Source organism: Metopolophium dirhodum, chromosome 1 (assembly GCF_019925205.1).
Source record: "Metopolophium dirhodum isolate CAU chromosome 1, ASM1992520v1, whole genome shotgun sequence".
Classification (NCBI taxonomy): domain Eukaryota; kingdom Metazoa; phylum Arthropoda; class Insecta; order Hemiptera; family Aphididae; genus Metopolophium; species Metopolophium dirhodum.
In genome coordinates, this window is record NC_083560.1 from 123,106,319 (window position 1) to 123,178,407 (window position 72,089).

At 26.8% G+C, this 72,089-nt stretch overlaps 2 protein-coding genes and 1 long non-coding RNA gene across 7 annotated transcripts in view; 2 read left to right on the plus strand and 1 right to left on the minus strand.

Annotated features, from left to right (window-relative positions):
• The window catches only part of LOC132934807 (threonine--tRNA ligase 1, cytoplasmic-like), a 10,502-nt gene extending 3,176 nt beyond the window's left edge, over positions 1–7,326 (plus strand). For all 4 annotated transcript variants that reach the window (XM_061001173.1, XM_061001174.1, XM_061001175.1 and 1 more), the window contains 13 exons: positions 1,008–1,162; positions 1,238–1,487; positions 1,603–1,716; positions 2,260–2,403; positions 2,498–2,644; positions 2,718–2,912; positions 5,569–5,639; positions 5,757–5,919; positions 5,982–6,119; positions 6,253–6,431; positions 6,522–6,696; positions 6,763–6,877; positions 6,940–7,326. In XM_061001173.1, coding sequence (XP_060857156.1) covers positions 1,008–1,162; positions 1,238–1,487; positions 1,603–1,716; positions 2,260–2,403; positions 2,498–2,644; positions 2,718–2,912; positions 5,569–5,639; positions 5,757–5,919; positions 5,982–6,119; positions 6,253–6,431; positions 6,522–6,696; positions 6,763–6,877; positions 6,940–7,088 — 1,995 coding nt within the window. In that variant the 3' untranslated portion in view covers positions 7,089–7,326. The remainder of the gene's footprint in view (positions 1–1,007; positions 1,163–1,237; positions 1,488–1,602; positions 1,717–2,259; positions 2,404–2,497; positions 2,645–2,717; positions 2,913–5,568; positions 5,640–5,756; positions 5,920–5,981; positions 6,120–6,252; positions 6,432–6,521; positions 6,697–6,762; positions 6,878–6,939) is intronic.
• Positions 7,327–8,098: 772 nt separating this feature from the next.
• LOC132933941 (uncharacterized) lies at positions 8,099–9,925 on the minus strand. Its single transcript, XR_009662959.1, has 3 exons — positions 9,802–9,925; positions 8,245–8,358; positions 8,099–8,183 (listed from the first exon to the last, which is right to left on the minus strand). It is a non-coding gene; the product is annotated as an uncharacterized LOC132933941 (long non-coding RNA).
• Positions 9,926–32,977: 23,052 nt separating this feature from the next.
• Positions 32,978–52,979, plus strand: LOC132934902 (arf-GAP domain and FG repeat-containing protein 1). 2 transcript variants are annotated; one of them, XM_061001311.1, is made up of 10 exons: positions 32,978–33,623; positions 40,781–40,874; positions 43,284–43,469; positions 43,559–43,739; positions 45,127–45,240; positions 46,982–47,149; positions 47,206–47,277; positions 48,040–48,105; positions 49,139–49,245; positions 49,321–52,979. In XM_061001311.1, the coding sequence occupies exons 1-10, from the start codon at positions 33,460–33,462 to the stop codon at positions 49,369–49,371; spliced, it is 1,203 nt and encodes a 400-aa protein (XP_060857294.1). In that variant the 5' UTR covers positions 32,978–33,459; the 3' UTR covers positions 49,372–52,979. The 2 variants fall into 2 exon arrangements, with proteins under 2 accessions (XP_060857294.1, XP_060857295.1); XM_061001312.1 differs by lacking the exon at positions 45,127–45,240 and having other exon boundaries at positions 32,989–33,623.
• Positions 52,980–72,089: the final 19,110 nt, after the last annotated feature.

Below are 72,089 nucleotides of genomic sequence, written 5' to 3' on the forward strand. Positions count from 1 at the left end.
TATATTATTATAATTTTGGTTACTGAATATTTTAAAAAGTGAATTGTTTCTAATACACAAAGGGCGAGTGTACAAATTGTTACCCGTGCAGTGCATACAAAAATATTTTTGTGCACTCACATCAATTTATTCAATTTATGTACCAAAAGCAAATCAACAAGTGTACTGGTTTGTTATTGCCCCGCCACCGGGTTGAACATCTGTTGCACTTTGATGTTTTCTATATAGTGTTACAAAACTTTCAAATAAAAGTAAATAATAACAATAAATTGTTTACAATTAATAGCAGAATAGTAAATAAATTTAATGATATCTCATAATACACTTAAAAGAATATGACAGATTTATTAAGTTCCTTAAATGTCACATATTTTATCTGTTTTAACAATATATTTTTGTTGTAAAAATTAAATGCTAGTATTAAATATTGTGGAAAATAATTCATTAAAATTAATTTTTAACAATATTCATAATAAGCTATTAACGTTTGTAAGATAGATACCCACTTTGAATTATACACCTACGATATAACAAAACAACATGTTGACAACATATTAACATAGTAACATGATTAAAATATTATAACTTATAAGTAATTACCTTTTTTTCCATAAATTGATCACATATTGGACTTACCTAAACGTAAAATATCATAAAAATATCGAGATTTTAGATTTTAGAATTGGTAAAGACTGCAGAAGTGTTATCATAAGGCTGGTTAGTGGTGAGATGATAAATTGTAAGGCTTGGTGGTGGGGCAAGAACAAACAAGTACCTTTCTGGTATCCAAATTTTTATTACAAAATTGAATTCTATTTTCAATAGATATGTAGGAAAACATTCTTTTTCAAACTACAATGTATAGAACCACATAATTATATAAATATTCTGGTCTAAAATTCAGTTACAAATGGCCAAATATTTTTTAGTAAAAATATAAATAGGTACTAAACAATCATATACAATTATATATTATACATATTTCATCATATTTTTTTTTATTTTAGGATCGTTTGAAGCTTTGGGATAAACTTAAGGAACAATATAATAATGAACTAGCCAATAAGATACTGGAACCTATAACTGTAACATTTCCTGATGGAAAAACCACTAATGCTAAGGCTTGGCAATCTACGCCATATGATGTAGCCAAAGGCATCAGGTTTGGAACTAAAACTAATTTTTTATATCAATATGTATTTTGTACATATAATAAAATTTTTAAATATGTATGCAGTCAAGGACTTGCCGATAATACAGTAATTGCTAAGGTTAATGGAGAGCTTTGGGATTTGGATAGACCATTGGAAAAAGATTCAACGTTGCAGTTACTCAAAATTGATAACGAAGAGGCTCAAAAAGTATTTTGGCATTCATCTGCTCACATGTTGGGTGAGGCGATGGAAAGAATATATGGTGGATGTTTGTGCTATGGCCCACCTATTGAAGGAGGATTTTACTATGATATGTTTATTGAGAACAAAGGAGTAATTATCTTTTATTATAAATAATCAATATAATATGTATTTAAATTTATAATATACACCTCTAAGCATAAGAATGATTAGTATGTATTTTTTATAAATTACACTTGTTTATTAGGTATCAAACTTCGATTTTCCTGTAATGGAAAATCTCGTCAAACAAATTGTTAAAGAAAAACAACCATTTGAACGGCTTGAAGTTAGTAAAGAAGATCTACTGGAAATGTTCAAGGTAATATTCAAAATATGTTTATTAGTATATTGGTTTTTAATAAGCTTTAGAATAAATCATTTATTTAAAATAAATAGTTGATATAAATTAACTTACCACACAAAAATATTAATATTTGTTTATTAAAATTTAAAACTCTTGTAATAGATGAATTTATAAGATAGTAAATAATATATTTATAAATTTTTACTTATATAATTAGTAAAATTACCAAACTATTAATTTAGATATACATTTTATTTTATATAATATATTGTATGTAGCCAACTAAATATGCTATTTAATACACCCTAGAAAACTCATTAAAATAATTAAAGCGTTATAACGTTTATAAACATTAAAATTTGCATTTATTAATAAGTGGATAATTATTTTAATATCTATATTATAATAAAATAAAATATTATTCTTATGACAATTATATTTAAAATTATCATCAGTATGATTGATCTTGAATTATACCAAAGAAAATATAAATAATACACTATAATAAAATTTAAAAAAAATTACAGTTATACTTATTTTTATTGTGGTGTTATTTAGTACAATGAATTTAAAGTGAGAATCCTTAACGAAAAAGTTACAACACCAACGACTACTGTTTACCGATGTGGGCCATTAATTGATTTATGCAGGGGGCCACATATTCGTCATACAGGCAAAGTCAAAGCTTTTAAAGTTATCAAGGTAAATATGAATTTTTTTTTAAATTATTATTATTATTATTGTATTACTATAGAAATAACATATTTTTCATTTGCCTGATATATTTTTATTGCAGAATTCCGCTACTTATTGGGAAGGAAATTCCACGGCTGAAACATTGCAACGTGTCTATGGTATTTCATTTCCGGACAACAAGCAAATGAAAGAATGGGAAAAATTCCAAGAAGAAGCTGCTAGAAGAGACCATCGTAAAATTGGAAGAGTCTGTATTATTATTATGATTATGATAAAATTAAGTCAATAGAAATATAATTGTATCTATAATTATATACTAGGAACAAGAACTATTTTTCTTCCATGAATTAAGTCCAGGATCTTGTTTCTTCCAACCAAAAGGTGCGCATATTTATAATACTTTAATTGAGTTCATTAAAAGTGAATACAGAAAACGTGGATTCCAAGAAGTAGTGTCGCCGAATATTTACAATGTTAAGTTATGGCAAACATCTGGTCATTGGGCACATTATGCAGTAAGTTAACCTAATTTCTTTTCAGCTTTTATTTGAGGGAGAAAAGAGGATTTATAATTTATTTATTTAAATCAATAAATCATTCAATTTTATTTGTATTATGCTCGGTTGCATAAAATTCATTCATTAAATAACTAACAAATGAGTAGCTAATGGCTCGTCAATTGCAATACACATTTATTTAAAATATACTTATTAACACCATAGTTCATATCACAAGGTGGTAATCGTGAATTGTGATTGATAAAATTATAATCAGTATAAACAGTAAATAATAACTAGTTAATTACTGGTAACATATTTTAACAGACTGATTTAACGGACTCTTCAATATCTAAAGAACAAATTTGTTTAGCGAGTCATTAAAACGGCTAATTGTCCGTTAAATGTTAAAAGATCTTTTACGCATCTGGGCATCTCTTAAAATATTATGTGCAAAGATAAATAAAAATCATTAACTTATTATATAGTCCGGCGATAACGTTCATCATGAACGCACGGTCATTACGCTCGCTCCGTTATCTGTTTTTCATACGCTAATATTATATTATTATACTCTGACGTTACGTTTACATAGTATGGCGGCCCAATCGTCTAATAATCGTGTCACAACTAAAACTAATCCAACTTCAAGCAAAAGAAATTTATCTTCTTCATCGCTTTCCCCCAAGCCAGAGGATAAGAAATCAAAAATATTCATAACTCCAAACCGGTACTCAGTTCTCACCACACTAAATGACTATAACGAAAACACACAGCCAAACATGACTCAAACTCATACTCAAAATATCCCACCAAAACCACCTGCAGTTTATATCAAAGGCGTGAGTAATTTTTCCAGTTTCACCTCAAACTTGATTAAAATTATCAACACAACAGAATTTATCTGTAAAACCACACCTTCATACCTGATCATCCATACTCATTTCTATGAGCATTACAGACTACTCATTAAATATCTAATTGAGAACAGCATCAGTTTTCATTCATACCAGCCGTATGATAAGCGTCCATTACGGGTGGTGATCCGCAATCTCCACCATTCTACCTCTACTACAGATATAATTACTTCTCTTTCGGAATTGGGACACCAGGTTACCCACATTCATAACATTAAGCGCTCTTCCGATAAATCACCTCTACCTCTCTTTTTCGTCGACCTCAAAAAAGCCACCAACAACATGGATGTATACAAAATCGAGTATCTACTGCACTCCAAAATTGTTGTCGAAAAGTCCCACCCACGTAAAAGCCCACCGCAATGCCATCGCTGTCTGTCTTACGGGCACACTCAGAGTTATTGCAACCACATTCCACGATGCATCAGATGTGGCGAAGAACACAGATCTGACGTATGCACTATGTCACCAGAATCTCCGGCCAGGTGTGCTTTATGCCAAGGTAGTCACCCAGCAAATTACAAAGGCTGTCTCGTTTATAAAAAACTAAATTACAGACCACCTCGTCGTGAACATTTTATATCTACTCCCAAATCTCATACAAGCTTTCCTAAATCCACCTCAAATCCCAATACCGATAAACCATCATATGCTGAAGCTACTTCCTCCAATCATAACCATTCCCACTTATCTCCTAATACAGAAACTTTATTTACATCCTTTATTACCGAGTTCACTGCAATCATAAAACCCCTCCTGTCTCTGCTAACGGCTTTATTATATAAAGGTAAATTGTAATTCCATATACCGTTATACGTCCACCATAATATATTGTATCATTTCATTTTATATTCTTATATAATTATCTAATTATCTAAATTATGCTAGAATAAGATACTATATATTGTAAACCTTATCTATATTATATATTGTAATAATTGTCGAACTATAATAGTTATATACTGGAAGTTCTAATAAAAAAAAAAAAAAAAACTTATTATATTCACTATAACTTAGTCTTTTTTTTTTTTTTTATTGGTATTAAAGGCTTCAACAGCTATCATTAGCCTGTGGTTGTGGTTACATTATCGTTAATTAGTGAATATACAAATAAATAACCAAATTCTAAATTAATTTTACGTTACAATTGTGGTATATATGAATTTTACAGTGATATTGTATATTTACATTATATTTTTAGCAGTGTAGTTCTATCTTTACATTAAATTTTTGTGTCAATGCCGATGGATTTGAAGAAGGTATGGATCAAGTGCGTGTTGTGTTCTCCTAGAGCTTCCTCCATCGTTGATGGTTGGTTGAGGATGTTTCTTTCGTTGACATATAGCGGGCAGTCTAAGACTACATGTTTGATTGAGAGAGGTTCGTTACATTGGCTACAGAGAGGTTGTTCTTCATGTTTTATGATGTGAATGTGGGTGAGATTGGTATGGCGGATTCTTGTTCTGGTATTGATGATTTCGGATCGTCTGGAGGCATTGGGCTGAGTGTACCATTTAGTGATTTTCATTTTAATCGATTTAAGTTTATTGGTGATTGGTATTTCGTCCCAGGATGTTTGCCACATATTGGAAGTATGTATATTTATAACTTAGTCTTTATATATTCAAAAAAATGTTTTATTTGCTTAAAAACATTTTACTTGAACCGAGAACTTTATGGTACATTTAACATCTTATATTTTGTTTCGATTATAATTGTAAATTGTAAATGTTAATTAAAATTAATTTTATTTCCAGGAAAACATGTTTTCATTTGATGTTGAGAAAGAAACATATGCTCTGAAACCAATGAATTGTCCTGGCCATTGGTAAATACATTAAATTTTAAGATTTTTTTTTTTTATCTCATTAGTCCAATTTTGCTGTGGTAATGAAGAACAAAATATTATCTGTTAAAATGTAAAATATTATACAATTGTTTACAGTTTAATGTTTGATCATCGTAATAGATCATGGAGAGAACTGCCACTTAGAATGGCAGACTTTGGTGTACTCCATCGTAATGAGTTATCAGGGGCTTTAACAGGATTAACACGTGTTCGACGTTTTCAGCAAGACGATGCTCACATATTTTGTACTACTGAACAAGTTAGACAAAATCAAATTAAACGGAATATTCAAATATATTTATTTATTATTATTTAATTTAGATTGGTCAAGAAATGATGAGTTCATTAGACTTTTTACGTCATGTATATACTGTATTTGGATTTACATTCCATCTTCGTTTATCTACAAGACCTGAAAAGTATTTAGGCGAGTTGGAAATGTGGGAAAATGCTGAAAAGGTTAAATGTTAACATTTTATTTATACAAAGTAGATTTCAAAATGTCTTATATAATGTGTTGAGTAATTTATTTAGCTTACAAAAATTATTTTATTATATCGTATTTCTAATTTTTCTTTACACATTTTAATAGCAATTAGCTGATAGCTTAAATTCATTTGGTGAATCATGGACATTAAACCCAGGAGATGGTGCTTTCTACGGACCAAAAATTGATATAACTATTTCTGATGCTTTAAAACGTCAGCATCAATGTGCTACCATACAACTTGATTTCCAGCTCCCAATTCGGTTTAATTTAAATTTTATCAGGTATTTAATTTAAAACCTTAATTATTAGCAAATGCCAATAAGTAATTTATAAATTATTGATTATTTTACAATTCATACATTTTGTTGTAGTGAATCAGGAGAAAAGAAACGCCCAGTAATCATACATCGTGCTATATTTGGTTCAGTAGAAAGAATGATAGCTATTTTAACTGAATCGTTTGCTGGAAAATGGCCATTCTGGTTGTCGCCTAGACAAGCAATTGTAATACCTGTTGGTCCTCAATTTGACGAATATTCAGAAAAAGTAAGTTTTATTTGTTTCCTGGCATTATAATTTATTGTATTAATGTAATTTAAATCTTATCAATAGGTAAAAAAAGAAATATACGAGGCTGGGTTTATGTGTGATGTAGATGTTGATCACGGTGATACTTTAAACAAAAAAATTCGCAATGCACAATTGGCACAATATAACTTCATTCTTGGTTTGTATTTTTGTTAATTAACTTTGTAGTAAATTTTAATTAATTAATTATTAATATTCCAGTCGTTGGAGATAAAGAAAAGACTGCAAACACTGTTAATGTTCGCACGAGAGACAACAATGTTCATGGTGAATTCAGTATTGAAGAGACAATTCAAAGACTACAAAAATTAAAGATTTCAAAAACAAATAATAGTGAAGTTGAATTTTAATTAAGATTTATTGAGAAAATAATAAACATAACTTTTTCACTAAATTTATCTGTTTCATTAATTTTATTCTATCAACAACATTTTGATTTAAACTATGCATTTATTCTATTTATTATATAATAATTTATACTTTAAAAATGAGTTTCCTTTTACTAAAGACTAGTTTTAACTAAATATTAAGATTAGACCTTGTAGATTGTGGAAAATGATTTTTTTTAATATATTTCTTTTCACCAAGTTTTAAATGTCTATCTTTTTTACCGTTCTACTTTTCTACTAAGGGTAAAATGAATCACTGGAAAATTATGTTAACATTACTACATAATATAGTCATACTGTCAACCACTAGATAATTTTCTATGTTTTGGAGGGCTTGAATTATTTTTATGAATACACAATTATTTATTACATTTAAATAGTCTCTCTGCTTGATATATCTATTTGACTGATAGAATTAGTCTACGTTTTTAATATTTCACCCAAACGTTCCAAAGTTCTAGCATATCATACTCTATACTAATTTACCTTTTCTTTTCCATTTACTTTCTTGGATAACCAACACAGCTTACTGGTTTTTTGCTACATATGCACTGGTAATGAAGATATATTAGGTCCTTGGAAGTAGTTAATAGTTATAAATATAAGTAATAACTATATATATATAACTTTAAAAAGACATTTATATAATATTATTAATATTTTTTTCATGTTAATAAACATTTAATTAACTATTAAAACATTGATCAAGTAATGCTAAACTGTTATCTTAGTTGAACGGACATTGACAATTGTCTTCTGTATTTTGCAAATAAACCCATTTTTGATATTATTTACTGATAGTAAATACTAATTAATATATTAATACTATACAGATATAAAACTATCAAAGGTTGATATAATATTAACATTAAATTTAAAGAATTAAAAATAATATACAATTCAAGGCAATAAAAAATTACATTTTATTGGAAACTATTTTCCTATACTGTTTGTATTTGAAATGACATTAGGACGTAATATGTATTGCATGTAACACATGCAGTGGCAGTTCTGGTGTGTGGGCAGGCTGTCCATACATAATTATTTGGTGTTCACCTGTTAAAAAGTTCAACGTCATGTCTTTTTATAAGTAAAGTAAAGAATTATTACGGCATACCTACTAATTTTAAAAACATGTGTTGAATATTTTCAACGAGATTTATATATGAAAAATAACTTGGTGATCAGACTATTGGTCCAAGCTCAAAATGAAATCTGACAAAGGAGAAGACTGAAAAATAATGTTTTTAATGCATTAATATTTATAAATTACTTGTGTTTCTATTAATAAATCTAAACATCTTGAGAGCTTTTTAATAAAAGTTTTAATCATTATATAACTGCATATTTCTATAATGGACAGATATTATATATGTCAGAATGGTTAAGGTGGGGGGAGGGGTGGTAAATGTCATGTGCCGACTTAAGGTTGATGTAAATACTAGACTGGGGCAAATTCCCCAGTCCCCCCCCCAAATGATGCCACTGTATATGCATGTATAATGTATACTACTCAATGGCTCAATTATAGCCCAACAATATTTTGAGGAGAGGGCTGAAACCCCTCCATACATATTCCTAAAAAGTAACCAAATTGGCCTTTGCCCTAAGCCATTCATCACCAATGTTTATTATAAAAAATAATAAATATTTTTTTTCTCTAGTTTAATTTTAATTTTATTATTACCAATAAAAGTGTTATTACAACTTGTTTCCAGTCAAGTTTTCAAATAACTTAAAGTCAGGTGTATTATCATCTACCAAGTATTTAAAAAGGTTTCAAGAATAATAATATAGGTACCTACCTACTTCTAAGTTTGACTGAATGTGGCCTGTAATTAGAATTATCAGCGATAAAATAGGTCAATATAAAACTTGACAATAAAATATAAAATCACTTTAATAAAACAAGCGGTGATATTATGGTTAAACGTTAACAAATAACATTGGTGTTAAATATATTTTGTGTGTCTATGGTGCAGTATAGTGCACTAGTGAAGCATTTTACTGTGCAATAAGCTAAATGCTTAATGGTATTTATTTTTAATTTATATTAGTTCGGAGATTAATTTATTTTTTAGGGGGAGCTCTACCCCCCCCCCCCAAATGTTTCGCTTATGTTATAACTATTATATTAGTATAAATGTCAAAGCACTATTACATATAATTATATTACTTGGCACATAATACCAAATATATATTTTATACTTTGTCTAAAAATGTAAAATCATTAGTTTCCAACATTTTTATGGCGGAAACGAGTATAGGTATCTGCAAACATTTCGCACCTACAATTGAGGGATATCGATATTCTTTGAGATTTCCTAAAAATATTTTAATCTTTGTAAAAGTACCTACCTATTTCAATATAGAAACCTAACGATTAATCGATTAATGAATTAAAACCATTAAAATATTCAATCAAAGTTATTTAAATTATTTTGTACACCCAATATAGGTAATATCATAAAATTCGGGCGTGCAATTCGGCCATGCGCCCGATAAGAGTTCGCAAGCAATCCGACCTGCAGAATTTGAGTTTTTGCACGTTATTCTGATGCAGCCGTTCGTTCGGGTTAGCGCCGCCGCCATTGTTTTAATAATGATTTTAGAATTTTTTTTTTCTTTATTTTCTATTATAATTTAATAACAATAATAATATAGGTATACCAACACGTTTAAATACGTGGGCGGCGGTGGGCGTATTAAATCACGTTCGGCGTTCGCTGTCATCGTCACTGCCGGCCGGCTATAAAACAGTCGTACAAAGAGCGACGACTTGACTGACACGTGTACACTGTATATGTATAGGTCAATGAATGACTGAGTTATTTGTCGGTATTCCGAACAAGAAGTCATTCTCGGCCGTCTATGATATTCTATATAATATTATTATTATTATTATTATTATTATTATACAGTTATTGTAGTCAACCAGCCAGGCGTAAATAACTGCGGCGCACAACGTTGACAATTTTGTTTTATTAGCGGACGCGGGTTAAGTCGTTTTATATTATACGCGAAGTAAGACACGTAATTAATGTTTAAATATAAAATAATATGTGGCTGGCCTGCAATATTATAGTTTATAATATTATCTATAGTTTTAAAAAAAAAATGTCTGTAGCAATTTTATTGATTTATACTCAGAATCTTATCTTTTTCAGAATGCGATCGTACGTCGAATATTATGAGAAAATGCGTACAACAATAATCCCGTGACATTTTATCACGATATTTTTTTTACCTATAGGTCCTATAATATATACCATGACAAATTAAATTAATTTGTCGTGCTATATATTATGTTATTCAACGAGAACTGCTATCGACCACACGCGCCTTTTCGATGTTAAAAATTAAAATGTATAGGCACCATTTAAGAATATCCTGTAAGAACTGCTGCTTGCGGTTTCGGTATTGTTATATTATTACTTTTTTTCAAATGATTTTATATCACAGTATAATATGATTACATCCTGAGTGATACGCAACAATAATAACGTCCCATCATAATATTATTATAAGCAACCTATAGTGCTATGATAATATAACATTGCCGAACGTCACGTCACGCAGTCGCGCTCATATTATTATAGTTGGACAATATTGAGTATTCCATCCAAATAGGTAGGTATTATAATAATAATAATAATAATAATTGATGGACGAATGCCGACCGCAGGTGTACAAAGCCGAGATGACGACGCGAGCATTAATCGAATGCTATACTGTGGTTTGTGGATGTGTATAATATAATACAATAAATAAAATAATACTAACAATAGGCGCATATTTTCGATTGTTTTCACAAGACCGTATTAAAACAATGTCGTCTATGGTCCATTATTATATTGTGTTTTTGAACGAGCCAACGATGATGTTTGTGTTTTTATATTTTTTTATACACATTTTTTTCGGGATTGCATGAGTACCTATTGACTATTGAGAGCCAATAACAACGTTCGTGTATTATTATAATCATATCCCTTACGGATAAATAGTATTTGATAAAAACAAACACGACAATATACGTTGCATAACGTCTAAATTATTTGTTGAGAATACAAAATTACAAACACGATACCTATGTCAAGAATTAAGATTTATTTTTGCATACAACTATAATATTAATCAATGGGACGGATCGTCATAAATACCTATATAGAGTAGGTAGGTACATATTTCAAACAAGAATTTTTTGGTCTTTTTTTTAAGTATTACCTATTGGAAATTATGTCGGTAGTTCCTCACAGCTCAAGGAATAACTTATTTGAAGACCTATGCCTACGAAGGATTTAAAGATTACAGTAAAAAAATTGTCATTATGTCTATAGACATCAATAATCGACCTCAGTATTCAAAACCGTTTTTTGAATGTGATGATAGAGTGATTTGTAAGTATGTACTATAATTTTTTTAATGTATTTAAAAACGCGTATTTTAGGGAAACTGCATGACAAGAACGATCCGGAGACACACATATGATACCTACCTATATTATATTTATAATTATATATAAATATTAAAATATATATAATATATAGTAAGTGTTGTATAAAATACTTTTAAAAAGTATTTGAGTAATTACTCAAATACTTATAAAATAAATAATTTAAAATACCACCTAAATACTGTGTATTGTAAAGTATTTGAAATAATCTTCAAATACAAAAAAAAAAAATTCAATTTAATTCTAGGTATTAATAGGTATATTAATCAAAAAATGTATATTTTCTAATATTTTCGTATAGAAAAGTTAGTAATCACACAGTATATTTTATAGTCAATAAAAATGTGAATAATGAATATAGCTTTTGCTTAACGGCTATGATGATGTACATTTTAAATTGGTACCGTTTCGATTGTCGTCGATGGTAAACTGTATTCTGGAGAAAAAAAAATGTTATTAAGCTATAAATAGACGAAAACCATAATAAACCGATATTGAACTGTCCATAAATTAATAATGATTAATATAATATGTTAATAATTATATTATAATATAATTATTGTTATAATATTTTTAGAAACAAATTAAAAATTACAGGAATAAAAAAAAGTATTTAAAAAAGTATTCAATACGGAAAAAAGTATTTGAAGACTTTTACTCAAATACTTTACAACACTGAATATTATAGTCTCCCTATCTTTACCAGCTCTTCCAATATTCACCTGCTTAATATACTATTTTGCTGTATGATTATTGAGACTACCAACGGCATTTTAAAAGTTTAAAACTATTCAAAAATATTCAGTTATATAATTTAATAATAATTTCAGTTTGAAGAAATAAAAAAAAACTAAGTTAATATATAGGTACTGATTTGATCATATAAGGGGGTAATGGCAGGGGCATCATTGCAGGGTATCTATGTTATGCATACCTAAAATTTATCAAGATTGCATTTTAACATTATATAGGTACTATAATTTTTCTGAGCCGGGAAAAAAAGTCTTTTTTTTAATTGTTCTTAAGTATCGGCAACTAAGACCATGTGATAATATTATTTATGTATTATTTGACTAAAATATAAAAATGTTTGGTTTATTTTAAATATTATATGTGTGACTAAGAATTACAGAATTTGTTTTATATACAATGTTTTTAGGAAGTGTCTAGAAATATTTAAATAAAAATAAAAATAACTTAAGTACTAATACTCAGTACAATCTTCACTTATTAGATTATTAAATGGAACATAATAATATAAAGATTGTAATTTTCGATAGTAGCGAAAAAAAAAATTGTTTTGTAATAAGTAACAACCTCATAGTACTTACTATATGTATATTGACCTGCCACCTGCTGTATATTTTTTTGGCCTGCCTAGGTAGTTGTTATGCTATACCTTTCAAGAAGTTTAAATGACGCCCCTGGGTGGTGGTGATAGGTACCTACTGCAGTCTGCAGGTGCCTTGGCCTCTTAAAAAAAAAATGTTCTAATATACACGCCACTACAGCCATTAAGGAAATACGGGCTTCGGCGTATAATATAACGGCGGAAACGTAGTCATTCGGAACAGGGTAGTCGGTGAGACAGGTACATAATACGCATGCGTTACTATATTATAATAATATATATGTGAGTGAACAATAATAATGTAACAATATAATAATTATAAATAATACAACATCATAATATTATTATTATCGCGATGCGTGTCGACAATTATGAATATAAATTATTTTTAAAATTATTAATACGCCGTATCTATCGTGATACGCGATTTTTTTAACCGAAAACATCGCGGCCTTGATTCGCGCGAGCATTGTGCGCGTGCAGGCAGTATAATTTTATATTAATCGTGCCATAAAATTCATATAATAATATTATTATGGAGGTAATACATAAAGCTCGCGTTGATTGGTATTTTGTGTCTGGACGTATGCGGTACGGCAGCCAACGTAATGTATATATTTATAATATATACATTATAATATAGGCACTATATTATTATTGTACGTATACTATACATAATATAATATGCGTATTGTGATTATTATTGTGCATATTATACGTAAATGATATGTGTGTATATTTTATATATATTATTATTTAATATTTATATATTGTTTGGTGTATAAATAAAAACTGAACAATCGTTATTCATATATAACCAACAAAAAACCTGTCACGTTTATATTAACCTTATATCTAATAGCTATACATATAGGATACGCGAATAAACCAACGACGCCCGCGCAATAACATTATTTTCTTATGTATACAGAGCGATTCTTGGTTATCACGAAAGCGTATCATTTTCTATGTTATTAATTCTAGTGTTTTTGAGAATATTTCTTTTACACAACTTTGTTAATACAACTATTTTTATTTTTTTTTTTTTTGGGGGGGGGATTAAAATTTTTACTCGTTTTTTAACTTTTTTAAATGATAGCACATTTTTAATATAACTAATATTCCCCTATTAATTATAGTTATAACTTATTTGTACTCATGCCTTATAAGTCATATGTTTAGATGATCCTTGGGTGGAGAGTAATGGACTAAAATTTGTCGAGGTCCCCGGTGCCTGTCCGCATACCACATATATAAATTGCAAATACTTAAATATGTTATTACTTATTAATAATGTTTTGTCGTTTTCTATATTCAATTTTTATCCGTCGAAAATCTCAGTATTCTACTTTTGAATATGATGTAAAAATGTATGTTGAATTGTTTTCATTTAAAAAGTAGTCAACATAAAAAATCTGTAAAAATAAAACTTTTTTCAAATACGTTGTGATTTTGAGTTTTAAAAAGTATTCAAATATTTTTTTTTAACACAACTATATTTACTGAGCAAAATATTAATGATGGAGGATAAAATAATCACCCGGTATGGCTGTACATTTTATATACATATGTTATTATAATATATTGTCTATGCTCGTATATAAATACACCTATACATAATATATGATGATAAATGATGATGATTTGTATGTGTGTACTAGCTTTGTAAGTCATATATATTATATAAAATATATATAGGTACACACAACACACACGTAGATATACCGACGGTGGTATGCACAACCTTGTACTGCTTCATACGGATTTAATAATAATAGTATAAAAGGAATTATTATATTATACTATATACTAGGACACTAGGTACATTAATAAAAATTATATTAGTAGGTTATTGTATGTTCCAAACTCCAAATGTTTCAATTAACAGAGAACTAGAGAAGTCAAAACAGTTCAATTAGGACAATTCTTCTTTTAGAGCAATTCTGACGTCCCCTCGCGACCGCAACATTTATTCATAGAGTCATAGAGATTATAAATTCCAAACAGGAGTATCACCCTTGACCCCATTGATCTTTTGTGAATTGCTGTACAGGAGACAAAACATGATACATAATTTTTTGGAGACTTTTTTCGTGTACCAACCTATTGCTTCAATATTTTGTGTTAATGGTAATTCTTAACATTTCAAGGGCGAGCTTCATCGTGCTTTATACAATTTCGACATACTTGAATTTATTGCAGTATTCGCTTTCGCTTATATAGAAATTTACGTGTTTAGTGGAAAGTGGAAACTATGACTTAAAGTGCAAGGAGGAGTTTGCCCCGTCTAAATTTTGTGGCTTCGCCATACAACTCGTATAGGAGGAAGATAATACATTGTTTTTTGGCTGAACACGCTTCGGTGGATATATTTATCTACATAACTGCATAGCAAAGCAGCGTCCCAATTAGCCATCACTATGAATTTAATAAATTAAAAAAAAAAAAAATGTTTTAGATACATTGTAATTTTCCTTATGTACTTGCAAAATCGTAACATAATTATTAATTACATACATAGTTACATCGTATTTTTGAAAAGTTATATTTATTGCATACGATCTGTTTTTAAGGAGTTCTATGTAGGCAATATGAAGAGTAGCACACTAGTACGAGCTATGTGGTCGATTGCGTAGTAAATGCGTAATAAATGCGTAGTAAATGATCGATATAGTGTGAAATGTATATGCACGACTATCATAACATATAACTTCCGCACGCACATATCACCTACAAGAACGTGTTATCCACTAAAAGTATGTATCTACTATTTTCCTATCAAACCGGCTGATTTAACGGACAAGACTTCTGAAAACAGATTTTAATTTGTGAATAGCTTAACATGACTTCAAATTTTTGTTTTTGTATTTTTCATTATTTTGACTAATTTTTATACTTGGCAGAAAAATATTTATTTTTTGTAATTTTAATAATGATATATTAATAAAATAAAAGTGGAGAGAAATTTAAAAACAAGGAAAAATAATTATATTATAAAGTAATGTTGTTGACAAATTTAAATCTGTAAAATGTTAAAATGTGGTTTGTGACTGAATAAAATACTGGTATATGGTAAATATAAAGTCACCTATATTTTTGCATTAACATAATTTTGGTCTATTATAGTTATTGTAAGTACAAACTACTAAATGAAATTAAAATACAGCTGGTAACAGATAAAAACAATTTTAAAAAACACTTACCAATTTTTGATAAAACCTCGTGTTATTTACTGTACCTACTTATTGGTTGTTATATATTTTATAAATTCAAATTTCAATGAGAAACAATATACATAATATAACATGATATTTTATAAAAAAAAACTATTCATAAAATATTTTGAATTTTAAAAACACACAAATTCTTTTAAATACAAAATTAAAATATAATACTAAAATAATATTAACAATAAAAATGTATTGATAGAAACAAGTAGGTACCCAGTTGTATAAGATTTTAATAAAAAAATTAATATTATATTAGCTGGTCTTACCAGGTCGCAGGTATACTAATGTACGATAGAATGCTTCGTTTATAAACATAGAATATATTTTTTACACTGTAAAATGTACAGTAATTAGTGCGTGTAAATTGTTTTAACTTTATTTAAAAGTATGGTAAAAAATATCTAAATAATATTATAAAAATTCACGTTTGTTATTTAAAAAATCAAAATATGTACTTACGGAGTAGCGTTAACAATATTTTTATTCTCAGGTGTCACTTATAAACTTGGAAACCACTTTTTTTTTTATTAAGTCTTCATTTTTTGGTTACTTGCTGAACACAAAATTAATTATACATCATTTCGACCGTATTCACTCGGATAAAATGCATAGCGTGTGGGTGGTACGAGATATCAATGATATCATAGCCAGCCTTTTTAAGTGTTTTTTACGATAGGGAGACATAATTTACATCTGCTCTTGCAGCGTACGAGTAGATAAATATTTTATAATATACATGCAAATTTCAAATAATTATCCAGGTTGTTATTATTTAAATATTATTCGTGTAGAGACTAGACTACCAGAGTCTTGTACGGTGCGTAAAATATATTATATTTTTTATTTTATAAATTGAACTCAACCCAATACGTTTTTCGATGTAATACCTATATAGTATATAACCGACTAAATTATGAAAAAACGCTAACATACCAACAACCTACTTGCAAATAATACATATAGTCGAGTTAATTATTATTTGTCTAGAGTTAATGGTATACGTGAGACATATTGTATTTTATAATATGCAAGTAACCCAATACGATAAACAAAGGAAGCCAATTTTGCCTTGTGCAGTGCATTGTATTAATTTGCAGACGTCTTAAATTACGAAACTCGTGTAAGTGATAGTATCTATAGACTAAGGGGAAAGATATAATAAGGTGCTAACCAGTGAAATGGAATACGACTTAACAGTATATTATAGGTATAGTTAATACAATTTTATATTCAATTTATTTAGTGTAGTATACACAGATTCAGTATAGATATATAATATATATAGAGAGAGAAAGAGAGTCTGTGAACTGTGAATTTTACATTGCATTGAAATATTGAATGTAGATGCTATATGATATGTAAATTTACCTTATTTTCTATTTTTTCACTGAATAAATATAAACATATTATATAAAACCAATACATCGAAATATTTTAATTTAAGCTTGTCGAATTCTATTGGTGAGTAAAAAGATTAACAGCTTCTAATTTTAACAGTATATCTAAATAAAATATACACATAATATTTATTTTCTACATTTTAGAAACTTTTTATCCTACCTACATAATAATACAGAATACAAATCTACCTGACAATTTTTTTAGACAGCACATTGCAGAGTGCAGACTATTTCTTCTAATGCGTACCTCTTACACTTCACAAAAGTACGTAAATATTTCAACACATAATATACCGATATTACATCATATTTCTCACATTTTGTCATCAAAGAAATGACATAGGTACCACATTATCATATATTGATGAATCGAGACAGACTATATTTTCGTTTTATTTACACCGCTGTGCAGGTTCATGTATAAAAACGTAAATTATGTAATGTACTCATATTAATCAGAAATTTGTAAATTATATACATAATAACCCGCAGGGTCTTAAAATGAGGGGGGGGGGCGAAGCCAAAATATTTAGAAAAACATATTTAACAATTAACAATAATAATTTATTTTTATGTGGTTTCAATATTTTGATATGGCCAATGATGATGGAGGAGCTAGCCCCCCCCCCCCCCCCAAACGGCTGCACTACTGATAACAATTATTAAGGGGCCTCGCTAATCGTCACTGTCGTGAATTTTAGCTCAAAAGACCTTAAGTTTTGACAACATTTAAGTTAGTTTACGTTATTTAATTTTGATTCTGAAAAAGATTTTAATTTGTTAGGAAATTGTCTATAGATCGTGCGGAACTCTTTGTAAAAATGAAATCTTATATTATTATTGTGAATTATAATAAAAAAACTTAAAAATATAAATTTTTTCAAATTATAATTAAAATTGAAAACGGAAAGTGTTTCGTACGATCTACAGACATTTTCCAGCTGAATTTATAAATTTTTCAGAATCAAAATCATACAACGTTAACTAACTTTAATTTTGTCAAAACAATAAGTAAGTTGTCGTAAAATTCATATGGTGAATTTTGTATTGTTATCGAGTAATAAATTGAAATTTAATTGATAATATAGCCCATGACTCATTCAACAACAGTTGTCAAATACATTTAATTTATGAATTTTTCCTGACTGGGAGACGAAGGACAAAATTGGTTCAATTAGGTACAGAAAACTGAAATCTTTTGGACTGAATACGGCAATAACTAATTCAAGACAATAATTCACTTCATAATTTCAACGAAAAATTACCAGTTGTTTTAGTTTAGGTAGGTTAGTGGCCAATATGATGTCATTTCTAAACAATGCAACATAATAACATGAACATTTAGGGAAAATGTCCAGCCTCTAAACAGTTATTCATTTTTAACTGCAAAAAAAACTTAATTCAGTTTAAAAATGGGTTTTGAGTAAATATCTACTCCCGTTTTCGTTTTTCTTACTCAATTTGAAAAGTACTAGGATTGTTTTGCTTACCCACCCCCCTTAAAGTACCAACTAGATCCAACTGTCTACATGAAACCATCCTCAAAGTTATCATCAATAAGTAAAACTTTTTTCGCTCCACTCAGAATCTAACGTAGGATCGTGGGTTCAATATTCTCCTTGTTTTAGTCTTTAAAATTTAACAATGAAATATTTACTGCGAAATCATGTCAAGACTTTGGTTATAAAATAATTTGTTCATTTTATTTTCCATTAATTCTTCAGTTATTACTTATTACTTATTACTTATTAGTTATTACATCATATTATAATTCATAACATACCTACATTAAAATAGGTTCACATTTGCATTCAGCAGCTCAGGAAAATTGAAGATTGGAATCTGAATACAAATACCTAATTAATAATTACAGAACTAATTTACAAGTATTAAGTATTAGTTTTAACGGAAAATTAACGGTAAAATATGTTAAGTAAAAAAAGTGTGAAGAAATGTAAGTATGATCAGATTCTATTGCAGTAAGCACCGGGTTTTATAGATAAATACTGATCGAAAATTACCTAATTATTTAATATTTTTACAGTACCTATAAATAATAATTGTTTGCAGTGTTTATGTAAAACGTTAAGTTATTGTGTATTTCTGTTCCTCTTTGCATTTACACTATTTACAGGTGGTTGGAAAGAGATAGATCTAAGTCGTGACGACGTGACATGATCTTTGTCACGACAATACGACATAGATAAGTGACTTAGTGGCTCATAGAAATTAGATTGATCGTCGCGAAATTAAAAAGTGTGAGTCTATTGAGCAGTTTTGTACAGGCGTAGTAAAATAGGGAACGGGATGCTACACAATTTAAAGTCAAATAACAAAAATTGTTGGGGTAAATTTAAAACATGTAGATTATTTATAAAATATTAATATATTTTAATTTGTTTTAAAAAAATATTGAATATACGTTAAAAACCTAAATAAGTACCAAGTTACAACAAACTTTTAATCAAAATTGTACAATATTATAGATTACTAATAATAGTAGGTTGGTAACGATCTGCTGTTCATTAGGTGTCTAGAGTCTTTAAATATATAATAAATAATATTAGGAAAATATATTTTAGGGCAAGGGATGCTGTAGCATCCCAGCATCCCAGCCAGTCCGCGCCTGGTTGTGTAAGCTGGTATAACATTGTAAAAAATATTTAGTAATACTAATATACTGGTGATTGCGCTATTTCAGTATTGTATTAATAAAAAAAAAATAAACATTTCATTGACTATTTTTTTTGTATCAACCAGTTATTATAATTTTATTGAATTTCCAAAAGCCAAAAGCCAAAAATAAAAATGAAAATAATAAATAAATTCAATATTTTAGTAAATCTATTACGAAATTGATTCTGCACCAATGTGCCATCGTGCCAGCCGATAGCCCAATAAAACATAAAACCACGTATCCTATCTGCCACCACCAATGTAATGACGTTTTTCTCCTTACTATAGGAGTCTAGTCACGTCTATGTTTATATATATCGATCGCTTTGGTGCAATATACATGTATACCTACTTTAACCCATAACCGGCCAATACCTGCAAACACAAAAATAATACAAACCTTTCGTATTTGTCTAAGTTATAAACAGCTATTGTATGGTTTTAAACATTTGACAATAATAATCCAAAATATGACCCACGTTCCCAATTCAGATTATACATAATAATATACCTATTGGACCCATTTCTTGACATAATATGATATGCGCTGCAGCAGCTATAGAAGTACAATAATATATCCGGCACGCTTTAACATTGTAAAATGTTTGAATTTGTATTAATGTATAACTTTCTGTGGCCATGCCTCATACGTCCCGAATTCAAAACCACGAATCGATATATAGTAATGTACGCGTTTGTTGCCTACGTCGTCATGTCATGTTGATATAAATTGGTGCATGTGTGCGATATTGGAATATACATTTATTATTATACATAGTTCCTACATAAAATAACATATTATAATATAGGTACTATCGTGCAATGTATACTGTCAATATATTGACAATGTCATATTGTCATACCACGCACATGTAGGCGGTTTTGTTTTGTTGATATAGCTTTATCATTTATCTGACATTTTTTTATCCGTTCTGTCGACGCCCCAATATAATTTCTTAACGTGAAAATATTATTAAATATACCTAGGTAATTTAGAGTTCTAACTTTTTAAGACTTGAATTGTATATAATATTATAAACAACAAATACCTTTTCATTCATACATATGATTTCAATATTTAAAAATCTCAAAACAAGTATATTATTTATAATATTTTATAATTTATATGCCTTATACAGTTATACCTAGTGCAGTCTTTTTACGGTCTTTTTAATTTTTCGATGAATTAAAATATACATTATTCAGGCTTATAACTTATAAGAATACCGTGCATTTAGAGCTTTTGATATTAGATACTAATTTTTTCTGAATCTTGTTCACTTTGTTAATATAGTAATGGATCAACGCCAGTTTTTGGCAGTTGCGCACTGCAGGGTCACAGGCACTATTCCGTGCAAGTAGTTTTAAAAAACCAATAATTACCTACCAACTTGAACATTTTAATTTAGTATAAGCTTAAATGTGGCTGTGTTTACTCACAAATATCACTGTTTATCGATTTTTCCATAAATAAGTTATCTTATTTCAAGTAATCTCATCAATACAAAAAAAAATATATGAATGATATAAATCCGTCAGAAATCTACATATCAGTCGATGACCTTCGTGTTTGGTGGTTATAACTTACAAGTTATAACTATTCTCTTAGTCGCTGAGTCACATTAGCAATTTATTAAAGTTATTATTTTTGTTATTATTACAATCAATTTTTATAATACATAATATATAAAAAGGTGGGTAAGTGGGTGTCGCTCTGCCTTACAGTAGATTATAAATTGGTCACTGTGATAGATGGTGTTAAATTATTTGAATTCAATGATATAATATCATTGTATAAGAAAAACAATTCTGAGCGAAGGCAATCAGTCAGCGTATGATATTACTAAGTATATTTTATGATTTAATTGTGAGTTAAGTAATTTATATATAACCTATTTACGTAGAACCTTATTGTTTTAAATTTTCAATCGTTATTAGCTATAAAAGTTGAACACCTTATAAACTTTTGACTATACAAAATAATTATTAAATTTTAAATTTTACATTTGATTAGTTTTGTCAAAATTCGGACTTTAAATGCTTATTAAAAAAAATCATGTCTATGTATTTTTAATATTTTTAACTGCTATTGTAACAATATATCAGGAGCTTTGTATTAAATTTTCATGCATTTTTACCTAACAAATACAATTTTATGAACAATTATAAAAAAAACTAAAAAACTAAAAACTGACAATGTCCGTAAACAGCTCAAAAAGAGTCAACATTTTACTGTGTAAAGAAAATTAGAATATAAACATTCAGTGAAATTTGTGTCTAGGGTTATGTATCTACGATTATTCGTTTTTGAATTACAACAAAATAACGAAATTGGTACACGAGAAATCGAGTGAATATTCAATCTTGTAAAAATATGAATTTCAAACGCTCATAAAAATTTAATTTGATTTGCTTGTAGACATTTTTTTTTTGATAAAAGTAGACAAACTCATGAGAAATCTTGTATTACATATCAAATCTTAGATTTTTAAATAGAAAACTTTGTATGAATTTCTAACTCAATATAATTTGCACATTTTTGTGAATTTTACGTATTTTGTTAATATTTGAACTTTATAAAAAAAAATTGTGATAATGGATTTTTAATATTTTTATCTGTCTTCGAAATAATATATTATGAGCCTTCTATTAAATTTTCAAGCTTTTTTATCCAACAAATAATTATTTTTGATATTTATAGAATACAAAACTAAGTAAATTGGAAACTAAAAATATCCGTAAATATCTCAAAATAAGTCAATATATTTTGAAAATGTTATGGTGTGTAGAAAATTCTAATATAAACATTCAGTCAAATTTCAAAATTTCAAAAACCAAAATCGATTTTGTCGATAAAAATTCCTGTTTTTCCTTCATTTTTCTTTTGTTTTCACGACGCTTTTGAAACTAGTGGATTTTTACTTTTACTTATCTACGCTTATTCATTTTTAAGTTACGCTAATCAACAAAATGATTTTGTTAAAACTGGTTTTGTGAAAAAATGCACGTTTTTTTCTTAATTTATTTTTTATTTTTCCAGCGTTTTTTTAAAACTAAATACTAGGAATTTTCAATTTTTATCTCTTTGTTATACATCAACTAAATATACTTTCCCACTATAAAAGATACTGATGTTGAAAATTGAATCATTTTTTTGGCTAATTATTATCCTGTAGGTACACACTAAACAGACACAGAAAAAAACATTTAACTCATATAGTCATATTGTAAAATCAATACATCATCGCGTTGCTCAAAATCTAAAATGTGAAAATTAAATCTTCAAACACTCATAAAAAAAATATCATGCTACCGATGCATTTTTATTATTTTTAAATTGTTATAAGAACAACTTATGCAGTACTATGATGTTGTATTGAATATTCAAGCCTTTTGACTATGCATAAACATTTTTATTTACGTACAGAATCTAAGATTAGAAAATTTAAATTCAATTAAGGCTGGTTTGTTTTCAACAGCATTAAATAACTTAAAATTATTCTAAATATTTTGAGTATAGAATAATACGATGAGAAAATAAACTTAAGACTACCTACAAAGTAAAAATTCTTTGATATTTAAATAATAAACATCGTTACAATAATATCTTACGAATAAATTACATTTTTTTTTGTAATTTTTATCAATGAATGTTATCTGCTAAAACAATTTTTATTATTATAGAAACGTTGAAAATCTCTCAATACTTTCTTGTTTTTATTCAAAATATCAAAACAACAACTTATTATAGAATTATAATTTATAGATCTATGGACTATGATATTTGATCTTTAATAGGGACAAATATGATACAATTCAGAATTTATCATATATTGAAGATTGATCGTAAAATCAACATATTAGTTATTCAAACCATTAACAAGAACAAAATTCATAAAATATCTAGGGGTGGCGTTCGCAAATTCCTGTAATATTTACTAAATTGTTAAAACTTTTTTTTTAATTTTGTTTAAGTTTTTAAAACGTACCTAATTTTAAACTTTAAAGTAGATAAGTTAATAAAAAACAATATATTGATTTTTAACTTGGAAATTATAATGAATACAGAATCATGCCATACTATATGGTCCATAAGCAATTGCCCAAGTTGACTATATGCAATTTATCGTTTCTATTATATAAATCTTAAATTTCTACGAAGTACACCAATACGTATATTATATGCGTATTATAAATTAATTAATTATTAATTATTATTAAGAGGACATTATACCCGCATGTGTTGTCTCCGTCTTACAAGTGCGTAACATACCAAATTTTACGCTCAGCAGAATACGTGTAGCTCCGTTAGTATAAAAATTAGAGCGAATTGACCTCTTATAAAATCTGAAGGTAAGATTATTATCTAGGCAACTTCATGGGCTTTTTATTATATTTTAATTTTAACGCGAGTTATGACTATTTTAAAATCGTAAATTTTTTATACATCTTAAAATACTCATAACTCGCTTTAAAATAAAAATATACTAAAAAGCCCATGAGGTTGCCTAGATAATAATCTTACCTTTAGATTTTATAAGAGGTCAATTCACTCTAATTTTTAAATTAACGGTGCTACACGTGTTTTTCTGAGCGTAAAATGTCTCTATGTTACGCACTTGTAAGACGGAGACAACACGTCATGCGGGTATAACGTCCTCTTAATATTGTATGTTAATACGTGTATATAATATTGTGTACTACCTTGTGTATGATATACGTATATCGGTATGTATATATAGCACACGTGTAAACGTGAAATTATTGGGTACGCTTCTTTTTATATTAATAACCTTATCCATTAAACACACATTGACCGTGTCGCATGAAACTTCTGTACAGTTGTACACAACAATTCCACTCGCCGCCCAGTCGACGCAACAGAAGAACCATACTACTCACTTATTGGCACGTGGTATATAATAATAATATTATATTATATAGGGTGTTTTTTAACGTCGGTACCTAAAATAAGAACTGTACGATACTTATTTTCTCAGTTGACATTTATATTTCAAAAATAAAAAGCGGGTAAGTGGATGTCGCTCTGCTGTACAGTAGCCTACTATCAGTAGGTTACAATAGTGGGGTCACTGTATAATGGATGCCGGATGGTATTAAATTTGAAATCATTGATATAATATTATTATTACTTATTATTAATACGGTAGCCGGTAAGTTAAATTAATATTATACAATTGCAACAAAATAACTAAAATCGTTATTCTTGGTTATTACTTATTAATATGTAATTTCGTCCAAATTTGAACATGAAAATAACTAGACATAAAAAAACCGTGTTTTTATATTTTTGAGATTTTTTGGTTACAGAATAACTTACTTACGTGGAACCTTGTTTTAAATGTTCAATCCTAAGCTTTAAAAGTTGAAAATGTTATACATTTTTAACTACAAAATCATTTTAGATTCTGAGCGGAGCGATGAATATATTGATTTTACAATTTTTTTTTATTTTTGATTTTTTTTTGTCTGTGTACACTGTACACGATAAGTGATTGAAATAATGCTTCGATTTTCAACTTCAGTATCTTGTACGATGGGAAAGTGAATCTAGGGTATCGGAGGTCAAAATTCTATATTCTCATCAGCTAATATTCAAAAGCGCCTAGAAAAACAAAAAATAAATTAAGGAAAACCAGGAATTTTACAGAAAATTGGTTTTCAACAAAATCGAGAATACTGCAGAATAACCTTCTTACGAAGAACCTTTTTTAAAATATTAATCTTTAGCTATAAAAGTTAAACATTATATACATTTTTAACAACAAAACATTTTTAAATTTTAAATTTGATAAATGTTGTAAAAAATCGAACTTTAAATGCTTATAAAAAAAATTTGTTATATTTTTCAACTGGTAAATAGTAGTATTGTAGAAATATATCAGCCTCTTGTATTAATTTTTCATCATTTTTTCAATATTTTATTCACATTATTTATAGAAAAAAAATTTAAAAAATTGAAAATGTCCGTAAACAGCTCAAAACGAGTTCAAATATTTTGAAAATTTGTCAAGTATAGGAATTGATAAAATAAACACATGGGGTACATTTAAAATATCTACAGTTATTATTCGTAAATTATTATCTGTTAATAGTTTATATCGTATCACTTAGTATTTAGTAAAATAAAGGGGTACCTAGTATTATAATTAATAGCAATAGATACTTATAACTTATTACTTATATTTATATATGATAATATGTCTCTGCGAGTCGTTTTTCGTAAGTACCTAGGTACCTAGGTATGCAATGATTTATCTTTGAATTAAAATTTAACACATCTATTGCAGTGAAATAATTAATGACAAGGAACACTTGACAATATATAATAGATATTTAATTATTTAAATTAAAACTACGATGATTAGGTATTTAGGTCTAACCACTGATTGTATATCTATGGTTTTAAAATTTCATGACTATAACTACATAACAAATACATAAATGTGTATTTACCCATGTCAAAATTTGTAAAAATTGTAAAATAAAATATATCGTATTTTATTACAAATTACGTGAACCAAATTTATCATTTGTCTTAGTTAATTTATCAAGCTTTAGTAAATATATATATATATACCTAAAAAACCCAGCTCTAGTTATAAATGTTATATAATAGTAGGGAATATATTTCGTGAGTGTATATTGCTATTATTTTTGATTGATTTAAATTGTCCAGTGACTGTTTTGATTATCTCGCAAGGCTATATATTATACAGTGAGCATTGAGCAATATATAGGTACAATAAATAATAATATAATATATTATATATATTATATACATGTATACATAGTAATAGTATATAACTTAGTATTTACTCTTATATCTATATCTTGAGATATTTTCTTCTTTATTCTGTCTCTATAAAAGCTAGCTTACGCATAAGATATAGGTACCTAGTTTAATCGGAAATCTCAAATAATAGTTTGAATGGTGACTCTCGAATTGCTTCCCAAATATAGGTATCTAGGTGACCTATTTTACCTTAAATTTGGCATTTATTCGAGTATGCCCAAACGGCATAGGCGCAACTAGGGTTAAAATTCTGGGGGGGGGGGGGGCTAACAAAACTATTTATTTAAAATAACCCATAGGGGGGCTTATATCTAAATCAATAAGGGATATTTGTGGGGGCTAAATCTTAGTCAGGGGGGGATAAGCCCCCCTAGTTGCGCCAATGCCAAACGGTCTACTCGAATTGCCTCCCTATAACATACCTAAATAATTATTATAATTATTAATATATCGATACTTGTACAGTTGTACGCGTGTACTACTCATTATTTTATCGTTTTCCGTTATGTTAAAAAATATCATTTTTTAGACAATAGTATTTCCCAGATAAATTAATTTATCAAATGCAATAATTTTGTCGATCACTGATCAGCTGAAGATCAGATGTCTATCGTATTCAATATCACCAGTTCAACAATCAGTTTCATTTGCTCAACGAAAATGTCAATATTTAAAAGTATTGGCAAATAAATTTAAACCTCGGAAACATTAAGATATAAAATAACTAACTTAAATTGTTGACTGTAAAACATAATACTATTTTATCTAAATTATTTGTTTTTTAATTTTTATTCTGAAATTTTTGTTACAATTAATTTACTAAAATATTTATATTTATTTATTAACCTTAGGTATTTGATAATAAATCAATCTACGTTTATTAGGTATTCAATTTATTCAATTTCCTATAATGTAAGGTTGGACAAGATAAATTAACCTAACCTATATATCATTCTATATTTACTGTATGCGCTCATAATTGTTTTTAATTTAAGAAAATTAATGTTTGTGATTTGAACTAGAAATTAATTAATTATTATAGGCGATTTCAGTATAAGAAGGTCACTACCTAAAATAGGATGCAATTCAAGTGATTGATCTTTTTGAAATCGGAAAACAATTCGAGTAACCTTTTTAAAAATAAGTTCACGGGAGTCAATTCGAGGGTCAGATGGGAGGCAATTGGTTAGTTAGTTTCACCCGTTAGAATTAACTTATTAATTAGTAATTATTCTAATTATTTAAAGGTTAGGTCAGGCGTTGGGTCCACGGAAGTGTGGTAGCGGCGCTTATCACATTCATTGGCCGTATAACGTTTTATATAATAAATAACAATAACTCTTTATACACGGAAAAAAATATTTTCAATTACATAAAATAAAATAGGTATAATGACGGTGGTATTTCATGACAATGTATACAAATAATCTAACAAGTAATGTAGTAGCATGTAAGTAATTTTATTTTTTCAATATTAGATTTGATTATTGTGGGTTCTTGATGAATGATGAACACTATTTCTGTTTCACACAAAATGTATCAAGTAGGTACAAATAACGATAATAGATAATAATAATAACAGTCCGTCATAATAGATTTAGAATATAATAATAATAAGGTGGCTATGGTGATTTGAAAACTATGAACCTATATTAATTAATATTAATTAACTAACATTTTATAATTTGTAAACATTTTCTGAGTTTAATAAGTACTAGACTTAACCATAGGCGCAAATAGGGAATTTTTTTTTTTGGGGGGGGGGGGACTTCAGCACTATCATTTTTTAACTAAAAATTATAAGTTGAGGATTTGTCCGCATACCTTTAAATGATCCAAAATAATTATTAAATTAATAAATCTATATAAATTTCAATAAAAAAAATTTCGGTAATTGAACTATCAAAAATGTAATATCAGGTTCCTTATAAGTTGTAATAATAGCCGTTAAAAATATTAATAATACATAATATTATGAATGAATTGTTTTTATAAGCACTTAATTTTCAAATTTTGACAAAATTCGTCAAAATCACGAAAATTATTCAAATTATTTTGTAATTTAAAATTTAAAACAAGGTTACTCATAAGTCATAATATACTTTGATAGTACATACTAGATCCGAAAAATCTAAAAAAATATACAGACAGTAGACACAGTTTTTTTTAAATAGATATTTAAAGTCCAAATACGACAATTTTAGTTATTTTATTGTAACTTAAAAGTAGGTATATTATTCGTGCGCACTTGAACTTTTGAAGTATATTATTATACACATTTTATATTTTATATATGTACACAATAACATTTTCTTGCCATTTGTAACTCAAGATTTCATGAGAATACAATTTGTAAAAATAAATAAAATAGTACCTAGGTATGTAACGTTTTTCAACAAGTTATCAATACCACAATACAATATACTATACTTAAAAGTAAAATATCTAATAAGTAATAGAATAAATAATTATAATTATCTTGAAAAAACAATTGACAAATTAATAAAATGTTTATTATTATAATAGTATTGTTAAAGGATGTTTGTTATTGTATGATATTATAATAATGCATAGTAAAATAAATAATTATAAATATCGTGTATAAAAATGTGCGTTCTATAAATTTTCATTATTTTTAAATATTATTTCTATAAAGGACCTAGACAATTTGAGTCTGTTGCTCAAAAAATTGAATAATTCAAATCGGGCTACCCCTTTGCAAAGAGCCTAGGATTTTCACGAAAAGACTAATTTCTTGAAATGACTACGTCATAATTATGTTCAGGAATACTATATAAAATAATTATGAGGACGTGATACCCGCATGTCTTGTCTCCGTCTTACAAGTGCGTAACATAGCAAATTTTACGCTCAGCAGAACACGACGTGTAGCTCCGTTAGTTTAAAGCTAGAGCGAATTGACCTCTTATATAATATAAAGGTAAGATTATTATCTAGGCAACCTCATGGGCTTTTTATTATGTTTTAATTTTAACGCAAGTTATCAGTATATTTTAAAATTGTAAATTGTTTGTACATCTTAAAATACTCATAACTCGCTTTAAAATTAAAATATGTATATTAAAAAGCCCATGAGATTACCTAGATAATAATCTTACCTTATGATTTTATAAGAGGTCAATTCGCTCTAATTTTTAAATTAACGGAGTTACCAAATAACCAATAAACATGCGGAAAGTCTCCATGAATGACAAACAGTTTTTAGTCTTGAAATTCGAAAAATCTTCATTTATGATATTTTTAATAGCCATATTTTTTCAGGTTAACTATAATATTGATGAAAACAAAATTACGTATCTTTAGATTTATCGATGCATAGTTTGCACTTTGTAATTTTGTATACAATACAATATATAGATTTTAATTCATAAAATATTTCAAATATTTTGTGTAACGAAAAAAATATTAAAACTGCTGTACAGTAGGTTACAACTTACAAGTGGATCGCTGTAATGGATTGTGTTAAATTTGAATTCAATGATATAATATCAATGTATAAAAGAGTGAGCGAAAACGGTCAGTCACCTATGATATTACTAAATAGGTACATTTGATGGTATTATTATGAATAAAATAATTTATATATATATAACCTATTTACGTGGAACCTTGGTTTAAATTTTCAATCCTTAGATATAAAACTTGAACATTTTATACATTTTTAAATTTTAAATTTGATACATTTTGTCAAAATCCAAACTTTAAATGCTTATAAAAAAGAATTGTGACCATGTATTTTTAATATATTTCAACCGCTATTGTAACAATATACCAGGTGCTTTGTATTCAATTTTCACGCTTTTTCACCCAACAAATATAATTGTATTAACAAATATAGAAAAAGAAACTAAATAAATTGAAAATTGGAAATGTCCGCAAACAGCTCAAAACGAGAGTCAAAATGTTTTGAACATTTTATAAAGTATGGGAATTGATAAAATAAACATATGGTGTAAATTTCATGTATGTACAGTTATTCTTTTATGAATTACAACAAAATAAGAAAATCGATAAATGAGAAATCGGGTGAATATCCAATGTTGTAAAAATATAAGCTACATAGTCATAAAAATTTAATTTGACTTTCTTGTAGATATTTTTTTTTTTTTTTTGATAAAGGTAGACAAACTTTTGAGGAGGCTTGTTACATTATCAAGGTTTTTTACCAAAGAAATAAAATTTTATTGACATTCATAGATAGAATAAACTAAAAAAATTGGAAACTGAAAATGTCCGTCAACAGTTTAAAACAAAACAAAATATTTTTAAAATTTTATTTTTTATAGAAAATGATAATATGTATAAACAATCGGTGAAAATTTTAAGTATCTACGCTCATTTGCTTTGGAGTTAGGTACACCAAAAACCAAAATCGATTTTGCTGAAAAGCAATTTTGTAAATTTTAAAAAATATAAATAAAAATAAAACACACACCATTGTAAAATTAATACATTCATAGCTCGGCTGAGTATCTAAAATGAAACGGGTTAATAGAATGTTATTATTTTGTCTAATAGTCTATTTACTATTATTTGTTTTTAAAAATTAATTTTAAGCACTAGTTCAAATCCAATTATGTACCTACCAATTTACGCACTACAAAATTCGGTACCCAGTGATCGTACAAATGATTAGCAGTTTTTGTAAGTGACTTTGCCAAAATAAATATAGCAAGAACAAATATATTTGCCAGAACACGAAATAATAATAGATAACATGTTATTTAGTATTTATCTATATTATTAATATTTTAATAAACGAAAAACAAAACAATTATAATAAATCTAAACAATTTGTACTTATTATATCCTTATTATAATGCTGTACATAGTAATCTGAAATAATTAAGATGATTATTTTCATACCTAAATATAGCGCGCAGTGGCTAGTGACGCATTGAATTATCATCACCGTTTTACGACTTAACGTATTACCTATTAGTTCCGTTTAATTAATTATTTACCAATAAAATCATTCAAGTATAGAAATCCAAACAGGATTGAAAGCTACCTATGTCTCATAATATAAGATATAATATTATTATATATTTATATAGTAGTATATAGATTAGGTATTGTCGTACAGACGTGTAGTATTTTGTATGTAATATGTACCTATACCTAACTAGGTAACTATTAGTTTACTTGTATCATACATTGATACCTAATATAATAAATTTTTTGTTTCAAATAAAATAAATGATACCTATATTAGGTATGCACTATATATATATGTAAGTATAAACCTGGCGTCCTGGCTAGACCTATGCGGCTATGCCTGTATATGATTGTACCTAGGAATATTCTCTAACTAAATGCCAATTATGTATATACCTAGCTAAGTATAATACTATAATACGTAAAATATTAATAATGATAAATAGCAAGTGAACGATTAGTGATCACTGATCATTATAATAATATGTGTATCAAGTACCAACATTCCACATGTCTTATCTTTTTCAAAAAAATAATTAAAATTAAAATTGTGTAATAATTATAATTTATAATATTATAATATCGGTACCTACTTACCTAGTTGTTATGTGATGTAGATTTAAATATGATATATATACGAATATTATTTAAATGTTTTTTAGTACCTACTACTTTATACTTGTATAGTTGTATATTTCATTTGTCTATGCAGTAAACACATTAATAGAAATTCATAAATCTATTCATACGTCTATAGAGTATACAATATACGTACAAGTATACAACATACGTCATACTTTAATACTTAAATGCAATATTTAATTGTGTAGAGTAACAGTACGGCCTGGTTCATATATATATCATCTGTTTAGTTCTAATCTCTTATCGTATCTAATAATTTTGTCAGAAATCAAATCATAATATAATAAGTAATAACCATGAACTAAGATATATGTATATATATATATATATATCTTAGTTCATGGTAATAACAGTAAAGTTGTCGCCTACTCACACGAATGTAATGTCATTCATTCCAAAATATGTTTGTCATCTATGTATCACAGAAATAGAAACCTACGGCCTACGCTGAATCGGACATGTCCGAGAATAGTATTTTTGGAACCCCTGCGCGTCCACACGGCTTATGCGATAGGAATTGATTCTAAGTATGATACTAGGTTCAGACGAGTTGATTTCAATTAGTGCTGTTTCACATTTCTATAAGCGCCGTTGAGTTAAATTTTTTTTTCAATTTCCTCCTGTTGTAGGTTGTTAGCCATTTAAAGAAATTACATTTGCAAAATAAATCTGTTAACGGTCCCTAAGGCACGTACGCCTTTCAGTAATAAATCATCTCTTAGTCTACTATATTCATACAGAGTAACATTATATAGGTAGGTACACTACAATAATCAGAAATTTGACTAAACTGCTGTTACCGATATGGCTAACGGTACAAAGAAACTCGATGAACACAACTTAATGGTGCTCAGAGAACAACTATCATTGCCTGCAAATAAATATTGCTTCGACTGTCACCAAAGAGGACCAACATATGTGAATGTTACCATAGGTTCATTTGTCTGTACATCATGTTCTGGACTATTGTAAGTACCTATCTGTTTATTTAAAATAAAAGTGTATCCATTTGACATTTATATTTTTTCTTACATCAATAATATGTATTATACATTTTGTATTTAGTTATTGTTAGGAAGTTAAATTTTATTTTACTGAAAAATAATTTGACATTATGATAGATAAATACTTAAATTAAAATTTTTGTTCATATTCAGTTCATTTACACAGGTACCTAAATATTAATTGAAAATCCATGACTCATGACCCATAAAGTAAGTTCAACCACTTATTTTAAACAACATTTCAATGATTATATACTCGTGTTATCATTTAATATTACATAGGTTTATAATGTAGGTAATATATAATATATAAAGTTATCATATCATTTGTATAATAGTTACATATTCTTAACACAACTGAAAATTCATATACCCAGTATTTAATATTAAGGTACCTAATAAATATTTTTTTTTATAAAAAAAATGTCCATAAACTTATTTTTATTTATAAAAATATATATTTTTAACAACAAAATTGTTTACTTTTTTCTGTAGGTATTTACATTTTTATTTATTATTAGATATTTGTTTATTATTTTCTGGTAAAAATATATCCATCTACTAAGTTATTGTTATTAATTGTAATATTGCATACATGAATGTTTTTAAAATAAAATATATGCTTATCAATCCTTTAATGTTAATTTATCATTGTTTTTAAAAAAAAAATTACCAACAGGTCATATATTATATTTATTTTTGACAAACAGTCAAATTAAATTTTAAATGTTCTAAGAAGGAAATATTGATATCTGTATAGTAAAGACATAATTTTCTATGGGTATCATAATTTACTCATCATAGGTATATTATTCCTAATTTTTAAATTATATATAGGTATTTATTACCATTTACCTACCAATGTAAGAGTTTTAATTTCATATTAAGGGTTTTTAATTAGGTAGGTATTATTATATTGTTTAATGAATATTTCATGATTTATTACCTACCAATTAATTTATAGAAATTTGTATTAATAGTACTTATCTATTGTAGATTTATAATTGGTAGGAAATTGAGCCCATAATTGTTGGCTTTAATTCCAATTAATATGTGTTTACTTCTTGTTTCGCTTACTTCCTTTGTAATAAATGTTAAAAAGATAATTTTATTAAAATAAACAAATAATAGTACCTTAATAGTAATTATTTATCATTTAATTAATACAAATATTTTATCACACATGTCGAATAGTTACAAACTAATAAATAACAATATATCATTTAAGTAGTTATTTATATAGTAAAGTTATTTATTTTAGTCATAATTTGCTAATAAATGCTACTATATTTATTTAAATTTTGTTTTTGTAATATTACTAATTAATATTAATTTGAATAATAATAGTATGTAGATTATAGTATAAGTATTATATTATAATATAATAGAATCAATATTTAAAAAAGATGGATCCTAGATAAATAAAAAAGCGGACAAGTGAGTACCGTTCAGCTGTATAGTAGTTATCGAGCATATCGTTGTAAAAGATGTGTTATTTTTGAATTCATTGGTTAGTTGTTATAGAAACAACAAAATATCAAAAAAAAAATAGAAAAAAATTTGTTAATTTACCAGTGAAAATTCAATATTGTAAAAATTGTAAGTTCAAACCTTCATAAAAAGTTAATGTTCTATTTCAGTAAACTTATTTTGTTTGTTATAGGTAGAAAAACTTATAGAAAAACTTTTATATAAATGTTTAATCTTAACTATAAAAAGAAAAACTTTTATCAATTTGTAACTGAAAAATAATTTACAATATTTAAAAAATTTAAAAAATTTCTCATGGCTATAAATGGATCAAAAAGAGTCAAATTTGTATAGAAAATGGTCTTTTTAACATTCGGTTATTCGTTTTTGAATTTAAACAAATTATCAAAAATTTATAGAAATTTATAATAAAAATCCAATATTGTAAAAATTTAAAATTCAAACGCTCATAAAAACCTAATGTTACTTTCTGGTAAACTTTTTTTTTTTAAGGCAGAAAAATGTATAAAAAATCTTTTATTAAAATTTCTAATGTTAGCCATGAAAATGAAACCTTTTATGAATTTCTAGCTAACAAATGGTTTGAAATTGTAATGAATTTTGTCAAACTTTGAACTTGAAATGTATATAAAAAGTTATTGTGTATGTATCTTTAATAATTTTAAACTTTCATTAATAAAACTTATAAGGAACCTTGCATTAAATTTTCAAGTTATTTTACTTAGAAAAAAACTTTGATCAATAAGTAATAATTTAAAAAACATTTACAAAATTTGAAAAATTTCTTAAGGTTATAATTAGCTAGGTCATAATATTAAATAAATGTTACTGCACATGGAGAATATATAGCTGATATAAATATTTGGTGAAAATGTCAAGCTACGGTTTTTTAGTTACACCAAAACAATTAAATCGATTTTTTTCAAAAATTGGTTTCGCGTAAAAATAAACACTTTTTTTTTTCTTGACGTTACTACAACTACTTAAAATGTTCAATTTCGATTTACCTAAAAGTACCAACTAGATTCAATTTTTATCATAAAGGATGCTGATCTTGAGAATTGGATCATTTTTAGTACCCCAATGTTGATGACAGACAAAAAAAAAAACAAATCTTTGTAAATACAATAAATTATTGCGCTTCGCTCAGAATCTAAAATAAAAAATGTTACAATATGTTTCTGCTATGCAACAGATACTGATAAATATTATAAGCATAGAATTTTTTTTCGGCTGATTAACCTGTTATTTACCAATATTATTCTGTTCAATTAGTATGTTGTTTACAACACTATAATTTATCGAGATAACAAAACCAAATTGCCCAACAATGTAAATATGCATCTCATAGAGATTTTTATATTTTAAGCTTCCTATTTATTATTTTATTTACAAATAACTGAAACTATAAATTATAGTAACATTTGAACTATCAGTAGGTACATTCTACCTACTGTTAAAATTACATAACTGTATATTTAACAATTTTATAGTCATCAGTATTGATTTCCTATATGTGAGAATTTCAAAATACTTATATTTGTCTATTATAATATACCTTTGTACATTGCATAACAATATGTATTTTATTAAAATTATTTAGATATTTATAATTCTTAGAATCCAATTTCTTGTAATATAATATTAAAATAAATAATATTTTAATCAATTTATGGTAATCATTAAAAAATGTATGACTTATGATAGTTTTATATTTACATGTACTTATCATTTTTTTTATACTTTTAAAAACATATGCCTTCTGTTAATAAAAAGATAAGTATTTTATTTGCAATTGATGCATAAAACATACGTTAAGTACAAAGAAAATAACACGTTTATCTTCATCTATTCTGTTTAAAAAAAATTATAATGATTAGATACATAAATATAATGTTATCTTAAATTACATTTTATATATTTTTTTATTAAGAGCTATACAATTCATCAAAGTTTAAAATAAAATATTTTAGTGTATACCTAAATCTAAATTATTCAAACAGTTATATATGGTGTTCCCTAAGAGGTCGTCTTAGATATAAACAACATACCAAATTTTACGTTTAGAATAATCCATTTTACTGTGTTGTTATTAGATTAGAATGAATTTATCGATAACCCAAATATTATTTAAGGCATCATTTAGAATTTTATTTTAATTATTCATCGCTGCAAAATCTAAAATAAATACATAATAATATTCTAAAAATACCAAATTTGGTTTTAATACTTTAAATATTACTCCGTTTGTGTAATTTGTATAAATAACAAGCAAATTATTGTAGATCTTTAATTTCATCTTTCATCATTATTATATTGTTTATAACTTAGTCCGAATTTATATTCTTTTAAACACCTAAAATATGATGCTAATATTCTCTAAAAAATTAGAAGAATATGCCAAAATAATCAATAACCCTCATTATGTACTTAATATACCATTTGTTTTTTTTTTTTAATTAGTCTGGTATACACTTGTATAACTAATAGGTAATTGCATTATAATAACAGTTAAAATAGTGTTTTTTCGTTGAACGGTTCTATACACTGGCTTAAAAAGGGTTTAAAACTAGTGGATTTTTTTTTAAAATTTTAAAAATAAAATATATTTGGACTTTTATTAAACAAATTTGTTGTTATTATCAGTATAGGTTAGGTAATATCACTGGGTGTTTTTTTTTATCAAAATTATATATACCTATGTAAAAAAAAATATGGTTGGTAAAATATTTTTGCATGTATTGTAATATTAAAACTAATCACAATAGTTTTAAAAATAAATTAAATTAGTATTTTTTTCTGATAGTTTACCAAAATATGCTAAATAAGCTAAATATTTTATTACCCAAAATTTTAATGAAAATAAAATAATTAACATAATTATACTGTAACCTAATCATTGAAATTGGCTGTATGGTATTATATGGCAGATCAAGTTACCCTGGTTTAATTTTAGATTCTGAGCTAATTGATGTATTGAATTTACAATGATGTATATTTTTATTTTTTGTGTCTGTCATCAATTTTTAGGGTGGAAAAAATGCTAGGAAAGTGAATCAAATTTCCAGTTGGTACTTAGGGAACTAAAAAATATAAAACTTCCAATAACTCAAAAACGAATAAATGTAGATACTTCAATTTTTCACTAACTGTTTATATGACCATTATCCATACACAATACAATTTTAACTCTTTTTAAGCTATTTATAGAAATTTTCAAATTGTATTAGTTTTTATCTATAAATATTGATAAAATCCTTGTTACTGTGTACTAATTACAATATAGTATATCCTATATTTTATATAATCGTTTGAAGTATCATCTCAGTCAAAAAGTTTGAAAATTGAATACATGGTTCCTCATAAGTTGTTATATTACCAGTTAAAAAGTATTAAAAATGCATTGACACCATTTTTTTTTTAAGCATTTAAAGTTCATTTTTCCATATTTTTAAATTTATCAAAAATACTAAAATTTGCAAGTAAGTAGTTAATAATGTATCCAAAGAATCTAAAAAATATATTTACACAGTTTTTTTATAGATATTTTATGTTAAAATATGAGAAAAATCAGATATTTAAACAAAGAAGTACAATTTTAGTTTTTTTGTTGTATTTAAAAATATTAACTATGGGCACTTTAAACTTTTAAAGTAGGTATATTATTATATTTTATACACACAATGGCATTTTCAAATGCAATGTTTTTGGAAAAAATTAATTCAACCTACTTTGCTACTTATGGTAAAATAAATTACTTTAATAGCATTAATAACATTAAATATAGTTAGTAATAAAGATTGACAAACTGTGTTTGCTCAGAATCAGTTTTCGTCAAAATGATATAATATCATTGAATTCAAATTTATCACATTCATTTCAGTGACCCACTTGACATCTAGATACTGTATAGCAGAGTGGTACCCACTTGCACATCTTTTTTTATGTTACAGTTTACACATTTATTATTATTTAATCGATTCAAAAGTGATAAGAAATGTATACTTAATCTATTTATTTAAACATAATATTTTTATAAATAACAAGGTTAATAAATTAAGAGAGGTTCGAGTATGCTTAGTTCCTTATATTCATTCATAGCGCCCATTCCCTCGGTTGTTAGGCATAGTTAACTTTTTTAAAATCATTTAATGTTTACTTGTCTATCACTTTTCATCTATATTTGATAGGTACTCAATAATTAATATTCATTATATTTTCAACAGCTTAAAAATAAATATAGTTATGTTAATAATAATAATGTAATTTTCATGAAATATCATTTATCATGATCAAACTATTTGTTGACTGTAGAGAGTTTACATAAAGGGTTCTTAGATCTCTCCTGATTTATGATAATATTATATAATTGAATAAAAATGGTTAACAATTATTAAAATGGAACAAGGCAGATATGAATGTCTTGATAGTTTTAAATATTCATAGAAATATATGTGGTTCAATTAATACATAGTTAATTAGGTATTGTTAATTTTATAAAAAAAGATTAATCATTGAGGATGTCAGCACACTATTTGTTTTCTCTTTCTGACTCACGCGAAACATAGACAAAATGCATTTGTGCAGAATCATTTTTCTATGTTTTAAGTAATTTTAGAGTAAAATCACCCATTACAAAAAAGATAGAGAATAATATTTTAGAGGGAATGACCTATCGGTTTTATATTTTATTGTTATTTGACTTTGCATTCGTCTTTCAAAATAAACAAAAAAATTTGTAAATTTAAATTATGTTTAAATCGTTTTGAAACAATATTTAGAGAATTTGATATGTCAAAAATATTAATCTCTATCTTTTTTGTAATGATTGATTTTACTCTAAGATTACTTAAAAACATACATTCTGCGCAAATGCATTTTGTCTATGTTGCGCGTGGGCTAGAGATAGAAAACAAATAGTGCGCTGATATTCTCTTAATATAACACATTTAATTGGTATGTGTATTAACAAAATTATTAACATTTTATTTATTTAAGAGCGGTGGGGGTGGGGGGGGAGGTCAACTATGTATTAAAATTAATAATAAAAAAAGAAACCAGTAAAAAAATGTATAATACCTATTTATTTTAACACCTTTAAGTAATAATTTAATAACTAAATTCTTGATTAAACATCAATTAAATTGTATTAAAAATTATTACTACCTACCAAATTAAAAATTAACGCATGTTGTTTAATTCCTTGAAATGTAAAAAAAAAATTGTAAGAAATATATTGTTATTTAAGGTATTTGTAATAAATGTTAAATTTTATATGGTCATTTAAAAACTTGACCTTTTAATAAATCATAGGTATTGAATTTTAAACTTAACATATTTTTAATATGCATTGTATAATATGTATACTATAGGAGAATTCAAACATAAATGAATAATCATTTAATATAACCACCAACTAGTACTATAAATTAGATAGGAGGCGGTAAAATATTTAAAATTATTGATGACATTTGTCAAATTGTTTTAATTTTCACATCTGTTTTAAATAATATTGTTTAGTGTCAACAAAGTGACAGACATACATATGTGTTGTATGATAAATTTTAATTGCGTAGTTATAAAACAAAAACTGTGACCACTTATTCATGTACAATACATTTGTGTTTTAGACGAGGTCTTACTCCACCACACAGAGTAAAAAGCGTATCAATGGCAACATTTAGCACAGAGGAAATTGACTTTATAAAATCCAGAGGAAACGAAGTAAGTAACATCTTATATTGCAGACAGATTGCTTATGAAAAAACTAAGTGTTTTTGTAAAATATAATATTATTTTAATATAAGTATTTAAGTCCTAATGAATATTACAGATACCTATGATGCAATTTATAATGTTAAATATTTTTATTACTGATATATTTGTATTGTGTAAGGCACTAATTACTAATTAGACATTATCTAAATAGTACCTAATCATATTAACTTGATTGAGGGCGGTTATACTTGAAACATATTATTTTTAGAATTATTTTCATTTTGTAACAAATTTCTGTAGGTACCTATTAAGTTTATAGCTTAAATATTATTTACTCTTATTGTTTCATTTGAAAAAATTTGTTCTTAATCATCATTTTCCTCTACATATTGTTACCATACAATGAAACAAAAGTTGAATACAAATTTATATTTTGTTTAATTGTTGTGACTTTTGAGCTGTGCAGTATTTTAATTACAATATGTGCTTGTAGTATTCTCCCCACTCCATGTGAGCGTTTTATTTATAACTAGTACACACCACATAAGTGTATTAATACAATAATACTTCTATCGTATCATAATTTACAATAATAATTTTTAGAAAACTGAATCCCAATGCTGGCTGTTTGCTGTTAGGTAATTATTTTGGTTATTAGGTACTGATTAGTAAATAATAAGTAGATAAATAATAACCAAGATAATATTACTTCATTTTTTGGTATAAAAATAAAGATAACATGTGTTGTAGTGCATAGTGCATAGTGTTGTAAATAATATTACAAATACAAACTGGTAACAATATAGAATATAGATTATAATTAACTACACTGTGGTCTGCAACTGTGGCAACTAAAATAATACATTTTGCTATCGTGGTCAGTGTCATTGTATCTTTTAAAAAGGTATGTAATTTTATGTTAATATGAGTGCATAAGGGCATTGCATACATTACACATGTGTGCAATAGTTGTATTGAGGTATACTTGTAATACATACAAAAATAATTTGTGGGTAATAATATTCATATACAATTCTTTCACACCCAAAAAACCAAATTGCACCACTGGATTAGGACTATCATTTACAGACAAAATAAAATAGCAAGTATGAAATTAATTCTATCAAATTATGAATTATAAAATATAAAACTAATTATAAAAATTATAAAATGGATAGTATGAATTAATATTAATATCTAAACTATACTAACTAACAATACTTTTTGTGGGGGACGGGAGTGGCCGAGCGGACTAAGGCGTCGGCTGCAACACAGCCAACTTGAGTTTGATACCTCGGCCGTGGGCGGAATTTTTCTTCGGGCAAGTCACGGTGTCTGGAGAACAAGTGCCGCTATCCCCCCACCCGGGGCACGGCAGAAACCTACGGGTGCCCCTTTAGAAATTCTGCCAAAACACATCACACACGTGTACCAACCTACCCAATTTAAAAACCTACAGGGCCCTCCCCCACACCCAATGGCCTATGTTGCCGCGGGTTACCCAATAAAAAAAAATAAATACTTTTTGTAATTTTTAGTAATCATAATACTCTATTTACTTTTAGTAATATTCAAACAAATAATGATGGATCATTATCTGTTTTTAAGAATAGTTATGTTATATTATACTTATATTAGTATTAACCGTTAGCATTTTCTTAATTTGGTAGGTTGAACAAAATTTTGTCATAACCTTTGCATGTAATTGTTAATAATCACTACCTATTACAAATTATAAATAAGTAAACTAAGTAATTAGTAAACTAATATAATAAGTTATTTGCTTGATTATGTATTTCAATTTATTTTAGTATATTTTAGTATTTTAGTATTCAATTAAATTTAAGACAGTTTTTTTTATTATAAACAATGTTTCAACAAATACATTTAGTTTGATGACATACAATCTTGTTTAAACTGTATAAGTTATTATTAAATATATTTATTTTTTTTAATTATTCATCCGTTAAATGTCTTATTTAATACTATTAGTCCAGGTTGCATGTAAAATTAATGAATTTAATGGACTAACCATGGGAAACTAAATCATGTTTAAGAAAACATTAGCTCACTATTGATTAAATACAATTTAATGTTAAGTGAATGTTCATGCAACTCAGAATTAGTGTATCATTATTTGGGCATGCAATGTAAAACATGTATTAGAACAGCTAATCAATATCAATCACATTATGAATTCAAGTTTTTGTAACTTTTAAAATCAAATATAATTTATTGATTTATTTTTTACCTGTAAAGAAATAATGACTATCGTTTTAATATACTGTGTTTCAATCATCCTATTTCTGTATAACACAAACAAATGCACATTATTAATTAAATATGTTATGTATGATGTATAACTCAATTACAACAAAGACGGGAGATTTAATCAAATATACACTTTTGTTGTAGAGCTGTCAAAGGGTTTGGTTAGGAATGTATGACTCAAAACAACCTACAAAAGATGAAAAACAAATAAAAGAATTTATGGTTGCGAAATATGAAAAAAAAATGTATTATTCTGATCAAGTTTCACAAAAACTAAATAATGGTACTCAGGCAAGGCCTGCTGTTACCACTTTTACTACAAATCATCAAGTAAATAAATTATTCAAGCATTTAAGTTTTATGGAAAATATCTATTTCAATATTTAATTATATATTTTTAATTTATTAACTATTTATAGAACACTAGTACTACTACTACTACTACACCTGCAATAAATATATCATCCCCAAACAAATTTGAGTTTTTAAAAGAAGAACCCTCGAACCAAAATCAATCTCCAATTCAAACATCTCAATCTTTTGCAAATTTTGAAAATAATCCAGTGTTTTCTACATCTTTTGATACTTCTAAAAATATTGGTATGTATAACACTTATTATATTTTTATTATATTTCTAACCCTTTCACTGTTCCAGACGTACAATTACGTCCCTATATTTTATAATATTCTCCTTTTCCGGTAACCGTACAAGTTTTGGAAAAGATGGTTCGCATTATTTTAAACTTCAATAACTAGATCATATAGATCTCAAAATTTAAAAACTTAAAAAAAAGCAATAAAAATTTTTTTTACATAGCATACAGCGGTTGCAGTGGATAAATAGTGTAGCAGTGAAAGGGTTAAAAAATTAATTTAACTATTCAAATGTAACTACTAAACATGTTTACTATTTAATCTTAATGGTAAGTTTTTACCTTTTTAAATACCTCCAAAAATAATATTTAAAAAAAAAATGTTATAATCTACAATTGTGAGGTCTGAATATTATATCATAGATTTACTTACTTAAAATTACAGCAATTGACAATTCTGTTGTAATTGCAGTTTTGTATCTATTAGTTTTGGATAATTTTCCAATGATTATTTTTTAATCACAAAATATTATAATCATTATAATATCTATAATTTTATTACTATAAGCAAATTGTACAATTGTGTACATTTAATTTAACTATACTATGTTTATAATACAGTATAACATTATATCAAAGAATGAAATAAATATATTTTATTTTAATAAAATACTATTATATACTATTATATTTTAGTTCACTTAAAGGACGACTTTAGATCATAGCAATATTAGTTTTCCTTTAAATAGTACCTAATATGTTACAGTATCAATTTACATATTTGCTAGTATTTATACTTTAATATAAAAAATAATAAAATAAGACTAATAGTAATTTTAATTATGTATTTTAAAAAGTATTAACGACTTTTGAATGTTGAGGTATCATAATTTCTGTTTTGAAAAATGTATTAATATGATTAATTTGTAAGTTCCAACCAACCTAAACACTGAATCTACCTCACTTTTAATTCAGGCTTTTGCAATATCTATGTAAAATCCAAATTTAAAAGTAGGCATGCTTAATTTTTCTTTTACATAACACCCCAATTTTTTATCACTATCATAAGTAATATACCAAATTTACGTTTAGCTGCTCAAGTTTAACTTTGTTAGTTTTAATATATGAGCAAACTCACAAATTACTAATACTAATGGTAAAAAATATTGTGTTTTGTTGAAGGTTTTTTTTTCAATTCTTTAATTTTTATACGAGTTATAAGTACACAAAATATTACATTTTAAGTTTAAAAATAACTAAATTCATACTAATATTAAAAATAATAAAATAAAATGTGAACTGCTGAACAATAAAACACAAATGTTGTTTTGGTGTCCTCGAAAAAAATATTAAAATAGAATTTATGACCTAATATTTATTGATTTCTGTTAAGACTTAAATTTTAAGTTTGTTCAACCACTTCAAACTGGATATTTTGATTATTTGACATCAAATCCAATACAATTTTCACCAGCAAGAAAACCGAACAACATAAATAATCGATGGAGTGAGTCTTAAATTGGTTTGATGATGTGATTATTCACGTTCTTGGTTTTAAAGCTTAGAAATAATTGTTTGAAATAGCACTTTTTTCTTAATAACTGCTTGATAACATCAGTATGTTCTCTTTTACTTTATATTTATTTGTACAAATATCCTAAAAATATATTTTCATTTAAAATTATTAACTACATTTTAGAGTTTACACTGTATTTTTAACTAGAATAATTAAACTACAAAATCACTCAATTAAAAAAATTTATATTTTACAAGCTAGTGTATAAATTAAGTTCCATGAATAGTTGCTACAATTAAGCACAGTATCATTGTCTAGATATCAATAATATATTTTACTACATTTTTTTTTATTTATAAATATGTAATATTATAAAACAAATATATTTATAGTAATTTTAAAAAAAATAAACTTTTTAAGACCAAATTTATTAAGACGGCGTGATGCCCACATGTATTTTGTTTTCTTACAAATGTGGCGAATTTGAGTTTATCAGAACTATGTACCTATGACTGTGCTACTTATATGGGAGTATAGTGACTTTTTGAGAGTCTTTATTAAGACTTTTTAACTGATCAGACCATTTTTAACTAAATACAAAGTAATTTGTACATTTTTATGATTTCGACAAATTTTATGAAATTTGAAAAATTAAATATACAATATGTGCTTAAAAAAATGTTTTTCCACTATAAAACTGTCATTAGATACTTAATTTAAAAAAAACACATCATTGTACAATCATTATATTCATTGCTTCGCACAAAATCTATAAAAAAAAAAATAAAACTGACACTGACGAGTGTTACACTGTTATTATTCTTATCTTTAAGTTTGATTATTTACTGTAAATTTACTAATATTAAATCCAATGATGAATATTATACAAAATAGATTCTGTTGAACTCAAACTGGCTAAGTTGTGCATTTGTAAGACAGAAATTAAACATGTAAGTTTGAATTATCACGTCCCTTTAAAAGGATATTTTTACATACTTAAATTCTGTATGCATGTTAGTATATAAGTATATTTGGTAAATAGTTTTATAGAATAGTATGTTTTTTGTGTTTTGGTGTAAAACTTAAAATAGTATAATATAAAATATACATTTTATAAATACAATTATTTATTAAATTTAATAATAATATTTGTATTATTATAAATACATTTATTTATTAGTGTGGTACCATACATAAATTGATAAACACATTTGACTATTAGATGAAAAATCATTAAAACAAAAAGCATAGTGTGTTCAAATAATTTTAATTTGGCATAATATTAGATTTGTATTGTAAAAATAGTTAAGCATTTCTTTTTTTTTTATGTGAATAATCCTGTTTATTTAATAATTTATAAACAGGGCTCAAAATCTATAGCATTTGCTAATCATTTTTTAAAATCATTTTTATTTTGTGTTTTTTATAAATCTTAGTTTAAAAGTGAAGTTAAGAAGAAAAAAAAAATTGTGTACAAATTTGTATTTTAGATAATTTTGAAAAGTATTGCTTTGTTTTCTTTATTTTTTATAGCGAAATTTGTGTTAATTTCAATATTTATAATGGTGCATATTATTGTACTTTTTTGTGCTATAAAGTCTGAGCCTTGGTAATAAATAATAATTAATCAATTTACATTTTATACTGAACTATCTTACGAAAAAAAAAACCAACTCAGATGCTTATTCTTTAATTTGCTATATTATTTACAAGTTTATCGCACAAACTATAGGTGTAGCAATTGAAAGTACAAGTCCTAGTACAAGTTGGAAAGCAAATGGTTCTCAAGCACCAACTGAAGACCGTTATGCTGCATTGAAAGATCTCGATTGCTTGATGAAATCTCAAGTTCAACAAGATACTCCTCCCCAATTAAATAATAGTAACAGCTCTGCATGGAGTAAGTAAAATAATAGTTTAATTTAAAGCTTAACTTACTGTAATAAATGTTTATAGGTTCTGATGCATCTTTGAATGGAACATGGAGCAGTCAAGTCTCTGAAAATACACCTCAGAACCCATTCAAAAGTAATAATGCTTATAGTTAAGAGGATGTCACACCCGCTTGTGCCGTCTTTGTCTTACAAATGTACAACATAGCAAATATGCCAGCAGGTTTAATATTATAGACAATTGACCCAGCTGTTATTCAATTTGAAGGCAAGAATATTATCTTGTGCAGTGTTTCGCGAAACCATGGGCTTCTGCAAATAACCTGTAGGGGTTCTATTACTCAAAACTTCTAACCTCCTTTTTTTTTGGTTATTAATACTAATTTTCATAGAGGCCCCGCGTAAAAAAATATTATTGTTTGGTGTTTTTTGATCTCAAAAAGTTTAAGAAACACTGATCTAGGGTATCCCATAGGCTTTGAATGCTATTTTTATTTTAAAGTAAACTTTGAACAATATCCTTACCTTTAAATTTTATTATAGATCAATTCACTCTATACTTTATTCATAATAAGAATGTTAGGTGCGTCCGCGATGGTCAGAAATCGGCGTCCGCGAATTGTATTGTCAGATGCTTCCCAACCGAGTCGATGCGCAAGAGGCCATTGCTTTGGAACAAGCATAAATTGGCCACCGATTACTGTTCTTATTTAGAATAGAGTATAATACTTATATTTTTATTAACACTAAATTTGTTCTGCTGAAAGCAAAATGGTTATGTTGTACGTTTGTAAGATTGAAACCACATTACTGGTATTACATCTTCTCAACAATATGTTTTAATATTTACTATTGATGTAAATACTAATGATTTTATTCTTTGTCATTAATAATTTAGATAGTGTTGAAGATGATTGGGCATCAACAAATCATGTAGTTAACCCATTTACAAATAATATACCAGGTATATTGAATTTTTAACATTAGTTATTCGGTATAATTTTTTTTTAATATATAATACATTCAAATATAAATTACCAAAATTAAATAAATAATAAGAAAAAGTGAGCTAGTAAGTACTGTATTAAGTAGATTCTGACTGTAAAGTTGGGGTCAAGTGAAAGTGTACCTTGTCATTGAGTAGGTCACTGTAATGGATGTGGTAAATTTGAAATCAATGATAAATTGTTGTATACAAAAACCAATTCTGAGTGTCACTATATGACTATAATTATATTCATTGTATTAAAGCTTTTTCACTGAGTGAATAATAAATATTAACAAATATATTTATAGAAAAAAGTATCAAAATAATTTTAAAATTATACCACGTGTAGAAAATGCTAGTAAAAACATATGGAGAAATATCAAGTTTAATTTTTCATTTTTGAGTAGAATAAAATAATTTTTTTTAATTGGTTACCTATGTGTTTATTCATATTTTTTTTAAATTTTTTTTTGTTTTTCTATGTAATTATAAAGTTCTGAGAATCTTCAATTTAGACCTCTTGAAGTACCAATTTATTACCAGAAACCACATTTGAAATAGAATTTTTACCGCTTGTGAGAGACACTAAAAATAAATAAATAAAACAACTCATCATTGTAAAATCAATATATTTGGCACTCTGCTCAAAATCTAAAATTTACCTGAAAGTTAAACTTTAAAAAAAAAAAATAGGTAAGACATTCAGAATTGTACTTTTATTTCTCACTCTTCGTTACCATTAATTTTTTTCAAAGCTATTTAATATTATTTGAGAATATTTAACTTTTAGAAATAATATTAATTGCACATAATTATATTGATTAATTGGATTTTTAAATAAAAATAAAAATAGTTCCTTAAATGTTGCCAAATAACTATTTAAATACTAAAATTATTAAACTATCAATTATAAAAATAAAAACAAATCTTTCTTCAATTAATATTTCATGTATATTATTTTTATTCCATGTAATTTTTAATTTTAATTATAATACCATTTATTTTTTAGATGATTGGCAGAATAATATTCAATGGCCAAATGGTTTAACTTCCAGTCAATCGATGGGTTTTAATGATGCAACACCTTGGAGTGCAGATTTCTCAAATCCGTTTAAAGTAATTATCTTTAAATTAATCATTTTATATTTATTTAAAATCTCAGCAATGTATAATATGTTTTTATTTGTATAGGTTGGATCAGCCTCTCCGTTAAATAAACATTCAAGCAATCCATTTTTATAAAACCATTCACGTCTCACCAGGGAAAATAAAATTATCTGGTAAAACGAAAAGCATTCAACATCAATGCCTAACTATAGCAACAGATTTATTATATTTTATTTATAATACTATGTTTTAAATCTAAACTTGGCGAAAAATATAATTAAACATATACAATAATAATAATTAGTAAGAAATATTAGTTATTTAATTAATTATTTATTTCAAGCATATAATCTCATCATATAGCTAGCCATTTATTACTATTCCTACATTCAAATTTATGCAACTGTCTAGTCTTGAAAATATTTATAGTTCGCTTCAAGTTTTTACATAGTTATTTTTTACATAAAATTATTTTTGTAAGTTTTAAATATATGCCTATGCAACTTAATACACTATTCAATATTTCACATGATCAGTGTATAAGACAAATGTTGCAGTGTTATATTCATTAATATGCATATAACACAGTTAGTTTTGCAAGTTACTAACTTATGAGACAAGAAACTTATTTTTATATTTACTCCAGAATCTTTGCAAATTAGTGAATGTGTCAATTTATTGCATGCCCAAACTTTTAAGTTTCACCTGAATACATTAAAGAGTTGTGCTTAAGTTTTGATAATTTTTTTAGTAGGTATCCTTATGTACTATAAAGTTCATAGCAGTCCCAATGTTTTTGAATTTTGAACTGTATGTCTGAGTGTACTAAAATAATTTTAAATTAAATAAATCACTAATTATACTATACTTTAATTTATCTAAAAAATTATTTCTGGTATTTATGAATTCATTTAAATTTAATAGTATGTCATCAAAATCATTTTCTTTTTTCAGTCTGGTACATAAATTATAATTTCATATTTTATTAAATATTGATCACTTATGTTCAATGTTTAATTGTAAACTTCAAAACTTCATAGCTTATTCATATTTATAAAAAAAATATAGTAACTATTTGGATAAACTTAATGTATGCAATAAAAACTATAAATATTGGGATTGCTAAAAAGTGTATACTTTAATGTATTTTAAGAGATCCGCTGATTCAATTGTAAAAACAAATAAATTAAATTAAATGAATAGTTTATATATTTTAAAGAATCTCTATCCCAATATTATAAATGTGTATACAAACTTACATCAAACATTTAACATGTATCACAAATTTGTACTGGCTGTAGTTAATATTAACTATTAGTATTTAAACAATATTTATTTTATATTTTTAATTGTTTATTAATGTTTTATTCTAATTTATTTTTGATTGAAAATGTATTATAATCTAACATTCGTCATAGTGATTACTTTATAAGTTATTTAGTTATTTAACTTATTTCGAACAAAATTTAAGCCACTTAACTATTTTGAGTATTAGATTTAAAAATTGTAATATTGAGTCAAAGAGAAAGTTGTTATTTTTTTTTTTATGTATAAAGAGTTTTAATTGTAATATTCATAAAATTGAAAAAAGTATTCCTGAAACAAAGTACTATTATATTTTATATTTATGTTTACAAAATTTACCAAGATTTTACCTAATTATTGTTCTTAATGATTATAATTCTATGTGTTTGTAATGGTAAGTCAAAATTTGTGTTTTAAAAAATCATTGTATTTATATATAAAAAAGAAAATGTTTAAAGAAATATTTAGCATCAAAAAAATTGTTATAGCAGTTAGGTGTCATTAAAATATAATATTGATATACACAATTTAATTTGAAATTAAACTTGAATATTTTTTTTATTTTTTTTTATGTTGTTTATTACCTACTAATATTTAAATGTATACATATTTAATATGGCTAAACTAAAAACAACAACAAAGATTTTAATTAATATTAATGACTACTAAGTTAAATGAACGAATGTTAATGTATATTGTAATCATAACATACATTAAACCTACATTTTATTATATTATATGGTTTATAATTTTTATTTGATGCTAAATTTGCTTGGAATTATGTTTGTGTGCACCAAAGTATGTTAATCATGTTTAACAAATGTAACTGTGATAAATTTTTTATTGTACCTAAAATGTATGTTTAATTTTGAAGAATGTTTATCTTGGAGTAAGTTAAGTTTGTTGGATTAGTATTTTGAATGGGCTATATTTATCAAAGTCAGTTTTTACCCATTGGTTGTTAAATTAATTATTATTTAATTTTTTCTAATAAAAAATTATAAAATCACTCCTTTAAAGTAATTTTCTTCTCAAATTATTTATGTTTTGTAAAAATACCTATTATAAAATGTTTAATCATATTAATAATTAATAAATCCTTATAACATAATATGAAAAATTGTATATATAATATATACATTATATAGATTATAATATATTCATGTAAGCACCCTTATGCATACGAGTTCATTAATCAAGAATCAAATATTTTTGTTTAAATTCAATCTAATCTATCTTTCTTTTTAGATTTTAAATCTTATAAAGATTATTTTAATTTAGTATATTTGCATAGCAATTTAAAAATATTTCTTTGACCTTGATCACCGTTTGTCAATTAAATACACTTATTTATCTGTCTTATACTTCCATATCATACATTTCAATATCTAAACATTTGTATCGGCCCTTTTTATATGTACCTCGACTGTTTTACCTAATACATTTTTTTTTTATATGTTGCACAGGGTGATCCATAATTTAGATAGTTCTACAGTGATTTTCAGGTAGATATTGCTATTCAAATCTAGATATGTTTTGTTGTTTTTTTTTTATTAAATATATTTATGTAGAATAATAGTACTTGAAACTTACAGGGTTGTGGAGAATAAATATTTTACCAAAACAAATGTATATACAAAAAGCATAAAACATTTTAATATTGAATTATACAAGCATTATAGACAAATTATTCCTGATTAACAATACAATATTATTATGACAATGAAATTTACCTAATTCAACTGAAAAATTTACCAAAAATACTATTAATATATTATTCACTTCCATTAAAAAAAATTATATATTTCTGATTTAACACTAAATGTTATTCATAAAACTATCAAAATAATTTTTGTATTTGCGTTAACATTTTATTGAGAAAATATTTACTCGCAACATTATTAATTATAACCCTTAGTGTCACTATATTATTTGAATAAAATATTTGAATTATTAATTTCATTTTAATATTAACTGCTATTAATTGGAAAATATATATTTAGTATTTTTTTTAAGTTCATCCACCTAACTTAAGAATATAATAATTATTTTCTAATGGGGTACCTATTTGGACACTTTTTATAAAATAAAAATATACCTATTGATTAATTTATATTTATATAACTCAAGATCTATTTTGACAATTTTGTTAACCTCTGTGGTAGAGCACATGAACTCATATCAAATCTAAAGGATTGTTAATGCTAGTACAATATGTTTACACAACTAGTGAACAATAAATGTATACAATATTTAATATTATAAGTACCTATTATTATTGTTATTATTATTTGATGTACCATTACTTTTTAGTTGAAGTTATTTGTCACTAAGGTTGTGTTTAACCTAATCATCATTAATTTGTATAACCAGTGTAATTTTTGTCATATTTTATAGATTTATGTTGATTTAAAATAAACATTTATTTCAATAGAGAATAATATAATATATTAAACTAAAATATTACAAGTGGCGCCATTTCATATAAGTGTTCCTTAATACTTAAACTACTAACCTACAGACCTAGACCTACTACTTAGCTTGCAGATGTATTTTTAAATAAAATCCTCAAATCCTGCAAATGATGCCACAATATATATATAATTATAAAAAAATACAATTTATTAAGTAATATATATATATACTAATTGTATTTCTTTATAATTATATAATTAAGGTAATGATGGGTAGGTACTAGGTAGTTACTCTATACTTTTTTGTAGGTAAGAATTATACTTAGATATCATAAAACCTAGTAATTTATACAATAGTTAATATCACACGTGTCAAAAAATTAACTACTAGGTATCTAATTATCTAATCTCTCTACCAGTGATTACCTACCTATGTATTTAAATATTTTGTAATATAAATAATATTAAGTACAAAAATATTTAAGAATAATTGTATAACATTATTGATCTTTACCATAATATATAAACATAATTTAATTGGTTTGTATAATTTAATTTAAATTAAATTTTTGATTTTATAGCATCTATCTACCTAATTACCTGTCTACAATCGTACATTTAAGATAGTTAGGAGCTATAATGATGTATAAATGTAAAATAAAATGATATATTGTGATTCCAATTATATGGGTTCCAAATCATAATATTATTATTAACACATTTATATATTTAGGAATCTCTTGTAAATTCAACAATTGTCTATTACAAAATACTACATTTATATTTTATTAAATTAATATACAATGCATAATTTAACACACATACACTATACGTCTATACCAGTGGTCTTCAACCTTTTTGGACTCGCAACCCACTTTTTTAGGCCTACATTTTTTGCAACCCACTTAAGCTTTGTAGAAAAACAAAAAAAGCTAAAATTGCTTTGTAATAGTACTATTATAATTTATAACTGGATAAAAAAATCAATAGAATAGAAAAAAATGAATGTGATGTTTGTCCTTGAGTGTTTTCACATAATAAATTCCACCTACTATAATATGTAATTGTATCATACCTGTATATGAAATATAAACTGTGATTTGATATTCATTATATTATAGAATATAGGTAGATTAACTGTATTTTCATTTTTCATTTATTTGACGTTTATTTCATCTATTAAATTAAATTTTTATTTTAAAAAGAATTCGCGATCCAATTTTTAAGCTTGTGTGGCCCAAAAACAGAGACCACTGCACTATCCCAGTGTTTTAAAGTATTTAATTACCTTTTTTTTTATATTACATAAGAACATAGATCATATTTAACATATTTTTACCGACAGATCTAATGATTTTACCATCAATTTTTATGTATTGGATCATATGTTATGGGTAGCTTAGAAAAATTATGATATAGATATCTACTTTTATTATTTTTTTTTAAAGTAAATAAGTACAAAGTTCTAAGTCGCTTTGTATGGTTTGGGTAAAAATGAATATTAAGAATATCAGAATATCGGACACTTTGAACGGTCAGGTAAAAATGTGCATTTTAGAACACGACACTAGTGCATAGAATATAATATAAACAAGTCTGAAGTCATGACAAATTATATTAACAATGTTAAAAAGTTTTATATGATTTCAACTAAATTGCAACCTATACTCGTTAAAGATGGTTTTGACTTATATTACTTATTTATCATGATTTTATAGGTTAGGCCATGGCCTATTTATGTGTATACCTATTTAATTATTTAAATATATTATTAGATAAAAATTATGTTTAATTCTCATTGAAGTTTATAACATTTTGAATACAATTTATCATGACTTGTTAATTGTATATATTATATTACTTTGTAGGTACCTATGCTTGTTTAATGTTTATATGTATATAATAGTAAAAAGTGTAGGTTTACGGGTTCTGCAATGTACATTTTTACCCGACCATCAGAGTTATGCTTTGGAGGGGAGAACAAGGAGTCTTATTAAGTACCTATTCAAATTCTTTATTTTTGTACCTATTTCAAATACGTTATGACCAATGTATTTTAAATACTTAAAATATACTTTTTATTTGTATTTTTATTCTAGAATACTAAATAGGTACTTTTTTTTATTCTAGTGGCTCAAAGACCAATATTTCAGAATGTACTAATTTAAATTTTGTTTCAAAAATATTAGTTTTTAATGGCTCTAAATTCTGAGAATTTATAAATAAGATTTTGCCAAAATACAAGCAGATAACAGAATGATTGAACACTGAACACTGAAGGCCTACTGCCGCCAATTTTAGCTGAAAAGTTTTTTAGCTTGATAAAATTAAAGTTAGTAAACGTTGTCCAATTTTGATTCTGAAAAAAAATTTGAACTTACCAGAAAATTGTCTATAGATCCTACGAAGCAATTTGTAAAAACTAAATTTTATATTATTGTGAACTGTAATTTAAAACTTGAAAATATCAACTTTTCAAATCATAATTAAAATTAAAACTAAAATTAAAAACGAAAAATGTTTCGTACGATCTACAGACATTTTTCTGCTGAACTCAAATATTTTTTCAGAATCAAAATCAGACAACGTTAACTAACTTTAATTTTGTCAAAACAAATGTATGTTTTTGTAAACTTCGTGTAGTGAAATTGATATAGTTATCGAGTTATTTACATGTGCAAGCGCGTACGATAGAGGATACCCGCATTTAATTTCACTCACACTAATAATCATTTACAACTAACACATAGATCCCAGGCGGCTATGACAAGATTAGAAATCGCCTAAACGTTGCCCCTTAAATAATGACCGTAGCGAGGCCCCTTAAATAAATATTTAAATACATAATATTCTGAACACATTTGAAAAGTATTCTCAACAAGACTGAGGGAGTATATGTGATATCTCCATTAGGCTTATTTTTGTCATACAAGATACATGATTAAGCAATAATTAACTTATACTTACTGATATATAACGTGGTCTGAGAATAGTCAAAAATGTATGTCTCACCCATTTTCAAAAAAGCTGAATATGCCACTTCCGACAGTACATTAGGTATCTACGTTTTATATTTTAAACAATAGACCGTACAATGTGACTGTTCACCAAGTTTAGAGTACCTTTCTATAGGCTATAGACTTCTATTAAAATGAACATAACCGATTTTGACCAAAAAGTTAAATATTTACTTTATGTTGTACAATGTACCTACATATTATAGAAAAGTATAAAAATGATATATTATGTACCTCTGCCCGGGTACAGGACTGGGCGGATGACGAACGGCCGGAAGGCGTCTTCGCACCCCCGGGCCACTTGAGGGCCCCGTCCCGATCTCAACGCCAGTGGAGGGCGCATCTCCAAACCGAGCTTCCCGGGGCAATAGGAAGCACCTTGAGGTGGTCTCAGAGACTTACCGGTGGCGACGGGAAAGGGTCATCAATGAAGGAAAAGAGGACTGGCTAGGCAGTTTTCAGCAGACCAGCCACTCCAACAGTATACCCCGGAGATGGGCAGCTTGCCAAATGCAGGTCCTCAAGGATCGCAGAGCATCTGCTTACACATACGACTGCCCGACCGTTAGCTACGAAAAAGTTCCGCGCTCAAGGTGCAAGCGATCGGAGCGGACCGAAACGCAGAGCGCGGACTCACGGGAAAACCAATAACCGTGTTCCAGGCGTATCAACGCACTGAGGAAGGGTAGACCTGATAGGCACGTCAAAAGACCCCGGCGTGGGTCTCCGCATAAGGACGACCGAGGTGATGGAGGGCACCTTCCTCTTTCCGCACGGGAACCACCTACCCAAGTGGGGAATCATACCACCTGCGACAAACCAGTGGGCCTGGGCGAGAGGCGCCAGAGCATGACGTGGGAAGCAGACGCGGACCTCCGTCAGCGCGCTGGTGCCTCTAGCACGAACCTGACTGAGAGCACACGGGCCCGACCAACTCGTGTGCGAACACGTGCAAGGTGGAAGTCCGGTTGGGGGACACACACCGTCAAGCACTCAAACCCGAGCATTCGGTACGGACACGGCACCCGGCAAAAGAAAACCGTACCACTCAAAAAAGGTCGCATCGCGTCAGCGTAAGAACTGCCCCGGTGTCGATGCTAGTGGGAAAAGAGTCGTTGTGAGTACTCTGGATAACGGATCCTTCAATCTCATCTCGCGGGCGACGAGGACAGCCCCACTGAAAATCCGACCTAGCTTACGCCCGAACGGTAACAGTGCCCGTCGAGCTGTGTGGCGTGCGTCCGGCCGACGCGCGCGTGTACCTCGCGTGCTCGCGCTCGCCGGCCGCGCGTTCGCGATATATGTGGATGGCCTCGCGAGGGCTGTCGGGAGTAGCGCCTTAGTAGAAGGGGAGTTACTTGACTGGGTCGAATCCAGCGCTCGCCGACGCGGTTATACGAAACCCACCGATCTATCTCGTACGAGAGCAGCCGGCGGGGGATCGTCAGCCTGGCGCCAGGGCGCCCTGACGTAACCCGTCGGAGGGATGTTTCCGCGTCACCCAAAGGCGTGAAGGAGCCGCCCTCGCGACATATGGCTAAAGGTGTAAAAACCCCCGAGGGAATGGTCTTATAACTCCCCGTCACACAGTGGTTAGAAATATTATGTACCTATCTAACATATAAATACATAGGTACCTAGGTATACCTAATAATATATATAATTGTTTTCAATAATTAGGCACCTAGGTATATTACTTTTTCAGTAACGCAGCAGTAATTTCATTACATTTTACTTAAAGTAACGCAATTGTAACAAAATTACTTTTGAAAAGTAATTTCTATGAAGCAACGCGTTATTTTCCACGTTATTAAAATAATAGTTTTGAATGTATTACAAAAAATAAAACCGATAGGATATCCCAGGAAAAATAAAAATCAATTATATTTATTTTTGATTCCGATAATGGTTAACAATATTATTAAGCATTCCAGGAATAAATGTTATCACTTTATTAGCAGAAAGAAAAGAGTTTGGTTTAAAAATAAAATAAATTATGATTTATGACTTGTGACTATATACCTAGCCATATAGGTGAGATGATTGTACATTTGTACATAATAGGTCTTTTATCACTAGGTCTACGATTGTGAAATACTAAAATGTATACATAATAATTATTAAGTAACGTTATTTGTAACGCACTACTTTATTAATGAAATAGTAATGTAACGTGATAAAAATAATTTTAGGTAACGAAAATGGAATTTAAATAAAAATATTTGAAGTTACGAGTAACGTAATTACTAATTTCATTACTTTTTAAAAGTAATTTACCTAACACTGTATGTCTGTATATGATTAATATAACTAGCTAGATACTATAGTGTTACTATCGTCATGCACATATTATGTTGTCTACATTTAAGTACCTACTTTATATCATAGGTACATTAAAAAAAACTACCTATTGAAAATAAATAAATTATTAATTTTATTAGATACAGCTTGTAGGTAGCTACCTAAATCTTCGTTTAATGTTGTTTTGCTATTTAATTTTAGGCAACCTTGGGTAGTTGGGTGTTATGCATACCTACGCACTTAAAGAATTAAACGATTTTTCAGATAATTGTGCTGATTTTTATATTATTGACAAGCCTAGGTAGGTACGTGGCTTGCCGAATGGACGAGAATCGTCGTCCACATGGACAATGTGTTTCTCGGGGTATTGGGTGATGGTAGCTGGGTCTCGTCGTGGTCTATATTCGCTGATCGTCACACACCGTACCGATTTTGAATAGGTACACTGTGCCTATCTTTGATACATAAATAAGTTCTGCTACGCTCGGTACGGCTACTACCACCCATGTGTTTTAGTTCCTTCAAAACCGTCGTCTGGTCAGGCTATGTCTTTCTGGGGGTCTCTATCATAATATTTCATAATATGCTACTTTTGTGAGGTAAAAATAGAAAATTCCCAGTATTTTTTTTAAATAATTGAAAAAAACAAAAATTAAATTAAGGAAAACGGGAATTTTTACGCAAAGCCAGTTTTTGATATAAGGAACCGATTTTGTTATTTTTAGTACGTAGGTACCTACCTATAACTGAAGGGTGGCAAGCCATAACGTGGTATTGCCAAAATTACAGTTCTTCAGAAAGCGGGTTATGTGGTTATAACTTATGGCCAGTGGTGTAAATTTTTGGTGGTGCAGAGAAATATTTTAATTTTGGTACCCACCAATACTCTAAATTCCTTTAGAAATTCACGATGGGAAATTTTTTACCTAGTGTAATAATAATTGTACCTAATAATTAGTATGAAAAATATAATAAAATATTGTTATTTTTCAATTACCTAATTAATATAGGTAAGTGCATCATCTTTGCTATAGCCAGATAGATAATACATCTTCAATATTTATATTATGATACACTAAACAAAATAATAAGGTACCTCTACCAAAAAAAATATTATAATTTTTTAGTTACAGTGTATATAGGTGTTTAAATACTTTAGTGTTTGTGAGTGCTGATTTTATTTTGAACAGTTAATTTCTTATTATTATAATTATAATTGAGTAAACTATCATAGATATAGTACTATAAAAATGAAAAATAGATAATAATATAGCTATAACGGATTTAGTATACAAGTTGTAGACTTGTATTTTATCAGCTAAACCCAGGGTGGACTAGCCCGGATAGCAAGTCGGAAAAGTCCACCTGGTCAACCATACAAAATTATAAATTATAGAAAATGAAAAAATAAATATTTGGTGAAAATGACAATTATCTACGGTTATTCGTTTTTGAATTACAACAAAATAAGATAAGTATTCGTTCGATGAGAAATCTTTAATATACAGCTGAAAATCCAATGTCAAAAAAATTTTAATTTTAAATGCTCATAAAAAGCTTGTTTAACTTTCCAGTAAACTTTTTTTTTGTTCAAGGTAGGAAAACTTATGAGGAATCTTGTGTTAAATGTACAAATCTTAGATATAAGTAAAAAATTGTTTATGAATTTCTAACTAAAAATGTTTAATTTTTAAAACATACGGAATTTTACTTATTTTTGAAAGAAAAACGATTTTTATTTACATTTTAAATGGATTTTTTCGTCATATTTATTCACAAAATATTTCCGAAAATAACACATTTCGACAGAATTTTTGGAAATATCGCGTTTTTATAAAACAATAATTTAATAATAATTTGTTAAAATTTAAAAATGCGAAATAATGTAGTAAAGTACTCATTTATTTTTTACAGATATCTATATGTTTATAAAAAAGTAATAGTAGATAAATAAGATTAAATATAAAATTTGAACTTTATTTATCAATGTATTTTTATATAATAAATTAACGCTATTCAATTAAATCACTTTTATTCTTAAACTTCAAACTTTTGAAGTTTTTTAACAATTTCTTATTGTATCTATATAATAACATATATAAATTATAAAATTAAATAAAAAACAAAAAACTTTTCGTCATAAAATAATAAATTAAATTACTTATTTTAATAAGATGTACATATCTTCTGAATAAATGCACCTTCTTCGTTAAAAGCTGAGTCTTCAATTGATTCAAATTCGTTTAATTTAAAAATGTCATCATATAATGAGTAGTTTTAGGTGCTGTGAAAAAACGCATCAAATTTGTTGTATCCTTTTGTTTTGAGGGTTTAACGTAGTTTGATTTTTTAAGGATTTCCAATGTTCCCGATATATAATTTAATTCTTGCATTTTTTTTAATAATTCTTAAATAAAAATAATCAACAGTATTATAGTTTTGTGAAATACCAATGTTTTTTTTTCCTTTTTCGTACAATATCATCATTTGTTCTGTTAGTTTAAATCCTTTTGGATATATGATTGACTTACATGTTTCTTTTATATTGTACACTTTAAAATCATTTTTCGTCTTGAGCGTTTCATTGCAATTTCAAATGAACTACAAAGATATTTCATTGATAGATGATAATAATTAACATTATAATAATTATCAATTACCTATATTTTTATATTGAACATTTGAATGCCGGAATAATACTCGGTACTTTGATATAGGCGGTATTAAAATATTTATAGTGTCACAGACCACAGTATCAGACGTAACTACGAAACACTCAATTTGATAACTCGTTATAAGCAAACCAGTATATTCTGGAACAGGAAACTTTAAAATATTAAGAACCGGAACCGGAACTGAAACCTTTATTTGAATAAATAAAGTACCGGAACTGAAACGAAAGTTTTAAATTAAATAGGTTCTTTTAGGATCGAAAAAAAAAGAATTGTATTTATCATAATTTAATGGTAATACTGTTTAATGTACAAACTATTTAACTATGTATGATCATATGAGTTTTCTAATATTTGAGCAATACAAATTCTCAATAGTTTTCAAAACCACCGGCAAAAACAACATAAAAATTAAGGAAAAATGTTAATTTTTACGCAAAATCTGTTTACCACAAAATCGATTTTGGTTTTTGGTGTAACTCTAAAACGAATGAATGAATACATGAAATTTTTACTTATTGTTTATATTTGCATTTTCTATACACGATAAAATTTTCAAAATATTTTGATTTATTTTGAACTGTTTAGGAACATTTTCAGTTTCCAATTGTATTAGTCTTTTAGATTCTGAGCGAAGCGATGAATGTATTGATTTTACAATGATGTGTGTTTATTTTTTTATTTTTATGTCTGTCATCACCTTTTAGGACAGTAAGATTGCTTGGATTTTCTTCAACAGTAACTTTTCTGATAGGAAAGTGAATCTAGTTGGTACTTTGGGGGTTCAAAAGTAAAAATTTCCCAGTAGTTTTTCAAAAGCGAAAAACAAAAGAAAAATTAAGGAAAAACGGGAATTTTTACGCAAAATCTGTTTTCGAGAAAATCGATTTTGGTTTTTGGTGTAACTCTAAAACAAATGACCGTAGGGACATGAAATTTTGATTGAAGGATTATATTAGCATTTTCTATACACCATAAAATTTTGAAAATATTTTGACTCTCTTTGAGCTGCTTACGGCAATTGTCAGTTTTCAATTTTTTTAGTTTTTTTTTCTATAAATATCAATAAAATTGTATCTGTTGAGTAAAAAAGCTTGAAAATTTAATAGAAGGCTCCTAGGTTATTGTTTCAAAGGCAGATGAAAAAAATTAAAAATCCTTAATCACAGTTTTCATTTATAAGCATTTAAAGTTCAAATTTTGACAAAATACGGAAAAATCACGAAAATAAGCAAATTATTTTGAGTTGAGAATTCATAAAAATTTTTCTTTTTAAATCTAAGATTTAAAAATGTAATATCAGATTACTCGTAAGTTTGTCTACCTTTATCAAAAAAAAAATACCTAAAAGAAACTTAAATTAAATTTTTATGAGCGTCTGGAATTTATATTTTTACAACATTTGATATTTACTCGATTTCTCGTGTAACAATTTTCTTATTTTATTGTAATTAAAAAACGAATGACTGTAGATACACAAAAATCTCACTGAATGTTTATATTAGCATTTTCTATACACCATAAAATTTTGAAAATATTTTGACTCTTTTTGAGCTGTTTACGGACATTGTCAGTTTTCAATTTTTTTAGTTTTTTTTTCTATAAATATCAATAAAAATTTTATCTGTAGAGTAAAAAAGCTTGAAAATTTAATAGAAGGCTCCTAGGTTATTGTTTCAAAAGCAGATGAAAAAAATTAAAAATCCTTAGTCACAGTTTTTATTTATAAGCATTTAAAGTTCAAATTTTGACAAAATACGGAAAAATCACGAAAATAAGCAAATTATTTTGAGTTGAGAATTCATAAAAATTTTTCTTTTTAAATCTAAGATTTTGAAATGTAATATAAGATTACTCATAAGTTTGTCTACCTTTATCAAAAAAAAATGTCTACAAGAAACTTGAATTAAATTTTTATGAGCGTCTGAAATTTATATTTTTACAACATTTGATATTCACTTGATTTATCATGTAACAATTTTCTTATTTTATTGTAATTGAAAAACGAATGACTGTAGATACTTGAAAATTTCACTGAATGTTTATATTAGCATTTTCTATACACCATACAATTTTGAAAATATTTTGACACTTTTTGAGCGGTGGTTTACGGACATTGTCAGGTCTCAATTTTTTTAGTTTTTTTTTCTATAAATATCAATAAAAATTTTTTGTTGGGTAAAAAAGCGTAAAAATTTAATATAAGGCTCCTAATATATCGTTCTAATAGCAGTTGAAAAATATTAAAAATACATAGGCACAATTTTTTTTTACAAGCATTTAAAATTCAAATGTTGACAACATTTATAAAATTTATAATTTATTAATTATTTTGTAGTTAAAATGTATAAAATGTTTAACTTTTATGGCTAAGGATTGAAAATTTAAAACAAGGCTCCACGTAATAGGTTATATATAAATTACTTTATTCACAATAATATCATCAAATATACTTGGTAGTTGGTAATATCATAGGCTGACTGACCATTTTCGCTCAGAATCGTTTTTCTTATACAATGATATTATATCATTGAATTCAAATTTAACACCATCAATTACAGTGACCCACTTGTAACCTACTATACAGCAGAGCGATATCCTTTTTTTCTATGAATGTCAATAAAACTTTATTTGTTGGGTAAAAAAGCTTGAAAAATGAATACAAGGTTCCTACTATATTGTTACAATGATATTTGAAAATTATTAAAAATCCTTTGTCACAGTTTTTTTAATAAGCAATTTAAGTACTTATCTTGACAAAACACCGAAAAATCACGAAAATTAGCAAATTAATTGGAGTTGAGAATTCATAAAATTTTTTCTTTTTAGGTCTAAGGTTTGAAAATATAATACAAGATTATTCATAAGTTTATCTACCTTTATCAAACAAAAAAATGTCTACAAGCAAATCAAATAAAATTATTATGAGACTTAGAAGTTCATATTTTTACAATATTGGATATTCACTAGATTTTAAGTGATTTTGTTATTTTGTTGTAATTCAAAAATGAATAACTGTAGATACACAAAAATCTCACTGAATGTTTATATTAGCATTTTCTATACACCATAAAATTTTGAAAATATTTTGACTCTTTTTGAGCTGTTTACGGACATTGTCAGTTTTCAATTTTTTTAGTTTTTTTTTTATATAAATATCAATAAAATTTTATTTGTTCGGTAAGAAAGCGTGAAAATTTAATGCAAGGCTCCTGATATATTGTTATAAAAGCAGTTGAAAAATATTAAAAATGCACATATACTGTACATCAGAGAGACATTCACTTTTTTAAATTAAAAATTTGATACATTTTGTTAAAATTCATAATTTAAATGCTTAAGTATAAAGAAAATTTGTGCCTATGTATTTTTAATATTTTAAAATTTTTCAATTATACGAAAAAGTTCTGTCAATTTTTATCATTTCTGACTTACATACAAATTTTAAATTTCCGTTGCAAGTAAATATATTTATATAAGATATTTTGTCATTAATTTATAAAAAATCCTCATATTTAGATGTAGTCAAATCTACATAATTCAATGCTTTTTGAAAATCAGACACACCTTTAGTATTTGAAGGAAGAGGTTTTTTACGAGCATGATAAATACTTTTTCGTACTGCGGTTACATCCGATTACCTATATAGTAAAAACAGAATTAATTAGTACCCTTATGACAGACACATATGCAATACACTCAACAAACTTATTGGACATTGTTGGATTACCCCCAGACTTTGTTGGACTTTATTTCTGTTGGTAGAGCTTTAGACATTTTTGTGCTGCCATCTATACTCCAACAGCACAATTTTACGTTACCAAACTTTCACCCTCATGAAAAATGTCCAGCTTGATTTGTTGGACATTGTTGGACCACTCGGAAAATTTGTTGGACATTATTTTAGCCAGTAAAGCTTTTCCAAAGTTGTGTTCCCAACAGCACTGTTTGTTAGACACTGTTGGACAACTTTCAAAACCTAACCTAACCTTAAAGAATAAAAAAAAACAGCAGAATAAAAAATTTAAAATTAATAAAAAAAAAAACAGGTTGAATGAAAAATAATATTTAATAAAAAACTAATTTCAGTCAAAAAGGCTTATTAAATTAAAAAAACGTAGAAGAAAATTAAAAAATCTCCAAAGTCCAACAGTTTTTAACAAATAGAGATGAACTTGTGTAGCACAAAAATATGTCCCAACAATAAGTTTCGCTGCTGGCGTGACTTGGCAGTGAAACTACAAACTTTTATACCTGTGAAAATATAGTCCAACAAAGTTTGAAAGTTATCCAACAATGTCCAACAAATCAAGCTGGATATTTTTCATAAGGGTGAAATTTCGCTAACGTAAAGTTGTGCTGTTGTGAGCACAACTTTGGAAAAGCTCTACCGGCTAAAATAATGTCCAAAAAATTTTCAGAGTGATCCAACAATGTCCAACAAATCAAGCTGGACATTTTTCATAAGGGTGAAATTTTGGTAACGTAAAGTTGAGCTGTTGGAGTATAGATGGCAGCACAAAAGTGTCTAAAGCTCTACCAACAGAAACAAAGTCCAACAAAGTCTGGGGATAATCCAACAAGTTTGTTGGGTGTATTGCATATGTGTCTGTCATAGTTGTGCTGCTAACTTTATAAGGGTTTAATTAGTATGTGGTTATTTATTTCTGTTAAAATAATTTTTCTAGGACCAATACTTATGTCTTTGACAGCCATACGCTTGCATGCTGCTGTTATATTTTGTCTTACAGTAGTTGTACATTGTGATTATGTGCATCTTTAAAATTAAAATTAAAAAAAGAAGGTAAGTGGATTTTGCTCTGCTGTACAGTAGGTTATAAGTGGGCCAATGTATTAAACTTGAATTTAATGATATAATATCATTGTATAAGAAAAACGATTCTGAGCGGGGACGGTTTGTCAGTCTGGATTTTTATATTGTTATTATTTTATTATAGCTTGTAAGTTGAAACTTGAATTAATATTATAATATTATTTTTTATTCGTTGCTATGGTAATAAACAAAGCGTTAGAAATTAAAATCCCATTTTTAGCGGTTTTTTGTAATTTGTCGGTAGTTTTCCCCGCGGCATTAAATAACTATGGAGAAAATCGAAAAATGACCTCTTTAAAGTACCATCTTGATCCAATTTGCTAAAAGATAAGGTACTATATGTTGAAATTGAAGCACTCCTTCTGGTAGAAAATGAAAATAAAAATTAACACCATTGTAAAATCACTAGCTATTTCACTCCGCTCAGAACCTAAAATTTTGTTATTAAAATAAAATATAAAATAAAAATTGAATATTGCGAAAACAGTTAATTTGTTTTATAGGTATATTAGGCAGATATATTAATATTATTTAATATTTATATTTTACATATTTTATAAAAATAAAATAAATGTTTGAAACATACCATGCCTCTTAATAATTTTTCTATCTTGAATAAATATTTTGGTTATGCATTTTTTATTTGAACATCACCACCGTTCAATATTTTGAGAAGAAGTATAAGCCAATATATACTTATGACCCTTGTCTACAACTAGGGGGCATTATGTGACACGTTCAAGGTAAATATACGAGAATATATGTATATTGTTCCGTTATAATAAGTTATTATTAACAGTCAAACATTTATAAAAAATGTTACAAAAAAATCTAAGCACACCTCTGATAATTAAATTCATAATTATAATGTATTCTGACGAAATAGCCATTTTAAAATATTAAATAACCAGAAGTCGGGCGTAAACAAAATTCACAAAGAATAACTCAGGAAATGTTGCTTTTCCATTAACCATAATTTATAAATACTGGAATTTATAAAACTATTCCCTCAACAAAAGTCATCGATAAGACCCACCTGCAGTATACCTGATGTACGACGATAAAAAATATATGACAATGGCATACCTATAATACCCGTCTGAATCTTGCTAGAGTGCTAGACTATTAGTATAGGTATTTATAATCATTAGGTACCTAATGACAATATACTTATACTAAAATGTATCATCAAAAGCTAATTAACACAAGACAGACGTATCGTAAGTAATATACTATGTTGTAAACCTTTCGTGTGAACCAAATTTATATGAGGTGTCATTTATCAGCTATCAATAACTAAAATAATATTGGTAGGTACCTACTAATTGGTATCTATAGGCTATAGGTATACTATAGCTTATGAATCAACACAATATAATAATATAAATGCATTATAAGTTATATTCCAAACGCGTGTTTGTCATCAAATAGCGTATATTATTAAATAAACTAAAATTTTTAGTTGAGTAATATTATAAGTTTTAACAATGTTACATTGCATTTCGAGTAAAAAAAACGCATTCACAGAAAGAAAAACTCACTATTTAATTTCTCCGCGTAGGTGTACTTACTTACACAATGTATGTTAAAAGTTATGCACTAATAAAATTGTACTTACAATTTACAGTTAAATTAGATACGCCTACTTTTTGTATGTAGATTAGTTCATTACTGCGAATAGCCACGCATTGAGTGTACCTACGTACATAATATACAATATACTTTATATAAATGTAATATGGTAGTTTATAGGGTTGACATGCTCGAGCAGCTGCAGCCCGCAGCGACAGATTCTTAGGGGCGTTACATATATTATTATGCTTGAACTCGCAATTCGCATTACAATTTTGATTGAATCCTGCGGGGCGAATCGAGAAACAAAATCGATCCAATAAATAATATCTAAAGAACGTAAAGTATATATAGGCACTATACACATTGCACACGATATAAGTACCTAACACTTTACTTACTTTACTTAGAATCGTATTATATTATTTACTTCTATAAATACGTTAATATGTAGGTATAGTAGGTACCAGGTAGTAATAATAAAACTTTTTGTGGTTAACAACTCACAATATTTATGACGACGGTTCATAAAAAATATCTATGGTACCTACATAACATAATATCTCCCTATATAAAGCAGAGATCCCCTGGCGATTTTTTGTACTTATTAGTATAAAATAATAAGTAATAACTAATGTAATTTATAATATAATATTCTATGCAGGTATTATAGGTACTATAATATTATGTATAGGTACATACATACTAATAAGTAATACATGATTATAAATGTATTATAATATATATATTATATGTTACCTACGGTAAGTGACGAAAATTAAAATGTACGTAATTTACCGGTGAATATCGTAAATATCAATTTTTTATTTACACGAGAAGATTTTTACATTAATAATTACCGGTAATGTGGAAATAAAAAAGTCCATGAAGTACTACAATACACAACATACCTATATCGGCTGTACAATTTTATTTTGGTAAAAATCTTAATTAACCGGTAAATATCAAAAAAATCAATTTTTGTACATATTTACGGCAAATATTATGTAGGAAAAATAAACACATATAGTTTTGACGGTAAATTACCTACGCAATAAAAAAAAATGTTCGTCTTGATTATCGTAATATATTAGCCATTAGGTACCTATATAATATTTATAATATGGCAGTATGCTTTAGCCTTTATAAAGATTATATAAGTACCTACGGCTACAACTGTATTGTACGCTGTATGTACCTACTGTTATTTCGGTTTTTCATTCAACATTTAAAGACTACAACTATTATTATTATTGTGTTTATAGTCCCCTCTGTTTGTGCCAGACGTGCCACCCTATGTCAAACTTAATTATAGCCTTTATATATCCTGCAGACTGCAGTAGAGGATTTAGAATCAAAATGTTTGGTACCCAAGCCTGAATTTACACTCTATAGTATACTAACTAGTTTTTATTTCATTTTTTTTTTTAATACTTAAATATGTTTTTGGGCTGGGTATACACTATACAGATATTTTATTATACTAACCGATTTTTTCTAACGCTTTGGTTGTCATCATAGAAACGAATAATATGCACAAATCACCTAATTCCCAAAATTAATGGATTATTATGGTAACTTATTAATACATAATATTTATGATTTATACATTTTCTTCGAAGTGAAAAATATCGAGTAGCGTGCTACGATTATGTTACACGATCACCACTATTTATATAAAACGACATTTTTTTTTATTATTTACGATTGATCAAAAATGAAAAATGAAAAATAAACAAATAATACTTTGTATATAGGGCTAGAATTTACCTTATTTTACCTTTAGTCTTTAGAGTTTGACTATTTGTTAAATCAATGTAGTATTATGATATATATTATTTTGTAATTTAATCTTTTAGTTATATACGATATACCTACCTTTTTTTTTTTTTTTGCTGGAAAACCACTACATGGAGGCCGTACTGTAGTTATATACCTACCTATACTTATTAGTTATTAGTTATTTCAACATAAATTGCATTATGTTAACTTCTGTCATTAAAAAAATCAACAACAATTTTTAAAAAAAGATACAGATTCATATTGGTACCTACTTTTGACTAGGTAATTATTAGCTATAAATTATAAGTTATAACCATAAACTATTACCTAACAAATAATACCTACGGGCATTCGCCATTTGAAAATCAAAACTCAAAAATAACTTGACTAATTTATTTCCAGTATAAAAACTGGAAAACTAAAAATATACAATTTGAATAGTTTAATAGTTTTCAATTACACAAACTTAAAAGTGAATTAATTCATTTTAGATTATAAATGGAGCAATGAATGTGGTTTAATAAAGAATGTTAATAATGTGTATTTTTTGTATCTTGAAACAAGTTTTATAAAAAAAGAATTCTTTAATCTTCATACTGAGTGTGATTTTTGGTACTTTCCAAAAATATCTGGAAAAACTAAAACAAATTACGATAAAACGGCATAAATTACTCAAAAACAGTTTTTGTTCAAAGCAATCGTGTTTTTTTTATGTAATTAAAAAATAAACAAATACATAGAAAATGAACAATAAATACTTGAAACATGAACTAAATATTTATTATACCTATTCCAGACATATATTTTTAAAAATATTTTAGTACTTTTTGTGTTATAGGCATAGACATTTGAAATGGTCTACTCATATTGTTATTATTTTATTTATTTTGATAACATTTATTTTTCTAAGTCAAAAACATTAGAAATTGAATAGGTACATCAATATTTAAAAAAAAATACGAATGTCTCCTGTAGTATTTATAGTTATTTTGTTATAATTAAAAAACATTACTCATGGAAATCTTTTCCATTACTTGTACTGTTATTTAATATTTTCTACACACCGTCAATAACTCAAAATGTTAAGACCAATGTTAAGCTGTTAATACCACGAATCTATTCACACCAATGACTTGTATGTTAATTAATAATAAAAGTAATATATAATAGTTATAATATAATTTGTGTGACACTGTGAAGTTTTGGGCAAAAATATTTTACTTACCATGCACGGACGCATGGATAAATAAGTAAAATAAAGAATTGCAATTGTTTTATGAATTGAGGTTGACTATACTATCTCTACTTTAAATCATTTTTCATATGCAATGATTTATCGTTGAGATAAATTCAACACATATCCAACACAGTGACCTATTGTCTATTTGTTTTAATTCACAAACATAAAATTACACATTTATGAGAAATAAAATTCCGTTGAGTTATAAACATTGTTCTTCGTTAATCGTTATTACTTATTTTTTCGATGTTGGTACTTATACAATTGAGGAAGTCCATATATTTTATGAAAATTGAGTTTATTTTAATAATAATATTCTTAGTAGGTAATGTATACCTAAGTACGATAACTATGTTTATTATTTTTTTTTTGCATATGACATTATTTAACATTGAATTTAAGTTATTAATGAATCATTAATTATCGATACATTGTTATTAGAACGAAGAACGTTTTTTCTGGGTGTGGCAGTGCAAGTAAATAAACTCTTATAACTTGTAGTTTGTACTTAGTACTCAATAGGGATATTATAATATATTATATACTTGCATTTTTATATACATTTTTAAACATCGAATCATAGATAAGTAGTATTTAATAAAACAACAACATCGTAATTACAATCGTTAATCGTAATGTTGTAGGTACTATTTAGTCACGGGGCTATACCTAGATATTTTGATTATTTTAAATACTTAATTTAGAAATATTAAATTAACACATGTTGTGTAGGTATTAAACAGCAGCTGTACTCAAATTATTTTTAATTAGTCAAACGTATACCTACATTTTTTACTTCCAAAATTATCTCAAAAATGTTTAGTTACTACCAACAAATATTGACAAAAAATAAAAAAAATAGATTAATCATGTATATTTTGGAATATAACCTCCAATTCGTTTGCCACAATATAATAATCGATAACGTTCTAGAGTTATAATAGTTTATACTTTAAACCATATCTATATAATTATTAAACGCAATAATTAATGTCGATTGATGTTTGTTGACCTTTTGTTTGTGCACGCTTTTGTCACTAAAATGTTTCATTATAATGCAAATAAAACTCATCATACCATACATTATACCTATAGATTTTCATATGGTGATTGCATTGTTATAACTTATAAGTGAACTGTGATGATTACATTCAAATCATTTAATATTAATTACTATCAATTACTCACTTTTTGTATAACACACTGACTTGCCGAGGAATTTGTCACCACTCACCACACCCCCTTAGTCAACAATTCAACATAATATTATAATCAGTAATCACATACTCATATTGTCATAGTAGAACAATAGTACATTGTACATTCTATTAATTTCCTAAATATTTCACTTTTATAAGGTTATTACTAGTAGCAGTAAAGCCCACTTGTACATCAACAAAAAAAGATCATATATGACTAGGTATAAGTTCATCCTTAATTTAAATTTAAATTTCTTTCTGTATAGAAAATTATAATAATACGATAGTAAAATATTTCAAGTTTCTTCAGTGAATATTTTTTTAATATTAATAATGTAACAAATATCGTTATTGAGCAGAAATCATTATTTACGTATGAATGTCCAATATTCAAATAGTAAACAATTGAACTGTAATAACTCATAAAAAGTGTATGTGGACATTTGCCAATATTGTATTTAAATTTCCAGCAGGTAATACAAACTTATGAGGAATCTGGTACCTATAACATTTTCAA

What these genes read in the sequence shown, in the direction of transcription:
- LOC132934902 (XM_061001311.1), top strand. Translation starts at nt 33,460, where the DNA reads ATGGCTAACGGTACAAAGAAACTCGATGAACACAACTTAATGGTGCTC. An exon ending in TAAAATCCAGAGGAAACGAA is followed by an intron (nt 40,875 to 43,283) that starts GTAAGTAACATC and finishes CTTTTGTTGTAG; the next exon opens with AGCTGTCAAAGGGTTTGGTT. An exon ending in ATTTCTCAAATCCGTTTAAA is followed by an intron (nt 49,246 to 49,320) that starts GTAATTATCTTT and finishes TTATTTGTATAG; the next exon opens with GTTGGATCAGCCTCTCCGTT.